The 72,089-nt window shown below is 41.4% G+C and overlaps 1 long non-coding RNA gene across 1 annotated transcript; it reads left to right on the top strand.

Annotated features, from left to right (window-relative positions):
- Positions 1–38,903: 38,903 nt before the first annotated feature.
- On the top strand, positions 38,904–42,722 carry LOC140850084 (uncharacterized). Its single transcript, XR_012132827.1, has 3 exons — positions 38,904–39,098; positions 40,757–40,822; positions 42,420–42,722. It is a non-coding gene; the product is annotated as an uncharacterized lncRNA (long non-coding RNA).
- The last annotated feature ends 29,367 nt before the right edge of the window (positions 42,723–72,089 follow it).

The raw sequence follows: 72,089 nt of genomic DNA, 5'->3' as shown, positions 1-72,089 counted from the left end.
ATCACCAAGAGTGAGGGCAAGATCAGTGGTTGAACCGAAGGTCCACAGATCATAGAAAATTTCAAATATCAACTGGGCAGAGATGAAAGGCTATTTTCTGAAATGCCTATGTCTAGGGAAAGAACTCCATGAATAGAAGAAAGTAGATTTTTGCTTATCTAGGAGCCACCACAAACTTACCCTTGATTTTTACTATAATTCTTGGTATTTTGCATTAATGTACTGTCTTAATTCTTTTTTATCTCACCAAAAAAAAAAAACCCCTATAAATGTCCAGAGTCCTATTGTATAAGCAAAATTCGACTGAAAGCAATATAATGTGGGCAAGAAAAATGTTAAAATTTTAAAACATTATCAGTACCATTTAGCCTCTTATACCAACTCTGGCTCAGGCAGCCTGGGGGAATCTGGGAGGTCACATTGCCATACCATCTATTTTCTCCCAGGCCGCAGCTTGGACAACAGAGGGAGTTTCTGAGGCTGCAGCAAAAGTGAAGAAGAGCTTGGGTGAGGGAACTCCCCAGGGAAGCCTGAAGGAAGTGGGGAGCATCATGTGATAAAGAGGAGGAGATAGAGAACTTTTTGGATTTTAAAAGTTAATCTTTAATTATGTGAGAGGATGTTTATGCAAGAGAGTGACCTTTTTTTTCCATCTCTTCTGGGGCAGGTCAGAAGAAAACTGACTTAAGCTGTGCAGCATGGATTTAGGTAAGACAGAAGAAGGAATTTCCTGAATGTGGAGGTCGTTAAAAACTGGAATGAGTTACTAAGGGAGTCTGTGGACACTCTTCCTCTAGGGAACGTTTAAAAATAAGATAAATTTTCATCTGTCAGGGAGGGTTTAGAAGTAATCCAACCAGAAGGCTTCTCAAAGCACTTTCCAGCCCTAAAACCTGGCTGAATTCCCTCCAATTGTATTTCAACAATTAACTAGATGTGAGATAGATGCCTTTTAAAGCAGAAGTCAGGATTTCAGATCCAGTAACTATTGCCTTTTGTCCTATAATAAGATACCACTTTGCATAAAAGACTAAAGTTGTAACATTTGCTGGCAACCACATCAAGGAAAACATTCACACATCAAAACTTGGCAAATTAACTTTGCTGGACACCTTCATTAGATCCTCACAAATAGAAAATGCCACACCCTCCTCTATTTCTTTTTGTTCCCTTTGGTCTACTGAGCACACCTTTCCAGTTTTTAAGTTTATCTTTCCAAGACAGTCATTCCAAATATTTCATTTTACAGCTAGTCATTTTCTCCAAACAGTCTTCCTAAACCTAACCAAATATTTTCCCAGCGATTATTTGGCTAAGTTTCAATCTTAGATATACCACGCTAAAAGAGGAGCTTGCATTTTGGAAAATTATACACGTTTGTCAGGCACATTCCTTTCACTTTCCCTTGCATTTTAATCAAGCCAAGCTGGGGATTTGCATACACCCTCAGAGGATGGAATATCCGCAGGGGGCTGCTGAGTGGGTGCTGGTGTAACATGTCTCTCTGGTAATTTACCAGCTTTCTATGAGTTCCAGGGTTTTCCTTTCCTTTAAATGTTTTGAGTCTCCTTTGTTTCAGACCAAGCAGGAATTTTAAAGGGAATTGATAACCACACCCTCCTCCTGTTCACTGGCACCTCCTCCTCTTCATTCTTAGCCTAACCTTTTTCCCTTCAGTCTCTCCCCCTCCTTCTCACTCCCTCACACCAGGCATTTATCAAAGTTCCCTCTGAGTTCTCCAATCCCTTTGTCTAACATGAACTCTGAATTTGAGTGTAGAGAAAAGGAATTTGGCTTAGGTAAGAAAAGGGGAGACTAGACAGGGAAAAGTGAAGAACAAGGGGCTTTGGCCCCTATGAACACTGGGCAAGATGCTCTCTAACAGTTATCTCTTAAGCAGAGAGGGACGAGCCCTCGAAGAATGCAGTGGTGTACATGCCATGGCAGGCTTTGGGCAGAAAGAGATGTATGACCTCCTGGGGAGACAACGTGGATTTATTCACTGGTTATGAATGAAAGTAGATCATGTAACTTACACTGACCATAGGACTACCAAGTGTCTACCACTTTGCTTGTGGCTCTAAATTAAAGTAACCAGATTACAATAATAAAATGAAAGAAAGTCATCGTTATTTTTACTTCTGTAGAAGCTTCCAGGAGAATTTCAAGTCTTGGTTGGTGGGGATAGGGTGAGGAGAGAGCTCGACCTTAGCTCTTGCACACTGTGAGGAAAGTAAAAGAGGTGTGCTCTCTTCTTATACAAGCAGGGAAAACCAAGGACAGAGTGCTGATATCATTTACCCAGAGTGGCCAAAATAATCATCAGGGTCTATGCAACTATAGGTAATATTTGATTCACCAGGATGCCATTAGATTGAAATTTATTTGTATAGTTAAATAAGTAGTAAGGTAAAAAAGAACAAAAAACTATATTAATAAAATGATACTAAATTGAGTTTAACATCTTTCAAATATTAAAATGCATGGTTAAATATTTAACACACTGAGAGAAGCATATCAATAGCAGTCAGTCTTCTTGGCTTCTTGGCAATAGCTGGTTTCATCAGCATCTCCAAATCTGAAACCCCAAGGCTCGGGTCTACCTGGAGAGCTAACCACAGCTCCAGCCCTCTTCTGGCCACTCCGAGTTCAGCTCTCCTTTCTCAGAAAGAGGGATGGGGTAAAAATAGAGGTAGAGCTAGAGACAGAGATAGAGATGAGAAAGTCACAGAAGATCCTTTGCACTGGTTCTACCTCTGGGGGCCTATACCCTCTTGGACACAGTATTAACTATTAGATGGTGAACCCAGCTCTGCTAACCAGTAGCCCAATTCTTCATGGAACAACCCCTGCGCTAACTGCATCTTTGTTTCCTGAAGCATTGAGAGATGAACATGAGCATCATTTTTCCCTTTCAGGCCACCACTTGCTCATCTTCATTCAACCAACCACCTCACTCACTAGCAGATGAGAATCTTCATTTTTGTACATGTTCTGAGCTTTTGCCATAAGGTAACCAGCTGGCTGTGTCTTGGTCTCTCTCCATCCCTAGCAGGATGGACCCACGATCCCAGCTCACAGAAGCATGTAGCCCGGTCAGGGAGGTTCTGCCCAAACTCGGAGCTCCTCAGAGACCAGGTCCTCTGCTAGAACTTCTGGAGATGCCCTGGTTCCACTACAGCAAAACAAATCACCTCTTTGAGCAAAAAGCTCTGAAACTTAGAGGTCAGAGAGGATGAAGGCTGCAGATCTCTGTAAACTACATATTATCCACTCCCAGGATGCCTGTGAAAATAGAGCCAACAACAGCAACAAGAAGCCAATGTCTGACACCTAAGGTTCCTAAAACTCTACATAAAAATATACATAGAAACAAACAAACAGTGGGTAAATTATTTTTAAGAGAAAATGCTTCCATTATTTTCTTGAGCTTTTCCAAAGAGTTTCAAAACTGATAGAAAAACCAGTACTGTCTCCTAAGTTAGCTCTTGGATTCAAATTATCTCTGGTGTGGGATTGAAAGGCTTCCTCGTGCCTTTATGAACTGAACTGAAAAATACAGACTCCCCCCAGTCTCAACCCTTTCTTCTCTTCTGAAAATGTCACAAGGAAAAGCAAAAAGAAGATTTAAATCACATGTCATCTAAGAAAGACAGGTCTGTTTGTTTTTTTCATTAGCCTGTCAAATTAATGAAAACTTTATTCCTTATGGTGAATTGGGAAAATGTGTTGGGAAAGGGTGCCACCCCTTTTCTGACACCCAAAATCTGACATACTCTCACACTTTATTCTGAGAAGGTTCCCACAGCACTTTGCTTCTCTTGACAGAGAGCATCTCCATTGTGCTATATTGAACTGAGTTGGTGCTGAACAAAATTTTAGGTGTACAATGCATCTGACTCATTAGCTGCAAACTCAAGATGTCTTGCACATCTCGACAGCCATGGTGTCTCACTCACGGCAAGCACTCAATAAAGCCTGGTTGACTCAATGAACAAATGAATGAATAATCATGTCTAAATCACTATGATTTTCTCCTTCCTTTCCACCCTCCTGACTTTCCATAATAATCTTCCCTGAGAATCACTCCATATCCATTTTCTTCCCCTAGTCATTTTAGTAATCAAAGGAATGCACTATATTCGCAGAGTCTCACACATTCTGTTTCTTATTTCATTGGAGAAAAAATTTACTGAAGAGTCCTCCCGCTGCATGTGGATTGAATTTCCATTCTGTTCTCCCCATTTCCACCTTTCTTTTATTTCTGTCTCCATCATAGCCCTGCACTCAATATGCTGCAGAAATAATTTTCTGCTGAATGAGGTCTGGCCATAAGTCAAGGGCAGATTTATGAAGGCCTCTGCACAGACTGTTCCCCAGCTTACTGTCAACATGACACTTTAAATCTTTGATCACTCTTACACATAACCCCTTCACTGCTGAACTGTCTGGACCTACGAGATGAGCAGCACTTCCTGCCACGTGAGCTGTGTTGAAAATGGTCCTGAGCCATGTGGACAGGGCATCATCTTCACCAGGACCCAGGGGTGCCCAGCGCTCTCAGGGGTGGCCAAGGTATTTCCCCACATCATTGCTCTTTTCTACCTGCCTCTGCCCACAGAAGGCAGCTTGTCATCGCCACTGCCATTCCCTGCCATCCACTTCTTCCTTAGGGAGGCAGGAAAACCCCACTGCAAGTGTATGGCACCCAGACAGCTCTTTTATTTAGTGGGTTAGTCGGGTGTTCTGTTGTCTCTAAGACTGCAGTTGCTTCTAGGAAAACAGAAAATTCCTAGAAACCAGTCAGAGAGTGCCTCGTCAGAGAAGAGCTGGCCAGGAGTACCTAGAGATGTAGTACATCTTCTGTCACTGTTGAGATGAACACAGGTTTCTGCCCACGCCCAGTTGTTAGCAGAGACCCTCAAAGAGAAATGAGGATACATTTTTCTTTCAGCAGAAGGTGAACTGTGCCCCTGCTGACCTGAGTCGGTGTGGTCCTCAGGGCCTCACAAACCTTGCTCCGAAGAAGAAAAAGAAAACAATAGGACACAAAGCGCTGAGGAGAGCAGCATCGCTCAGTGCCAGGTCAGCCTTCATCAAATCCCCAGAAAGCTGGGTGTTTGCAAAAGACCCTAAGTGTTTCCTGCTTGGTTGGGGTGACCCACGGAGGACAGGGTGCTCCTGCTTGGATCTCAGACGAGCCATGCAGAGCCGCCCATGGGAGGCACCCTCCCCTCAGACCAACACTGAGGCATGTCAGAGGGGCTGCCTTTTCCTCCTGGCCAAACCCCAGTTGTCACTGACACCTGCCAATTGTGCAAGGTCATCCACTAGGGTATTTTCATTATCTGCTAGATAAGGTGGGAGAACTGTTACTCAAAGAGAATAAAGACATTCCCTCCCTGATGACATCCATTCGTCTCCTTCTTGGATCATTTTACTTGGGCGTAGCAATGATTTCAGGCGGCATATGTCTTGGGGTTTATAAGATACTGCTAATTCTACAAGTATGTCATTAATCTACCTGCTTTAATGTGGAGTTGTAATAACACAGGTGTACCATTCCTTAAATGTTTTCATTTTAAGTATTTTCAAACAAAATTTTATGATTGAATTTGGTCCCCTAACTTCTTATTTATGAAAAGAAGCTGGCTACAAATGAGATGTTTGAAAAGCCACTTTCTCAACATTTCTCCCAAAACATTTTAAACACCACAGCCAGAGTATGACGGCCACCTTGGAACAATGGGGATAACTGACAAGTTTTGTGCGTGTGTATTTTTAACCCGTGCCCCAGAGTTTCTGAGCCTTTGGGAGCCTACAGAGACAATGACTCTGGTTTAATAACTGTGAAATGCTATTGAACCACCAATAAAATATATTCTTCGCCACAGAACAATTGGATACTTACAACAGCCAGCACTGCTGCCAATCACAGGACATTCATGAAAAAATGACTTGAGTTCCTTTAGCAACGGGAACGGCCCCTTGTAAAACGTGTGTACACAAGCATGAGGGTTTGGCAGCACCAGAAGAGCTCTACAGCCACACACCACAGTTCAGAGTACGTAGGACTGTTGTATCTATGTACACCTTGAAGAAAAAGATCTCTATTGTTTGCAGAAGATAAATTTAAACATTGGGGGTGTGTGCCAGTGACCATGGCCTTTACCATGTGCATTTTTACTCTTAACGTCCATCACATATACATAAGAGCACTTTATTCTACAGGTCCATTAAGGCATTCCCAAGGTTCCTTATATATTGACAGACAGATTTGGTGAAACAGCAAGTTATTCCACATGAAAGTGATTTTTTTTAAGTTAAAGGAGGGAGCAGGACCTAAAATAAACAGGGAAAGAAGGAGATGTTGTTAATTTAAAGCTGAGAGGTGCTCCCTTTCTGGGAAGAAGTCATTAGGCTCCAGTGAGTCGGCAAAGGGAGGCTAACCAAACGGCCACTCAGAGGTTAGGATCAGCAGCCAGCCCGATTCAGGCAAACTGCAAGGCCCTGACTCTGTTTTGAAGCACACATTCCGTATAGAAGAACTGACGGGTAAACATCCTGAAATGGAGATATTTGGTCTATCATCACACCAGACCCCTGAGCCATGTCTGGAAATCTAAATCAAGAGATATGGACAGAAGCAGCATAAAAGGTCAAATCAAATGTCACTTAGTGGGACAACCCAGTTACATGCAGGTTGAGGTCATAGTAAAAGTTTTTACTGTTCTTCGACTGTGTCCCATTATCATTCATCAGCCTCTGCTCCATGTGAATTGGGGGTGTGATGGAGCACAGATAAAAGATTTTAAGTTGGTTCTTCCCTGTCAAAAAGGTGCAGAAGGAGAAAATGTTCATGCAGACAGGGTCAATCAGAAGAGATAGTTGAAAAGATAGCACATTATGTTCCATATTTTCCTTGATCCTTGACTTGTTGGGCTGAAGGGTGACAGTTCCAAAAGGGTCCAAGGGAGAGATTGCAAAAGGAGAGGTTCTAGGAAGTATAATGACAGAACTCTTCTTTGAATTTGATCTAGACCTTAGATTGTGTAAGACACATTTCACTGATAAAGATGAAATCTTTTTTTTAAAAAAAACAAAATAAAACATTGTTTTCATTAGTTCATGGAGTGAGGCCAGCACTATGGCAATGGTTTCTTAGTAAGCGTGAGTCCCTCCCTGGGCTGTGGCCTCTCTGAGAAGAGGGTTCTTCACTGGTTCTTCATTTTTGTGCAGCATCCAGCACAAGGCCTGCACAGAGTAGGTTCTCAGTAAATGTTAACTGACAATGTGGCTGCAGCTAAAATGCTACGAGTTTAATCACTTCTTTTGCTTTGCATCTTTTATTGGTCAAAAATGGTCAAATATTGGCACTTTCATCTGGTTAAACCTAATACTTACCAAATATCCCTATATTATTAGCTACTTCATATATTCTACAAATTTTTTCTAAGAGGCACTGTGTGTCCACCACTGGAGCCAGACTTAATTCCACTTACAAGTGAGGAAAGTGATCCATAGTTTAGTTAGAAGATTGTCAAAGCCAGGTTACTTAGTTGAAGAATAGCTAAGCCTTGTGTATTAGCTCCTAAGCCTTATATGTTAGTCAGGCACCTTTCCATTGTAGGTGAAAGAAACCCAATATAAACAAGCAGAAGCAGAAAAGTGGATTTAGTGGCTCATAAACTAAGACATTAAATGGTGATTTTTTTTCAGACATTGGAACTCAAGTAGTAGCGATATTCTCTTTCAATTTCTCTCTTTCCATCTCCTTGTTCTACTTGTCTTTCCTTTGTATGTCAGCCTCATTCTCTCTTATCACAGGCTTTCTCTACATGTGAGAGGCCCTAATTCTGTCCTAATACCCACATACCGGCTCTTAAGTAAGGATATGATTGACCTTACCTGGCCCACACGCCCGAGCCATGGCCCAATCCCTGGGGAGAGGAAGACTGGCTTTGGCCACCGTAGGTCATGAGCCCACCCCCTAGAGGCAGTCTTATGGACTGATATTCTTTCCTGCCCCCACCCCCCACTCCCATGCCAATTCATATCTTAGATTCCGACCTCCCAAAGTGAGGGTATGCAAGTGGGAGCTTTGGGAAGTATTTAGGATTAGATGAGGTCCTGAGGGGAGCCCTCATGAATGGGATTAGTGCCCTTGTAAGAGTCATGGAATTCAAGGAAGCTTCCTTCCTTTCTCGGTTCTCTGTTGTGTGAGAATACAAAGAGAAGCCAGCCATTCGCCACCTGGAAGAGGGCCCTCACCAGAACCCAACTGTGCTGGAAGCATGATCTTGGACTTCCAGCCCCCAGAACTATGTGAAATAAATTTCTGTTGTTTATAAGACACCCAGTCTATGGTGATTTGCTATAGCAGCCTGAACAGACTCAGACAGCCAAGGATGAGACTCCATCATTAACAATTATCAGAACCATCTAGGACTGAGAAGAAGCAATTTCCCCATGGAAAGAGAAATGAAGCTGACAAAACCAGAGATTTTTGCCTCGTCAATCTATCCCCATGTGCCCTCCATCCTGCCTGAGAGCTCTAAGACGATTTGTTTGCTGACCTCTGAACTATGTCCTCATTATAAAGTTGGTATTCATGAGACTGAAAGACCACATCACTACTTGCTCTAATTTGGACAGCCTCACCCACACCCACCCCCAGCAATGGGAGGTGGCCACAACTTGCTCTGGTCTCCATGTCTGCCAGTTAGTTCTGATCATATCACACCTGTGGACTATGCTGGGCCAGGTCAGATCTCATCAAGTTGCAAGATCAGGCACTGCCTATTTCACCGTAAAGCAAACCAAGATGTTTGCGGGCATCAGTACAAATCTGTCTTGCCCAGGCGAACATGCAAGAGGTGACAGCCAGAGAGTAAACTATGTTGCGTTTCTAGAATGGGACAAAAATTACAGGCATTCCAGAATTAATTAGGGGAGGACCAAGGTTATCAGAAAGTCAAGTTGTAATAGTTTGATTCAGCAGATTTTCTTGTTTCATGATAATATGTGCCCAGGGATTTATTGATAAGAGATAAATGATTTAAGGCATATAGAGGTGTTTAATGAATATTTGTTGAATTAAACTGGATTAAATTCAGGCTTGTCTGACCTTTCAATTAAACAGTCATGCATGCCACGGCTGGTGGACTTAGCTGTGTTCCTGAAAGGAAAGTGGCACATCTGGTAGCAATTAGGAAGCAGTGGGCACAGCACCCTGGCAGAATTTGGTTGTAGGTGAAACCCAAAGGGTGTGACTGCATCCACCATATGAGGTGGCCTGAGGACACCCGCAATGGACCGAGGGAGGGGCTCCTGCCTTTCAGAATACCCTCACTAAGCAACCGTGCTCTGCTGTGTGCTCTGCTAAGAGGTCTTCTTCAGTTTCAAGACTATGTTATTAACACAGGGTGCCACTTTAATATCCTGCTGTGGCACTTAACAGTAAAGATCAAGAGCAGCCTGGGGGAGAAGCAAGGCAGGTTTAATGAGACAAAGTTCAAACATCTTGAAAGAATGCGGCCCTCAAGGGCTGGACCCAGCACTCGGGAGACTGCACAGCAAGAAGGGTGCGTAGGGTGCCACCCGGTGGCTCCTTACTAGTTTTCAGCCACACCTCATGAACTCTTAAACTGCACTGGGTAAATTCAGCATTGCACTGGGGGAAGAGCCCGAAGGGTTGGCTGCTCACAAGCGAGATTTCCCCAGAAGGTTTTTAAAACCACTCAGTCAGCAGAAATTCATAGCTGCCAGCCTTGGGCCATTTTATAAGCCAACAAACCAACTGGTTGGTGGATGAATGGTGGTGGGAAGTAAGGCCGGGGATTATTAGTATTTTGGTAAAGAATGTTGTTCCTAATTGGTTGAAACCACTCCTTAAATTATTAATGTAGGTTACACACTGCAGAACAAAACATTGATCTGTAGTATCCTTCACATAGCAGTTAGGATGTGCCAGCACAGTTCTAAGGGCTTTCCACTTGTGACCTCATTCAGTTACTCAACACCCTGCAAAGTGCATACTGTTATTACTCCATTTTATAGATGAGGATCACGTGTATTAAGCGGCAGTACCAGCATTTGAAAGCAGGCATTTTGTCACCAGAGGCCATATTCTTAACTGCTATAAACACTGCCCCAAACAGGTTTTTTTTGTCTTTTAAATGAGATTTTATATATATAGAATATATGTGGAATGCACCCAGCACATATTATTTTACAGATAATATAATATCTACTTAACGTATTCTATTGTAGTTAACAATTATCATTAGTGGGATTATTATTTCAAATAATTAACGGTAAAGATGATCTTATTTGACTAAAAATCACATAAGTACTAATGACCAAGGAAGTGGACCAGTGGTAGCCAAGGCTGTGTTTCTAGCCCCGAACACTGATGTATGGAATTACAAACTTTCCTCGAGTTTCCCCCAGGGCTGCTTATAGAGGTAACTCCTCAGGCTTTCTGGGAATTTGGTTTCGAGATCTTCAGATGATGCTCCAAGAGTGCATTATTGTGCAACTGACATGAGTTTGCCCAATATTAAAACAGTAAGACTTTGAAAAGGAATTTTGAATATAAATCAGCCAAAAAAAAGTTAGCATTATCAACCATTTTCAAATGTGGTTTTTAGTTGCTTCCATGTATCACTGTAGAAAGGAAATTGTGTCATTTCAGCATCCACCCAAGACAAAAGATTTAACAGCCATCTGAATGAAAACCTAGCTGGACATGTGTTTTATGAGAATCATGTAAGTATGGAAGCTGAGAAATGTATTATGGCCAATATGTGATTGTTTTGTCCACCCACCATCAAACATTGAGCTGAGTGTATTCGAAACTGAGTGGACAGGAGGTCTTCGTCATCTGTGAACACACCAACTCAACTCTGAGTATCAGAACTGTGTGACAGGAGCATCACAAAGGGCTTCTGTCTGTCCCTCTGCACCCACAGCCGCAGGAAATGGCACACAAAGGATGAAAAACCATTTGCTTTGACTGAATTTGGGGACTGTCAGAGCAACAAGTAGGATCTGGGTTTACTTTTGGTTTTTGGTTTGTGTATGTGTTTATTTGCTTTTTAACCAGAGCAACTTTCTGAGTGCAACCATCATAGAATTTGGAAGAAGGAAGGCTTTATCTGAAGGTGTTTTTCCCACCAAACTGACCATTGCCATTTGAAGAAATATTTCTATCAGCTGTAAGCCTTTGCTTGAAAGTTTTTGTGTTGCTACAATGTTAAGAACAGAAGCTGTGGCATTTTCATTTCAGGCATAAAGAAAAACTGTTTCCCTTGTTTAGAAGGCTCCTGTATTCCCTGCAGTGCCCCCAGATGCAGTGTTTGTTTTAGGCTGAAGGAAGGGAAGGAAGGCAGAAAGTGAGCTGAGAAACGGCTCTTTTTCTAAGTGTGGCAGATCATTAATAACCAGTGAAGGATGGACTCAAGAAGCCTCAGAGCACATATTTCTAGGACTAAAGTTGAAGACTTCATTAATATTCTGGAGGAATATTGTTCCCATGAAGTTTTCTATGGGCCTAAAATCCAACCCTCAGGACCACGTAAAAGACAAGAGGGGCAGGAGGCCCTACGATTGCTCCCAGAACAGTATCAGCAGAGGAAGGAGAAGCATAGTTTCCCTGCTGTGTAGCTTTGTTGTTGTTAATCAGTTCACGTTTCATCTATTTTGACTGTCTGTCTAATCTTGTATATTGTGGCAAAATGCTGAAAATCCATTTCTTTGGAAAATGTTCAGCTTTAATAACATAGAGTGTGTGTATTTATTTTAATCATGTTTAGAATTACTTCAGCTTGACAGAGTTATCACCTCATGCCAGAGGCCTTCCAAATTTCAGTTTAGTCTGCCTAAACCTGCTTAGCCCTAGAGGCCCCATGGACAGAAAGAAGAAAACATAGAGTCTCCATTTTGGCTAGAGAGGGTTGGAAGGAGAGAAGGGGGGCTTCCCCACTGCCCAGTTTACATACCCCCATATCAGAAGTGGTCTCAGAAATGGCTAGGAGATGGATACCCCAATACCTACATGGAGTGAAAAGGGTAAAAATAGAGGAGACAGAATTTGTGATAACTCTGCCTATCTTGGGTTTAGTGCATTGGGGGATAGAAGATGCACATCAAAGAAAAGAAAACTGGGGAGAAAGGGAGAAACTCATTTTGTTTTAGGAAAAACCTCCCAAGGGGAGGAAAGAAAGCAGGCAAGTAATAAACAACATGCCCTGGTCTCCTGGAGCCACAACAACGCTCAGACTTGAGACCCGGCAGGTCTCCTCTCCTGGCAGCCCCACTAGCACAAGAAAGCCACTTGTCCAGGTCAGTGGGTGGCTTTCCTGTCTGAATGCTCAGGCCTTCAGCCCCGGTAAACATATCTGTTGATATTTTGTAGTGCTCAGATAAGAACAAGCCCTGTTTGTTTAAGTACCGAATTCTGTATTCCCTCCACTCTGTTTCCCCAAAATGTTTTTTGAAAGCCCTTAAAGGGAATGTCTCTGAAACATAAGGAATAGATCATTAGTATGTCTAACAAGGAACATTTTTTATGTAAGGCTCTGACTCCATAGTGAACAAAAGCAACTGTTCAGAACCCTCAAAAAAAAAAAATTGCCCAGCAATTCTAAGTTAATGGGCAAGATTAATGGATTGTCATATAATGTGAATGGAAGGTATTAGAGAAAAGAAAGTGGCTCTACAAAATTGGTTTGGGATTGGAGTCTACCTGAAGGCCCTTCAGCCAGAGGATTACTGTCTGCAGTGCTCACAGTCAAGCGGTGTATTAATTTGAAAGCCATGCCTTGTACTGATACCCAGCACTTAGTGGTTGGTTTTACGTTAAAAATGTTTAGTATGAAACCTGTGCTGAAAGTTTGCCCAAACATCTCATAGTTGATTGCAAACCCGAGTGCCTGGGGGCTCTGAGCCTGCACCTCAAGAATGTTGGTGATTGGGTGACATTTTGGCTCCACACCTGGATTCGTCAAGGCCTCTTAACAGGCTGCTGGGAATGTGCGCCCTGCCTGGGGCCCACTGCGCTCCCCCATCACCCCTCTGACAGATTAAAACACAACAGGGTCTGTTGCCTGACTGACACATTCCTCTCCTGTCTGCCTCTGAAAGGACTTTATTTAACAGTCCTGGAGTCGGGCTTTTGACTGACAGATTGTGAAGGGTAAAAGTCATGCAGTCCCATTAAGCTCTGTAACTGCTCTGGAACAAAACACCTTTAAAAAAAAGTGTCGGGGGAAGGGAAAATAGAGCTATGGAGAGCGGGGGCATGAGCTTTAGGGAGAAAAAAAGGGGATTCTTTTCAGGTTCAAAAACAATCCTTCTCTTTGCCTTCTGTCTATCAATTAGGGCGGCATTCCCAGAGGGAATACAGGCTGGCCTCATTGGTGTCAGTCAGCTGCCAGGCTCCTGACAGGGACACCAAAGGGCCTCATGTAGCCCTGAGGAAACTGTCTGTCAGGCCATCAGCAGCTGCTCTGATGACATCACTGCTGTTTTTCTGGGACTATTATGGAGAAAGGGGGTGGGGGGCTCACGCAACAGTCTGAGAGTCTCAGCTCCAAATCTCTGCTCATATTTTCCTTTTACAGCCCCCCACATCTCCTCAATCCCCGGATAAATTTCTTCACAAAACAGCCCCACATTTCCTTGCCTGGCTGAGACTCGGGGTAAATGATAACTCACCAAGCCATGTACATGGTCCTAGGTGTTAAACAGGGGTTCTGCTTCTGGGAAAACCCAAGTCCTGACTGAGTACAGTCAATGACTCCGGCTCAAATGAGTCCAAAGAAATGCAATTTGCGGTGAAAAGTGGCTCAACCAGTGGAAAGGCCGGCACCAGCAGAGCTGTGTGGAAAGCAGTGTGGTCCCACAAGCGGCTCCCTGCCAAGCCTTAGCCCTGTGAGGGTTCCTGTGGCTTTCATTCCCCCTGAATTTTGCTTGGAGTCTGAAGGCTCAAATGGAGCTCCAGACCCTAAGCCAGACTCAGCACCAGGCAAGCACTTCCCACTTCTCTGTTTTTCTGCCTTGCTCTGTCTTCCCTAAGGCCAGACTCACCCAGACTAACTTGGGTTTACCCCCAGAGACTCCTCCGTCTCAGCTGATCACTCTGAAGACCCAAAATGACAAAGGAGAGGTAGGTACATTTACCTGAGCTGCCAGACCTGGCTGGGAAATTTCCCCTACTCCCTCATAAGCTCTCTGGATTCTGCCTGAGACTCTGGGAGGTAAAGAATCAGAACCCTGATGGCACCCTGCGAAGGTTCGTCCTTGTCTTTGTGTTCTGCGATCCTGGCTTTTTGATCACTGGCCTTTCCCGGTAGGCTTTTCACATTACAGGGAGCTACTTGCAAATGGTAATGCAGCCACTTTGTACCACACCAAGCACTGGAAAGCGCCTCTGCCAAGTCCGCCACCAGGCCATTCATTGTGTTGCGATACTTCTGCTTCATTTCAGGGAGGGGATTACAGCACTCCACACTTCCCACATAAACCATACAAAATGTTTAGCCAAACTCTGTAAGAACAAGTACATTAAAGCTGTCTCTGTACTGCCAGGGCTGTGATGTCTACCTCTCTTCTGTCACTTCCTTCTTCCTTCATTCTGAAAGCTCTGCTGGGGTCCTACACCTCCTGAGCATAAACTCCAGCTAGTGTGGCTGAAATCTATCCACAGAGCAATACACTGGTCTCAGGTACCCAGATGCTGGGTCCCAGTATGTACCACCTACATGAGGACTATGCCTAGGGAAATTCAGAATTAACCAGATTTTTGGCTCTGGGGGTATATGCAGAGGAGCAAATGGCTAGGATAATTAGAGACAGAGAGGTTAGCCTGATTGTCATCTTCCTGCTCTGTAGCCTCAGGAAGACACACCCAGGAATCAGCCCTGTGCCATCTGCACCCACACAATCTGTAGCTCTCATGGGAGACCCTACATATCACTGATGATGAGCATTTCCAAATTGCTTTGCAGGCCTTTGGCTGTGTTTGCAGCACATTTTCATTACTGAAGCCTAGGGGAAGCAGCCTAAAGGATGGGGCAGGTAGGCAGGGATACGCACAAAGAACTCCAGCTTCCTCTGGCATCACCAAAAAGGGATTTCAGTGACTGGGAGCATTTTGCTCAGGATGGATTACTTTGCAAAGGCCACTTGGTGGAGCCCCAAATGAGCAGATGCTCCTGTATGCTGAGTGGAGTCCTGGGTTCCCATCCTGAGCTCCACATCACCATCTAACGTACTGTGACCCCATTCCTTCTCTTCAAGATTTTCCCTGACGACTTCAGATCTAGTCTTGTGAGATGCTCATGTTTCTGACCTTAAAATAGACAACGGTTTCCAAACACTTCTCAATCAAAGGCCCAATAGTATAAGATCTGAATATCAAATTGCCTGTACTGGACACAAAAGCATCTCTGGTTACCCTCTTCACAAGGAATTCCTGACTGCTTTCACCCACCTTGGGTTCTCCATAGTCCTCTTCAACTTCATGTTCCAACATCTATTATATTAATCACTGTGCCCCCTGTTTTCTTTTCAATGTGCTAGCAAGTGCTAAACGGTCTTTTGGGCCCCCAATAACAGTGAAGCTTCCTTCCTCGTGTAAATATCCATTGTGTAGCATCTTCTTTTAATGGTTTATTCTTGTAGTAGTTCCCATGACTGATGTGGCTAACCTTCAACCAAACCTGTTACAGTTCAATTTTAATGGAATAAATAATTGCTTTGCAGGTCTAAAATTGCTGTTTAGACTTTATATGTAAATTTAGACAAGTCACTCTCACTTATATGTGAGTGGATCCCTCCACTGTGGTTCATTCAACTTAGAGACATAAACAAGCAATAACATCAATCATAAACACCATGCTTCCATCTTTAATTTATACTCTATGCAAACCATGAGACTCAGTAAGAGACACTTGACATAAAAATCTCTAACTTCTTCCCCATTCCCCAACTCAGGAAAATTCTGAACCAGAGATGCATGGCATGTTGCCTTGTGCTAATAGCTACATCTTTTAATTTCTCTCCATAGTAGGATAGGAAATAGGAATTTAAAAGACTACCTATAATTCCCACTAAGACAAATCCTGTGAGGATAACTCTAACATGTTCCTTGGACTTTTGTGAACTTCTAAATATCACAAACACCCTTACTCAAAGGTATATAAAACTGTCCATTGTTGTTAACATTATCAGCTGTTTTCTATCAGACACACACAGCTTTCCTGATAAAACAGAAATAACTTTGAAAGAATGGGGATATAGGAAGAGTCAGAATAACCAAAAATAATTGACTGAGAAAAAAGCCAATATATGAGCCCTAAATTTAAAAATTGCATAACTTCATGTAAGTGTTTTGGAAAAGCTCACCTGAAAAGATGATTGGAATCAATTAAAGGTAGAGACAGCTGTCAGATCCCAAAACTATAATGAAGCTAAATTTTTCCAAATTAAGATCTTGATCCCCAGCAATGATCACAGTCTAGGGATGCAAGACACCCAAGCACATTCGCCTTTGCTTTGCTTTCCTAGACCCCATGGATTATTATATTATGACTTCACTAGAAAAATCAATATGTAGAAGACTGGCTCTTCTAAAAAAAAACTAATATAAGAAAAGCCACTCTAAAGGTAAGATTAACCCTGGTTCGGAGTGTTCAGTATTGAGCACTGAATTCCCTCTTAATAGCAGTGGACTATGAATTTAATACAAATAGTTAAGGTTTATCTTACTTCTTTTATACAATGATTGGCTTTAAAATATATTGTGCCCATTACCTTTCAAACACTTGTTTGTTCTTAAATGTAGCAAGAGAAGGAATGAAAGGAAATAATGGAGAGAACAAAGGGAGAAATGAGAAAGTAAGATAGCTAAGCTTGTTACCAAAGATAGTAATGATACATCCATGAAATGTCCATCCATCTGCTGGGCTGAAAAAGCCACAGAGCCCAAAAGATGAATTGGAGCAGCCCAGAAACAAACCAGCCACAGATGACTTCTCTCAAAATGTTGACATTCAAGTAATTCTTAAACTAAGCAATGAGAAAAGTTTGAACTGGTTGCAAAATGAAATTGGGTATCATGGTGCGTCCTTAGCCTGAAAGAACTAAGCATTAAATAACTTTATTCCACTATCTATTTTTTCTAAATTTTTATTGCCTTTTATCCATTTAGAAACCAAAGCAGTTCATACGAAAATGCTGTTTAGCCTTTTGCTACAAGGTAGAATTGCCTTATGCCACCCAGGAAAGTAGGCCTTTAGTTGAGACCAAAAGCCTAGTATGTTTTAACTAATGGAGATGAAAAAAAGGTTCCAGCAAAAATAATAGACTTTGGACAAGAAGTGAAATGTCATAATTATAAATAAAACATTTCAGATTAGCCTATACTATTCAGTATATTTGTGTGTTTAAAATGAATGCATTTCATTGAATTTCATGACTTTTTTCTTATAATTTTAAAGGGAGTAGATATTTAAGAATCTTTGGCAGGAAATCTTTCTTTAAAAATGTTGTTCCAAAGTTCAAATCTCAGTTTTCTTGCCATTCACCATTTGTTTCTCTATCTAGTAGTGTTGACAAGTTCATTGTCAATGAATTATTGACAATTCTTATTCCTTTCTGAACCCTCTTTATCTTTCCTTATTCCTAAAATTTAGGAATTCCTTATTCCTAAACAGCCAATTCTTATTCTTTCTTGGAACCTCTTTATCTTTCTTAGGAATGGGAAGTTTATTTTTTTTAATCTCCACATTCTTTTTAGGACTGGAGATGAAAGAATCAAGAATGTTTTAAATGCCCAATATTCTATAATAATTGATCAATACCTGACCTATTTCCTAGTCATTTCATAAGTGAATATGTGAATATAACACTCAACCAAATGGTTGACAAGTAAGAATGATGTGAGGTGCAAATACATTCATGATGCTAAAAGATGCCACTCATTTCTAAGGTCTCTAACAGCAGGGATACCATGGCTAAGCCAGTGTCCCTCTTATAACTAACTTCATATCAGTCTGGCCATGACAGAATATACTTGCCGCCTTCCTTTGAGTTCCTGATAAAGATCTTCCATGAAGCTTGTTTCTTCCCCCTGTTTCTTCCATGACCCAGGCAGCAGGGAAAATCAAAGTACAAGCTAGGGGCCAACCAAGAACCTAAAACCAACTTCTCTGATCTGATGTGTTTGTAAAGATTGAAAGAATTAAAACTTTTCTTCAGTTCTTTTTAGATGTACATTTCATTAATTCTGTTTCTGTTTTAAATACTTGAAATGTTTATATAACTGGCAATTTTTCTGGAACAGTCACAACTCATGTACTTATAAATAGGGGTCAGAAAACAGTAACGTGTTTAATATTGGTTTGACTTTTATAATCCAGGCTGCTAATGTGCAAAGGTGGCCTTCGTGCTAGCCTGATGCATTGCCTTTTCTAAATGAAGGTACATCGTGATATCTGACAATGGTAACATGATTAAGCAGCTGTATTCTGAGCATCAGTTCCTCAGTTCCTCAAGAATGAAGCATACTTGAGAGAAGATAGGATCTCCAATATAACACAAATATTAATTAAATAGATATTCTATACAAAACAGGACAATATAAGCTCCCAGCCCCCTGCTTTAAATCTCAACCACCATGCAGAGAAAAAGGCCAGAAACAATAATATTTTCCCTTAGAGTTGGAGTATTCCATCAGCAGAATATTTTTGTAATAGAGCTCTACTTATTGTTGGTTTTCTACAAGTATTTGAATACAATTTTAAATCTTTAAAAAAGAACTCATTTTAAGCAAACACAAAAGAATGGCAGGGAGTCACTTAGAAATCAATATGACACCAGAGCACAAAATATCCACTTACTAATTACTTAGCTTCATATTTATGGTATGCCTCTGGGCATATCTGAAATGTTTTATTTATAATTATGACATTTCCCCTCCTGTCAAAAGTCTATTATCTTTCTTGAAACTTTATTTCCACCTCCATTAGTTAAAGAGCAAAGGAATTTGCCCATAATGCAAAAATATTTCAAGAAATAGAATCAACTGCTTAAAAGTATATACCTGCCATCACCAGTAGCACTTATAACAACATAATGGCAAGACTTGAGTAACACGTCGTTGGCTGTTTACAGAGGCCCAATATGAAGTGGAGACATTGAGTGCAATTATGCGGCTATTTTAGGTTTGGTTGCCTGGCTTGAATGACTAGAATAATAGTCCCAATTATTCTCTGCACTTTGTATGTGTAGATCCAGTCTTAAATTGTGATTGGATGCAAAGCATTCAAGAGGAAGACAGGAAACTCAGATTCTGTGTTTAAGTGGATCAATGATTAAGCCTATAATGTTGAACAAGTTGCATCCACCATGTGTCTCAGTTTATCCATCTTACAAATGGGGAAAGGAATAGAAACCCCATTTTATTAGAGCCAGTTAAGATGATTGTACTTAAAAACCTTTCCAGCAGCTTTGAGAAAAAACATCACATAAAACAAAATAATGTGTCAAACCAGTTTCCTACAAAGCAGAGCCTGAGGCAGGAATTAAGTCCTGATGCTTTCTTTGGTGCAACTGAAGGGCAATGAATGTGAAAGGAAGGAGAAGGGAGGCAGGAAATGATTAAAAAAGCACTGCAAAGTGATGCATTAATACGCGGCCATTGTTTCAAGGTGGGCCTCATGGAGAGAAGGAGGAAGGAGAGGAAATTTATCTACCCAGTTCCTACCCATCTCTTTTTGCCATTGGTCAAAGGGCACACCATGGGGACTGAACACCCCACACTTCTAGATGGCACCATCTGGCCCCTATGACATATTCCGTACTGAGGGATGGCATTCCATCAGAGTTGGGACATGGGAGAACCCCGAGATGTGGGTGTGTGCCCCAATGGCGTCAGGCTGCGGAACAGTAGGTTTTGGCCCTCAGAGAATGAAAGCAGGGACTGGGTAGAGTGAGCAGCTGGGAGTCAAGAGACAAAGCAGAGGGAAGCTGAGGAAGTTTGTGAGATGTGTCCCATATGAACATATTTAGCCAAATTGGATCCCTACTATTTGGTATATCAGTAAATTACCAAGTCTTACCAAAGTGCCAATCAGTTTGCCAAAGTACCTTGGCCAAGTACAATTGTCAAGACTATTGACATTTCTGACTTTGAACAGCAAAATTAGAACTTTCTCTATCTAAATAAACTGTTTAAATGGAAGAGACAAAATGCTAAAAGCATAGATGATTTTAAACCTTTCTAGAAGCCACCATGTCACCCATGGGAGAGAGCACAGGGATGGGAATGCCGCACTAGCAATTAGGACACCTCTCCAATAACTGGGAATTCATTTCAGTCAGCATGGATGAGTCTCTGCTTTGCCAGTCATGGAGTAGGAGGCTGAGCAGAAGGAAAATTCATGGGCATTATCTTTCTAATGAAGAGCTCAAGCTCTACTTGGGGAGAGCAGTGGTTATTTGTTTTTTCTTTTTTGTTTTTTTTTTGCTTGCCCAGCTTCCATCTTCCTCCTTCTAATAATGATGCCTCAAATATCATTTGAGCACCCTCCCTTCCCCGAGTCTCAGACCCTGTGTTTACATAGGGCTGACCACACACCCAGCTCTAGAGGCATGTGACCCAGGCCTGGCCAAAGTCAGATGATTCTTTCAGGAGTGGTTCAGAGCCAACATGAGCCAGTTTAACAGAAATGAGTACCTTCTTCTTCCCTCTGGATTTGAAGCCATGGCAATCTATTTCTGGGGCTGCTGGCAGCCATTTGTCCTCACCAGGCAAAGCATGCCTGTGTAACAAAGCCAGCACAAAGGATGGCAGGACTGAGAAATGGTGCAGGAGGGTGGGGTAGAGTGCATCCCAAGAGCACGGTTAGATCCTCTGGATCCAGATGAACTTTCAGTCACTGAGCTAATAAAGTCCTTTTTTGCTTAAAGTCATTTGAGTTTTCTGTTACTTGCAGCTGAAAAAGCCTGAACTATATAGGAAGACAGATAGACATGTAAGTAATCACAGTGAAATGTGATAAATTATAAAGTGAAGAGAAAAGCAGGATGCTTAGGGAGCTCAGGACAGAAAGTATTGCTTCTCTGGGTCTCTAGGAGTAAAATGACTGTGTTTGTACTGATAACCTTTGAAGTCCTCTACCCTGACCCCATCCCATCATTCTGTGGTTCAGGGAAGTAGTGGTTCATGAAAGCCTCTCTTTCAGTGCCCAGGACTGTACACAGAGCGTAAGCATGCTCATGGCCATCCACTCACTAGCAAAGCAGTGTACCTTTTTCTGCCTCCCTGAAGATTCCATCAGATTATTAACCCGGGGTGGGGGAGGGGTTTGAAAATGCAAACCCATAGCCAATTAGGGGAAGAAGAGGTGAGCCTGCCAATAGATAAATCACCACACCACCTGAGACACTTATAAAACTTAGCTTAAGACATTTTTGGGTCCTTAAGTAAATCCTTAGACTTCAGGCTTAAGAAAAATGAATCACATATGTGTTTTCCTGGTCAATGTGATGTACACTGGTCTGGGTGAAGCATCATAGCTGTTCCATATAAATATGAAAAGCATTTGAATATGTGGGATGATGGGTATCATAGGAAGGGTAATAAAAATCAGAGGAAGTTCCTCAGTAGTCAACATTGGACCATGCCCTGGGTTTTCTGTAGTGCCTACAGTTAGGTTATTATAAACAGGCACAAAGTTAATCCAGAAATTAACATAGTCTCCTTCCCTCAACATGCAGATCCTTCAGCTAGAGAAGAGGGTCCTCCACTCATCAGGTGTCATCTGGACAATTTGCTTCCCCTCTCTGTCCAGGCTAATTGCACATTTCAGATGCAGTGGAAATACAACATGTCACCCATCACTGCTGCTGCCACCATTGCTGCCCTCAACAGAGATGATTGGCTTCCAGCCATCCACACATTCCATCTTTGCAGGGCCTTCATTATTCTGGTCTTTAAATAGTGACAGTGTTATCAGATAACTACAAACGGGACTGGGAGTATTCGTTAATGCATTTCCAATATTGACCCACTTGATGTGGCTGGCTACCCTGAAGAAAAATCACTTTTTTATACCATGGTTTGTTAAGTGTGTGTGTGTGTGTGTGTGTGTGTGTGTGTGTGTGTGTGTGTGTGTGTGTGTAAAGTTGGGTGGGATGGGAGGAATGTTTTTATAAGCCAGGTACTATGTTAGGTGCTCTATATGCATCATCCTGTTTTGTTTTCATGACATGAAAATTCTAAAATTCTATTATCTCTATTCTACAAAGAAACTGAGGCTCAGAGACATTAGTTAACTTGCCCCAAATCACACACCTAACAAGCAGTGGGATCTGACTTCAGACCTGGAGTCTGCATTCTTCCCCATTGTGCTCAGCCTACCCTAGTTTTTGCTCTTTCCCCAGAGATGATACAATTTAATCCTATAGCTCACCTACTATATCTTCAGCCTGACAGGTTTTCTTCCACAACTTCATTCCCAACTCACCCTGCTTCCTAACCCAGAGATAGAAAAGTCATCAGAGAAGGCAGTGTGCTCATAACTAAACTAACAGTGTATTCCCAGAGCATTGCTGCATGTGTATCATTAAGCAGATGTTGTGTACACGGACACAAGCTCTGAGAGTGTGTCAGTGTGTATTTGGGTACATCCAACACATAGAATCCCTTCACAAGAAGCCCTGAGAGAACTTTCATCCATCCAACAAATGTTCATTGCATATCTCCTGTATGACAGTGGAAAGACACTAAATAATGGTTAATCTTGGCACTTCTGGGATAGACATATAAGCAAGTAACTCCAAATACAGGGGAGAACTTAAAAAACTCTATAAAAATGCTATCAGCCACCTCTTTTCACTGCAAGGTGGAAGAACTGGAAATACAGGAAAGTATTTTGAATGAAGAGACATTTTAATTAAGTTTTAAAGACAGAATAATTTTGACAAGGGTAGAGGGGAAGAAAAAAAAATTCAAGGGGATATTGAGTGTAACAAAAGTAAGGTGTTAAGGTGAAGGCAGGTTTTCATCAAAGGAAATAGTCCAGTGTGTGATTGGTAGGTAAAAGCCTATAGAGAAATCTTAGAGAGCTGGACCAATAAAAGGGGCCAAACCATAGAAGACCTTCATGGAAGACATTTGGTGTTTTTGTCTGTGCACAAAAACATTGCATTTGGACAGCTGCTCCTCCTCCATGGCAAGTGGTTCCAGTGGGTCTGTCTTCACTGTGTACAGGCACCCACAGTCATGGGCTGGGCAATTTTGGATGTTCTCAGCCATCTTTCCCATTATCTGGAAAGAACATGTCCATACAATGAAGCCATGATAAGGAGGGACCTGGAGCAAGGAGATGACAAAAGAGGGACAGAGTCCAGAGGCACTGATTGAGCCTCTGGATCTACGTATGGCTGAAGCCTTAGATCTATTCCCAAACTTCTCAGTTACATGAGTCATTAACTCCTCCTTTTGCTTGAGCTAATTTGAGCTGAGAGTTCTGACAACGATGAAGGTCATGTTAAGAACTTTGGGCTTATGATGCAGGGCTGGGAAGCCGCTGAGAGATCTTTACTCCTAAATACTTAGAGAACAGAGACTTATTCCACAGACAGAAAGACTATGGAGAGATTGAATAACCTTTCAGGGGTCAGGGGCAGTAATCTACAGAACCTTCTAGCTCACTGTGAATGAAAGAAGTTAAACCCATACTATAGCTGTGAGAGAATGACATATTTTGTTACCAAAAATGGCCCAAAGAGATCTACTCTAAATGATGACCTAAATTTGAGCTCTACATTATCCGAATGTTAGCAAATCTGGATAGTGGATGTGTCACTACACAGGGTAACAATATCTCAAGAGGAGCAGGTGCCTTGTAAGGTCAGGAACAGAGGCTGAAACAGCATTACTGTAGCAAATGTGAAGTGTCTGATTACTTCTCTCTCTGAAACCCAAGATGTTTGAAGGAAGAGGTGCTGAAATCTCTTCAGTTGGCAGTGACACCTGAGAACTTGGGTGACCATCCCCCTACCCACACTCGACACTTACAAGAGCAAGGATCGTGCCTTTTGCTGCAAATAGCTTTGAACCTTCTTCTCACTTCCTGCCCTGACTGCTGTCCTGGAGGAAGAAGCAAACTACTTTGCTCTTGGGCCCAGGCCTAGCACATTGCATTACTTGTTTACCTTGAGTGCATTTCACAAGGTGAACCCTTACTAAGGAGGAGCTTCTCAAGGCCAGGAAAAGCCTCAAGTGGACACTGGATCTCCTAGGGCCTCTGGATAAGAGAACACATAAGCCCAGTGAGGTGCCTCCTCTGAACTGGCAGGGTCTGCCTTGGGGCAACTTCTTACCATGCTGATTTAACATAGTAACAAAGGGGTTGGGGGGTGGCACTGCCAAGTCAAAACAGGACACTTCCCAGGCCCTGGGCTCACCTCTACTTAGCCTTGGCCAGAACAGCTCCTCCCACTGCCCTTGCAGGATGAAACCTGGTGAGAAGCCGGGGGCCAGCGGGCTGTCACTCAGCACAGGGGTGCTTAGCACATGTCTGCAAAGGAGGCTGGGCAGGCGGAGGGAGCAGGCCACAAGACCTGCCACAGCTGTGGCTCAGAAGATTTGAAGCAGAGTCTTGCTGTCTTTGACAAATTCTCAGACATTCATTTTTCACATTTTAACAGCTTTGAAATAGGGATGCATCTTGTAATCAATGGTGTATCATACTTAAAAATTGATCACACTTTTGTCCTTTCTTGGCAATTTGTGAAATAATCATGTGTCTACAAAACAGTACAAAACAGTTGACAGTGTTTCAGGTTAAACAAAATACTATATATCAGGACCACTTACTCAGGATGTTAAAACAAAACTCCTGTGCATTCCCAAGAAAAGTTCAGTAATCCAAAAGGCCCATTGCCACAGTGGAAGCAGGAGTCACAAAAACCAGGAGTCCTAGTGCAGCAAGAGAGATAAATGGTCTGCCCCACTCAGCTTCCTCAGAAGTTGCAATGTACCATGGAAAGTATGACCTATGAACCATTCACATTTGGAAAATGGCATGTTGCTGCCTCCTCTAAGTCACTAGCTCCAGTGGGCATCTCTCATCTTAAGGCCTGAGTTGATGAGGGCAGATAGTGGCAAAGGTGATAAAGTGATGGAGATGGTAATACGGTGGTGACAATGATAAGGCTTAATGTTTGGATAGAACCTGATAGCTTTCAGAACATTTGCCTGAGCACATGATCTCAACCCCACTAGTATCATTGTCTTCTTTTTATTGATGAGAACACTGAAGCACAAGCAGTGGGATACCTCACCCAAGGCTGAACAAGTTAGTCAGTGGTAAAGAAGTGACTAGACTCTTGAGAAATATGATCTTTCTTATGACCCTTCAACTATTCCACAAGGGATAGGGGAAAACTGAGCCCTAGGTAGCCCTTTCTTCAATACTTTTAAGCTCAAAAATATAATGATCTTGATAAGTCTAATTTTTTGCCAATATCCCAGAGAAGAAAATGTTGTTAAAGAGAGTAAAAACAGCACATATCATGTTTAAAAGGATGTCTACATTAATATTGAACTTTTAGTATGATAAAGTTTGTGCCTCAGAGGTACATTTTTCTGATTGTTAAAGTGGCACAAATTTAGCAAATAATGAAGTTCAAAATGTTAAAAGTATTTGCACAACTAACCCACATTTAATGAGTGCCTTTGGCAAGCACTCAACACACACACACACACACACAGAGGGTGTGACAGAATTACTCCCTCATGGGAGCACACAGTGCAATTACAATGCAATTAAGGGGACAAGATAAATACCAAAAATATGTCAGTAAATAACAGTAAGTGATTAGCTCAAATAGGGGGAAAAGAGCAAAGGATTGGGATTATCAAGTCAGGCTACTTGGAGAAAGAAGGATTTCAGATGGGCCCTAGTGGATGGTTAAGACTTAGCCCAGCTGAGAGGGGGAAGGGGTGGCATTCCTGTGTTCTGTGAACAGGTGACAACATCAATGAAACCACGAAAGGGCTTGGTGCATAGCAGGGTGCTCGGTGAGGGCCATTGAGGGGAAAGGGAAATGAGCAGCAGTTTCTCTAGAGTAAGTGAGCACAAGCCTGGCTGGAAAAGTGAGCTTATAAATAGAGTAGCACAGGAGAGTTCCAAGGGCAGGTCATAACTTTCCTTGAGAATAAGATTGAGGCATTTGACTTAACCTACAAATAACAAAGAGCCGCTTAAAGTTTCTGAGTAGAAGAGCTGGTAGTAAAAATAGGTTGTAGATAGATAATCTGCAACACACCAGTGAAGGACCTCATAGAAAACTTCCATACAACACAGTGAAAATGCATCACTGAGACAGAGGAGACCTACCTAAAACAGGTCCTGAGATGGCAACAGCTGACTTCAACAAGGGGCCGACCCCGCAGCCCGCAAGGGCAAATGGTAGCGCTTCAGCTCACTTAGGTACAGTGAACATGCAAGTGGAAATGTCAACAGGAGTTGAACTAAGGGTCTTGCACTCGGGAAAAAGGTGCATAATGACAGATGATAGATGGTAGATAGAAAGAAATAGATGTAGGTTTTCAAGTTTCCTGCACTGATGAGTAAATATCAACAGCTAGTTTTATATAGGTGTGTATATCTAAATAATCAGATAAATGGATGGACAGATGGACAGATAGACATGTTTAGCATTTGCCCTTCTTACTCTTTCTCTCCTCTCTCTAGTTATTCATCTCTCTTGTCTTTTCTACAGTCTAACACCTTACCTCACAGAGGTGAGTTCTGACACAAAATTTTCCAAATAATGACAATGTGACATTCTAGCAACTGATAAGACTCCAATACTGCCTTGCTTCTGGTATGCAAGAGTACTCAAGATAGAAACACTTGTGGAAATTATGATTTTCACAACTCATTCATTTGACAAATATTTATTGACCACCTCCCACATGCTTAGTGCTGGAGATAAAGCAGTGAATAGGATATTCTTCATTCATTCACTCAAGAAATGTTTGTCGAACACATTCTATGTATAGAGCTCTGTGCAAAGGGCTGTTTAAATCATGGTTCCTGACTTCAAGGGATCATAGTCTAGCAAGAAAGAAAATAAACCCCACTGGCAATATCAATATACATGAAGTCATCACCTTGCAGGGAGTACATTCATGACTCCAGGCTCAAAGGAAGAGCTCTCCTCCGCACACCTGGGGGGAAACTAAAATCTGGGGAGGGAGTGAAACCTTTATAACTGTCCTGAGCATGGGGATTAACAAGCACTCTTGTGAAAGTAAATCCCAGCTGCGGGGCTGCCCATTGGCCGGCTGCCCCTCAAAGGCATTTATGTTTATTTATTTATTTGTTTGTTTATTTGACAAATTTATCACATTTGTAGGCTGTGCCATTTGGCCTCAGGGTCAAATAAATCTCTTTTAACAATTTAACATTATTCTTGAATATTGTGTGCCCCTGCATGCCCTTGACAGACCTTCCTTAAGGCTTTACAAGCACATAATTAAATCCATTTTACAAATAAATACACGGGGGAAAAGAGAGCTTAAGTGTACCACAGAAGGAAAAAATACATTCCAGGAAAAACTTGGAAATAGAATTAAAGTGTCCTACCATTCCTTTTAGAATCCTCAAAATTCCTGAAAAAAAAATAGCAGGTAGTATTCTGGCTTTCCTGGGCACATGTCGCTGTGTAGAAGGGATTTGCTCCATGAGGACTTGTCAGAAGGTGCAGGAAGACAGCCAAGGATCATAACAAAGTGCAGAGTGGAACGGAATAGAAATCCATGTTTAAGTAAGCGGGCCATGTCATTGGAAATTCAGCTGAAGCGGATTCTCTCATCATCCAGGGCCTAAGGTTGCCTCTGGGAGAGAGCTACACATGTAGAAAGGAGAGCTGACCCTTTGGCCTCAGCTTTAGGATATTATTCTACTAACCTAACTAATATTGTGTTAAATTATCCTTCCAGTTACTCATCATACATTTGTCCAGCATTATGTACTCAGTACAGGATTAGCTGCCATGAAATACAAAACATAAGGCAAGGTCCCTGGTTTTAAGGAGTACTCATGCAAATTAAAAATTATAGGATAATAAAACCTACAAAGGCTACAGTCACAGCCCAAAGAAGTTGCTCAGTTTGGGCAGATGACTGTTTCATATGACCTCACTCAAGCATTCTCTCATTTTTTTTTCTGTGTCTCTGAAAATGGCAAGATATATTTATTCTACTATAAAACAACTTGCTTTTTGTTCTATCTCTTTCAAAGTCATTAACTTCTTTTGGCTAAACTGACTAGGTTGCACAGAATGACATTGTAATATTTAATATTTAAGACATGTGTTTTCTGTTCTGGTTATTACCTTAAACCGTGATTTCGGGTTTATCAGAGACTCCCAGCCCTGACTACGTTGGACAAGGGACCTGGTTCTCTACAATTCCTACCACTACATCAACTGATAAAGACCAGAAGCCGTGCCTTAAAACATGATTCTCTACCTCTCAAGAAACAAGAATGTTTAGTAGAAGTTCAATAAATATTTAATAGTTTAGATAAATAGTTGCAAGATCTTATTTCATAATCACCTCCCCTCCAAAAACTCTAATCAAAATATGGCAATATTTCTATGCACTTGACATTGTAAAGGTAACTACTTCATCATCATTTATATTATTCCTTTCTTTAAAAAAAAAAAGGCCCTTAGCTTGGATACCCAGAAAATGAACTAAGATACGATATGAGGAGGAGCTTCCGGCATCAGCACTCTCTGGAGGACTTGTGCCAGGGGATGACCATCAAAAAGCCTCCACAGGGATCCGGATGATGCTGCGGTTGTGGCTGCATCCAGCCCACCGTCTCCTGGACTTGCCATAGGAATGAGGAGGGAGATGTCTAGGCTGGCATGTGCATACAGTGAGACAACGAATTTGACCGGATCTGTACTGTTGGAACTCAACCAGGAGTTGGGAGGGGTGCAAGTTGTAGCACTCCAAAATCTCATGACTGTAGACTATCTATGGTTAAAAGAACATATGGGATGTGAACAGATCCCAGAAATGGGCTGCTTTAATTTGTCTGATGGTTCAAGTACAGTTGGACAATATCCATCATATCATAGATAAATTTTCACAAATGCCTAGGGTGCCTAAATGGTTTTCTTGGCTTCACTGGAGATGGATCGTAATTATAGATTTGCTTTGTTTATGTCACCGTATTCCTATTATGTTAATATGTGTGTGCAAATTAGTTAGTAGTTTAAAACCTATACATACTTAAGGTACTATACAAGAAGATATGTCAAAGAAATAATCAATCCTCCCATGTTTCCTTCATATGCTACATCTATAGCTTTTCTTCTTCCTTCCTAATTACAACCCTTAAATAGAATTCGTGCCTCATACCAAATTTACCGAGTATCATAATTCCTCCAGGTGGCAAAGATACCTCGAGACAAGTGCTGGGCATAGAAGCCACAGGGCATAAATCTGAAAAGAAGTAAAAAGCTAACCTTTGCAAACAATATGGCTTCTCTCTCACTTACCAACTTTACATTTCCCTGTATGGCCCCGGAAGATGACTGGTTAGCCAGAGACGGGTAAGATTCCTCAAGGGAGGAACAACCTAAGACAGGCACAGTCGCAGGGGGGCCATCAGGTGAGAATTTGGGGATCAACAGAGGTGAGGCTCAGAACCTCACCCCCCCTGCTTTGAGAGAAATCTTCTGCATCCGTGGATGTCTTGCTGCCCTTGTCTAGCCTGGATTAATACTTAGTCCATAGGCACACACCTGATTATCTGATCATCTACATTTGCCTTCTTACAGCACTAAACTATGTTTTCTACCTTTATCTTGCATCTACCTACCACTTCAGCATTTTATTAAAAATAAAAATAATAATAATAGGAGAAATGTGGGATCAACATATAAATCAAGTACAAAAATCAAACGAATATTCATATTTGACCTGATTGTTTATAGGTCATATTGCATGATCAAAACCGAAAGTTTCTGTGATGAATGCCCTTGTACTGTTCACCATGTAAGAATTTATTCACTATGTAAGAATTCGTTCACCATGTAAGAACTTGTTCGTTATGCTTCAGAAGATTGGAGACTGATGAGAATTAGGCTTGAGATGGATTAATGATTGTACATTGAGCGTTGACCCCCCTATACTGAATTTTATTGTTGTTAACAACCATTTGATCAATAAATATGAGAGATGCCCTCTCAAAAAAAAAAAAAATTGCTTATATTATTGTCTTAAAGACAAACAATGCCCTTTCTCCCCAGTCCCAAGAGAGCACTGAATGGGGCATGTTAAGAGACTCTGCTGCTCTCATTAACTTGCTGTACAGCTTTCAGCAGGCTACTGTACTTCCCTCAACTATACAACTAAGGGAGATGGACTAAATAAGTGTTTCCTGTTTGTCTGTGGCAATAAATGGTACTGAATCATAAAAAAAAAAAAAAAAAAAAAAAAAAAAGGCCTTGACAAGAGTTGTATGTTCTTGGACCAGCCAATCCACCTCTATGGAATATAATTTCCTCACCTGCACTCACAGGATGCTTTTGAAGCTCCAGTTAGATAATGTATCTAAAGGTGCCTTATAAACTGTCAAGGATATGATAGACTAGCAATCTAGCAAGGCTGATACATGTTTTAAATAGAATAGAAATTTAAACTTTCTTTTCAGTGTTACTATTTTCCTATTTTTTCAAAACAAAAAATTATTGGTTGTAATTGTTTTGTTTTTTTAATAAATACTAGCTACAGTTCAATTGTATTTTGTGTTAACTAAGTCATGAAGGACTTGCCTAGAGACCTAACCACCAATTATGTGGTCAATTTTATAGAACTCCACAATCTGTGGACCACTGACCTAAAATGAATTTTTAGAACAGGACCCATTTACACATGGGGTTGTACAGCAAATAGATTCTGAAGCTGACAAATAAAAAGTGTACAAGAATAATCCCAATACCAAAATGGCACATTCTGCCTTAGTAAAAGCCACACATTCCATGGACAGGCCACATTTATACCAGTGGTTGTAACAGTTTAGTGGGTTTAGGAATAACAACCTGCAGACATTTTCTTTTTGATCCTCACACGGAATCCTGTTAACCAGAATGGCAGATGCCCCATTAGTGGGGAGCAGAGGACGGGATTAGAGCAGCTGCCAATAAAAGAGCCCATGTCAACCCCAAGATGCGACTGTTTCACTGTAGAATGAGCCCTCTCCAAAAGTACTTGAAGTTTTCCGTCCAAGAAAAAACCTAGACAAGACTTTTTGAATTCTGTAAAGCTCACAGAAGTCCTAATTTAATGGAACCATCTTGTCTCCCACAAAGGAACAGCCCAGTTCACTGCCTGCCTCCAGTGATCTGCCCGCCTTATACCTTACCAATCCATCCCATAGCCCCTTGGCTTCACCCCCTGGTAAGTGCCCGCCAACCCCTAGATACACTATAGCCTTGTAAGACCTGTTGTGGGACGTGCTGCTCCTGAGTCCTGGCGCGCCCCTCCATTCCCTGTACTCATGGCCTCATATTTATCTCTCAGGATCCAAGTTCACCTCCTCTGTGAAGCCCTCCCCACATCCTCCAGAGCTGTTTCTTCCTCAGGCCTTTGGCCATGTCATAGTACTGACTGCCTGTGTGATAACTTTCTTCTTGTTTGCATGTCTACAGACTCTAAGACTTGAGCAGAAGTCTTGCTCTAATCATCCTTATATCCCTAGCTTCCTTCATGGTGCCTGGGACACAACAGACCCTCAATAAGAATAGCAAACATGTAAATAGGGTGTCCCAGGCAGTCTTCTCAATGTTTTGATATTTATTAACTAAGTTCATACTTGTAATAGCCCTGTGATGACAATAGTAGTTTTATTATCCCCACTTTACAGGTGAGGAAACTGAGGCTCAGAAAGGTGAAGTTCACTTGCTCCAGGTTACACACCAATGAAGGGAAGAGCTGAGAATTGAATGCAAGATAGCAGACTCCAAGGTCTATGCTCTTACTCATTTTTCTAGTCTCATTTCCAATAATTTTACAGAGGAGAAAAGTAAAGGTTCAGAGCTGGACAGAAATATGGCCAGGACTATCCTCAGAAGACTACATTCAAAGACAGCCCAGGCATTTCCTCAGGTATAGTCTGTCTTCAGAACTGCTTCATATAGAAGGGATAGGAAAATTCTCATTTTGTGGCTAATTGAATTAGTGCCTCCCTCTCAAATATAATGAAATTCAAAGCCATTTTATTAGTCCTCCTGGGACTCTTTAAAAATTCTTCCTCTCCTGTATTAGATTAGCCCTCCAAGAAGGCCCTGTATAAAATAAGGTCAGGCTCTTTGGGGCATTTCTTTGTTCCTCCTACCCACACCAGGGCACACAAAGGTCATTTTGTTCTGTTTTCCTGTTTCTCTTCCAAACACCCCAGGAGGAAATCAGAATATCTCCTGAACCAGAGTCAAACTGATCCTCCATCTGCCACATGCTCTCAGTGGCCAGTACCATGTAGTTCTGGATGTGTCATTGAAACTATTACCTAACACACCTCAGGGTGACAGAGGTGGCCTATTTTAAAGGAAATGGCCTTTGTCACTAAGCAGTGTCACCCCATACATACACACAGCCTTTGAAAAACTTGGCTGTGTCACAACAGGTCTTTTGAGGACAATATGGTATCCCCTTTATTGAGCACACAACTTGGAATAGGAAGTCAAAGCTTCCTTCCCTCCCATGAACTTATCTGCAGTCTTCAGGCTGGAAAGAAATCAAGGAAGGGCATTTGATAATTGCAAATCCATCTTTCCAAATAATATTTCTAGAGAGAGATGCTGTCTATGAACCTCTTATTCTACATCAGGCACTGCGCTAAGCTCTGTACATCCAGGGACACTGAATGTTGACTCCCAGTGTGTTGTAGTAAAAATGTGCACTCTATAACCACACTGCGTGGCTTTGAGGCTAGCTCCCCACTACTAGCTGTATGATGTTGTCTAAGTTACTTAACTTGTCTACCACAGTTTTCTCATTTGGAAAATGGGGTTCATAAAGATACCTAACTCACATGGTTGCTATGAAGTTGCAAGTGTTAATACATGTAAAACTCTTAAATCAACTTGGTAAGCCCATTAGAAGGGTTTGCAATTTGTATTTCTCCCCAACATCTATTTCTCCTCTCTCCCAAAGCCCTGGTGAAAGGAACAGCCCCAGCCTTGGCCAGCTGCCCTGATTAACCCAAGGTCTTGCTCCTCAACTTTTTTTTCATGAACCAAGTTCATGAAATAAATTTTCTATCACAACAAAGTACATGCACAAATACGTAAAACTTAAGCAAAAGGTTTGTGAAACATTGTTTACCTTTATCATTTGCAATATGCTCTGGGATTCCCTATCCACTATGGTTCTATTTTGTTTCTGTTCTTTGTTGTTTTCAAAATAGCCACAAACCACTAAATTTATTTCATGACTTACCAGTATGTGTGGATGTTCTGAAAGAAATCACCCACCTAAGGTAACCACCATTCGTTAAATTCTAACACCAGCCTCATGAGGCAGGTACTTTACAGCTTTGGGCCCTTTCATACTGAAAGCACAAAAGAAATATCCAAGGAACTGATTGTCTATGACTCACCCTTTGTCCCATTTGGAAGTAAGGGGAAGGGGGAAAAGATACTGTAACACTGAGTGGCAAGTTTTACACAAATCGCAGCTAATGTGGCTCTGTCTCAAGTGAGTGCTCCGTGCTGGTGCCCCTTGCTCATCCTTGTAAGGGTCTGCCAAGCAAAGAGGCAAGATAGGTGGAGCACTTTAAAAACAGAGACTACTGGCACTGCCACTGAGGCAGGGACCAGACTGGCTAAATCTGGCCCCAGTGAGTTTTCAGGTTTGATCTAATCCTCATCCTTAAAGCCAAACTCACATCCATTTTGGACTGTGGCCTGGCTCTGAGTTCATTTTAAATCTCAGGACCAGTATTTCATGCGTTCCCTAGGTAACTGTCGGAGAGCCACTGTGTTCAAGAAGCAAACAGCTTTGATCGCGACGTTCACCGCTTATAATCCTTCAGTGGCTTCCTTGCATTCCAGGTGCTTTATGATACAACCCATGCTTTCAGTCTTAACTTACATGTTTTCTCCACTCTTGGCCAGCTGGCCTAGTTACAGTGGCCCCAAACTTGCTGCACACTCCCTGCCTTCTGGCTGCTGTCTGGGTCACGTCCGCGCTGGTGCCTCCACTTGCATGCCTTCGCAGCCACACTGCCTTTTACAATCATGTCCTCTCCAGAAGGCCCAGCTCCAAGACCACCTGTCTCATGAAGTCTTTACCCCTCCCAGAAGTACTCTCTCCCCATTCTAAGCCCTCACAGTGTTTTGCTTATACCTCTCTTAGGGCAACTATTACAATTATTTGGGGACTGGCTTCTATCAACCAATTAAAATTAAAATATTCATTATTATTATTATTATTGCTAACATTGACTTGGGTCTCCAAAGTTCAAACATTGTGCTAAGTGCTTTATATACGTGAACTCATTTAATCCTCACTAAATCCTATGAAGGAAGTAAGAATGGAGATAATAGTAACCTACTTTACTGGGTTGTGGTGAAGATTGAAGAAGGAATACATGAAAAGCTCTTACACCTGAGCTCATTGTGAGCCTGGCATGTGGTCAATACCCAGTATATGTTTGTTATCACCATCATCATCATCAAACCCATTTTACAACTAAGGAAACTGAGTCTTAATGTAGGTTTTGCACATAACTGCACCTCTAGTGAAATGTGGAACTTGTGTGCTATGTTAATCCCTGCCTATACAGCACTTTAACATAAGTCCCTTCAAGGCTGACATTAGACGAACACATCTTTATACCTGTTCAGTGGTTAGCACGCTGCCTTACTCCACCCACGGCAGCCTATTAGCAGATGATGAAATGAATGGATTACATCTGAAACCACCAAGAATCTCATGATCTTACTAGATGGTTTCTAGGGGCAGTCATTGAGTAGTTTAATTTCCTGGATGAGGCAAAAATTTGCACACGTTGTTTAAGTTTTTCTGAATATAGGCTTGTTTCTTATCCTTCAATCCTTTCTAATGAAGCACTTTCCTTAAGCTATTAAAAGTACCCTCTTATAATGTAGGATGTAAACAAATCCTACTATATCCACAATTTTAATGTGAGAGGAGCATGCTGCTAATGATCCAAATGCCAAGGCCATCCTGCAAAGACTCATGTGCCAGGAGGTGAAAGGATCTTAAGAGAATTATCCACACCCACGCCTCTCTCCCATCCTCTTTGTAGTTTCACTCCAGGCTGCTCAGGTTTGTTTATGTTACTATAAGTTAAAGGACATGCTTTTTATATGTTCTGAATCCATTTCACTCAGGATGACAGAGTAAGGGAAAAGTGGTTTCCCATAACCCTCTCAAATGTCCCACTATGGAATTGCAGCAAAGAGTGTGCACCCAGCCAGGCACTCTGAAACCTGAATGGAAGCAGGGCCACCAACAAGTAATGCGGTTTTATCACCAAGCTGTCCATCGGGCCAGAGCTGAGGGGGGATCGTTTTCACCCATGCATGTGCTAAAGTCTATTACCCCAGGCAATGGTACGCATCTCAGCTAACCATGAAAATCGCTCACACATGTGTCCTGGTCTTTTACATAGCTCGATTTGACCACGGCATTTCAATTTGTTTCACCAACATTTGCGAAGTGACCTATGACTCCATCCAGAGTCCTAGGTAGTCCCCCTGATAAAGCCCCCACACTGAGGTCCCAAAACAACTACAATCGCCGAATCGTTACTATCCAGGGTCCCACCCATTCTGACCTGGCTTCCACATGCTGAGAGCCGGTCGGATCCAGGGCTCCCAGCCACCCTTGGCAAATTGCAGGGACTGAGCTGCCTGCCCAAGAGCAGAGGCCACAGGTTAGCGGTGCCTGAGAATGTAAAAGCTCCGCCTACTCACAGAGCCATGAATTATTACAACATGGTGATTACAAAAGTACTGGCATACAACACACGTACATTCAGCTCCACCTGATACAAATGAAAATACTGTGCCTTTTCACACTTCATTTCATCCGGCACTTTGTCACCATCACAATGATCTGGTGTCTCTGATGTTATTATCTCTACATTATAGGTAAGAACACGGAGGCTCAGAATGTTTACAAATTGTGTGTCTAAGGTTATTCAGCCAACTAATGGCAAAGTCAGGACTCAAAGGACAGTAATGTGGTTAGACCAGGACCTATTTTATGTGTGAGGGAAAGTAAGTGGCTCCAGCAGTAGTCCTCAATCCATGAGAATCTCTCAGAGAACCTTTGAAGATAATATTCCCCTGGCCAACTGCACCAGAATGAGAGGGGAAAGGGATCAGATAGGAGTGTTGTATTAGTCAGGGTTGAGTAGGGACACCAAACCAATAGGGTCTGTATACATAAAGAGAGATTTATTCTAAGGAACTGCTTCACGTGATTCTGAAGGCTGATTTGTAGCCTGATATGGCAAAACTTTTTCTATAGCAGGATCTGCAGGGCGGACTGTCAGGCTGGAGACCCAGAGAGACCCAATGTGGCAGCTGAAGTCCAATGGCTGTCTGCTGGCAGAATTTCCTCTTGCTCAGGAGACGTCAGTCTTTTGTTCTTTTCAGACCTTTAGCTGATTTGATGAGGCCCACCCATATTATGGTGGACAATCTGATTTATTCAAAGTCCACCTATTTAAATGTTAAACTCCTCAGAAACACCTTCACAGATACATCCAAAATAATGTTCATTCAAATGTCTGGGCACAGTGGCCCAGCCAAGTTGGCACATAAAACTAACCATCACAGGTCATTTTAAGGCTCCACAGGTTTGGCCAGGGCAGAGAACCACGAATATGCCATTCCACATACTCACAACTGCCTACAACCTCTTCAGAACTGAAAATTTCCTAGCCTTAGCAAACTGCCCAGGATAGAGAGAGATGAGGTATTTGTCTAAACCAGATACTGCTTCTTTCAGGGAAAGTAGCAGAGTGGTTTCTCTAAGTATAGATGTAGGTGTAGCCAAGAGGTACACTCACAGGTCTTCTGGAAGGTACATAGAGCAGCCCCATCATGCACAGACCATTGGCTGCATGCTCCAAATGGTTTCTAGTGATTGGCCAACATTTATTCTATTTATTCTCTTCTCAAGCTCTCACAAAGCAGAATCCCCTGTCTTAGAAAGGTTTAATTTTTAAAACTTGGGAAAGGCCAGAATGAAATGGCTCATTTACACCTGACCTATGGCTTGACAAGAGATACAGGAGGCTTGTGTTGAGAGCCAGTAAATCTCACCAAGATAGCAGGAAAATTTGTAGCCTGATATGGGCAAAACTTTTTCTATAGCAGTTAATTCAGCAGTGAATTCTGATAGTACTGGCTGATAAAAAGCAGACTACCCCATTTGCTTTTTTGGCTGAGAAATTTTGAAAAGACAAAGCATTCGGCAGCTGAGGCAGCAAGAGAAAATCTGCCTGAAGGTTTGGTTTAGTTTTAAGTATCAGAACATTGGCATGTTTGTGTTGTGTAGTTTTGAGAAGATTTAGATACATTTTATATGTGTTTAATTAATAAGCTCAGAATATTATTTGCATAGTTCAGACCAGCAAAATCATTTGCTGGAAGATGGGACGACAGAGCTAGAACCCCTGGGAACCTGCCTCCTGGGAGCCTGAGCCTACTTTCTGGGTGTCGCACTCTCCCAGCAGGCCCCCAGGAATGCAAGTATTGCCATTAAGTCCAGGCTCAGAGATAACTGCTAAGTGAGCAAAGGTGGTGTTTGACTTTTCTCCTCCCTACAGATTTCCTTCTCTTTCCATCCCATCTCTGGCCTAGTCCCCTTTTTGCTCACTTTAGCTTTTAACAAAGCTGATCTTGGTTCGTCTCTCTCAAAAAAATGCTGCTAGCTGCAGGTTGACCAGTTGCCTCTGCTAACAGAAATGGTTTTCTTGCTCATGTGTTTGAGTATTGGCTATCTGCTGGCTAATCTAGTTAGCCTTGACTAGGATAACTTGGTTCTCTTCACTTACCTCATTTCCCAGCAGGCAGCTTAAAAGTGTTATTATCAAGAAAATAGCTGAGTACAACAGCACAAGTGGGAACAAGAAGGTACTTTTTCAGGTCCCTGTTTGCATCATGTCTGCTATCATCCACTTATCCAAATAAGTCACAAGGGCCCCTTCTAAGGTTACAGGACAAGAGCAGTTGATGCACTCAATCTACCATCGCTCTGGTTCCAGTTTGGAACTCTCAGAAACTGGGTCAGCAAAGGACAGCTGGGAAAACCCCTATTATTTATTTTGGTTCACCCAGAAGTCTACTTAGTTCACACATAGCATATCCATCTATCTGTTGAAATTTTCATGGGGATTGTCTCTAAGCTAAAAGCTTCAGAGGATACAGAAACCAGAAAGAATTGAGTCCTGCCCTAACAGGCTTTTGGACAAGCTAGGTGTGAAACCAAAAAATGCCAGCATAATGGAGTCCTTGTGAAAGGCCAAAGAAGTACCAATAAACTGTTCACGATTGAGATTGCCAAATATTATAGTCTGCAAAACTAAGCCCATAGTGAATTTTTCAGACATCTAAGGTGAAATGAGGCAAAACAACAATGTAGACAGAATTATTTGTAAGGCTAAGTTTATCCTATTTCAAAAACCAATGTTTATTCTGAAAACATGTCCTTCCTAGCTTCAAAATTAACATATTAACTTTTATAAAATTAAGTGAATAGTATTGTTTGTTCGTTTTCAAATATCCTTACTCAGTAAAATAAACATTGTCAGTACAAAAATCTATCCTTACCAAATCTCCAAGTTGTTCACTTTCAAGTTTTTATTTTACTTCTACTCCAATAGTCTGGGCATCACTGATGGAAAGTGTGTCACTCTGTGGGGAAGGCATCATCTCAGATGGGCATCAGAGGACAGCCTGGGTTCCAACAGATGGAAATGACTGACATGGATGGAACCAGGAGTGGGTACAAGGTAAGAAGGCAGACTGGGGCTTTCTATCCACAGCCTAAAGTAAGACTTACCCAGGCACCCTTGAGCAGCTTGGAGTTGCTGGAGGACAGGACTCCTGAGCAGCAACAAGCATTAGCTGGAAGTCCACTTTCCCAGCATTCAGCAGGCCTGGTTTCAGCTCAGCTGAAATTGGCTCTGAGAGACTTTGTCCCCAGCCACACATTTTGAAGCTTTCTTTTCCTGAAAGATATGAGACAATTTACCTCTATTCCTCTTCCATCTGCCAGTAGGCCTTGCTGGGAACCAGCCTTCCACCCCTCTACTTCCCAACTGGCTCTTCTCCTACAGGAGAGTCAGGCCAATATGATGAGGCCAAAGCTGCTACTTCCTGTCCCGCCTCATCCTCCCTCAGACATCCTTCTGGGTTGTTTCATCACAAGCTACCCATGTAGGTATCCTTGATGTGAACACAGATTCTCATCTCAACTAAATCAGAATAATAATATTAAATGCTACTACTACTACTATTATTATTAGTTCAATGTTTATTAATTCAAAGTCACAGATAAAGAGCAGAGCTCTTTAAACCCAGGTTAGTCTAACTCAAAAGCTAGGGTGCTCCTCTATCTCCTGGACATATACACAAATGTACACACACACACACACACACACACACACGCACACACACACTCATGGATGCATGCCATGATAATCTCCATGATATTCTCCATACCATAAATACTATTGAAAAAGTAAAACAGGCCCTACCCTCCCTCCTAGTTGACATCCAGCCCTAGTAGCCCAGTTCAAAACATCACATAGGAATCATAGTTGGATGGTTTTCTTTTGAGCTTGAATTTTGAGGTTGGGTTTCAGTGATATCACCTCTGCCCATCTGGAATGAGGCTTTTAATACTTTGTGGTAGTTCTCTCGAGTACTGTGGCTCAGAGTTACCATCAAGGTGCCAACTGTGTGAAGTCCATGACATTTAATAGAGTTATAGGGTAGAGAATTCCACATTGTCTTCATTCCACACATGCTGTTTGAGGACCCAAACTTTAGGACTGTGCAATGAATGGAATGGTGATAGTAGCCAAAAATAACAACTATATCACACGTATGAAACTGAACCCTAATGCATGTAAGCTTTTGAACACAAATCCAGGATAAGGTTAGCATAATATTCTGTTTTTTTAAGTCACCAAAAGAAAGCACTTTCAATACAAAGACTTCCATTTGCATAACATTTTACACTTCTCAGCATGCTTTCATCCCACTTGATACAACCTAAGCAATATTATCCCACTTTGCAGATGAGAAAACCAAGGGTTGGGGAGCACTAACTGATCTACGCAATCATATGTACCATTGACGATGTGGAGAATTGAGACTAGAAGTCAAGACATGTGTTTTTGTGGCCACATCTACCCAGACAAACAGAATTAATCTAGTTTTGTTGGCCCATTTTGTTTTGTTGTGGAATCCTGCCAACTAAGTTACCTGGAACTCAGGGTATTTCCTAAATGGTGTGGTCTCTTACAACAATCCCAGGCTGTGTAGGTGGGGCCGCCCAGTCAGCTTTATCAGTAAAGAGGCCTAACTGAGGAAATGGAGAAGAAAACATACTTATTCAAATAGTTGGCTATTCCTTCATGACTATAAAATCTTGTGAATACAGGTGTTCTACCCCGACAGAGAGACCCAAGGTCAGGGAAGAGACCACCTGCTGAAAGGTATTTGTGAGGTAGGCACAGCTTTTTTTTCTTGGATTATATGTTACAGATCAAAAAATTTCATTTTCTCTAAAGTGGCTTTCAGTGACCATTGCATAAAATTGAAGCAAATTGTAATAGCAGAGACCATTAGAAACTGCAGTAATGATGGTGGTGGTAGAAGCAGTGGAAATAGTGGTAGAAGGGTGACCAAGTCATCCTGGATGCCCAGGACTCTCTCAGTTTTAAAACTGAAACCCTAGAAGTCCCAGGGTCTCCTCTAATCCATTCCAGGCAAATGGGGACAGTTGGCCACTTAAAATAATAGAATTATTATTATTGTTATTAATTATTATTAGTAGTAGTATAAGTGGCTAGAGAGAAATCTGATGGGATAGAGGTGTATTTAAACTTCAAACCACCCACTTGGTGTCACCCACCATTGATTGCCTGAAGTAGGTTATGCAGTGCCAAGGTGTTGGCATGCAATAAAACTAGTCCTTAGTGTTGTCCCCTGTCCCATAGCCATGCTCCTTGTCCCCATGTGGACTTCTGGAATCAGGCTACTCAGGCTACCACCAAGCACCATCCCTAACCCACTACCAGGCCTCCTTGGGTCTGGTCCTCTCCTGGCAACATCTGGCCCCTCTGCATCACAGGAACACATGGGGCTCTCCCAGGCAGACATGCGCTCTCTGGGTTCTGGATTCCTCTCCCGGGCTCTCCCAAGGAGCTCAAGACTCCCTGTTCTCAGATCATCCCAACCACATCAAGAGCTTCTGTTGACCCAAAGAGAGCGAGGGGAGTTATAAGCACTGCCTGTGTTAGGAAGAGGAAAGCAGTGTGGGCCGGAAGCTGAAGGACGTGGGACTGGAGATGTAATGGAGATAGGGAAGGGTGCAGAGGGGAACAGACAAGAAAGGCATTTCAGGGGAAGGTGTGTGAACAAAGAGCAATAATGAGCAAAGTATACATCATGGGGCCTGGGAGACGATGTGCCACAAGGAGAGTGAGGGAGGTGGGGACCAAGTCTTTGGTTGTGGAGAAGGAAAGACCTATAGCCTTTATTTGAGAGACCAGTGGTTCTCAGCTGCAGGCAGCTTTACTCCTCCGGGAAAAAACATTTGGCGATGTCTGCAGACATTTTTGGTTGTCACGACTGAAAATGGGGGTGCTACTGGCAACTAGTGGCTAGAGGCCAAGGACACTGTTAACATCCTACAGAGCCCAGGATAGCACCCCCCAAGGAGCAGTTACCAGCCCCAATATCAAGAATGCCACAACTGCAATAGCTCACAGTAGACACTGCAGGTTTTTGAGCAGGGAAGTGAAAAGATAATGTTGGAGCTGACACCTCATAAGGCTGAGAGGAAGTCAGCCAGCACAAGAATATCTATCTCCCTTTATGCAATTGAGAGATTCCTAAAAACCTGCGTGGCAATCAATGTTTGAGAAATCGAATCCTATTTTACATGTACTGAGCAACCTCCTAGATAAATCCAAAAGGGTCTTATTAAGTGAAGAACCCTTTCCCAGTGTAAGCATCATTCCTACCCAGCATCTGTTCCAATATAAGCAAATAATTGTGCTTTTGAGTTAATGTGGGGTCCACCTGATTTTCTCTTACAGACACAGGCAGGCAATGTGGGCTTCCGCCCATCAGTGGAAGATGAGAAGCCAGATTCCTTGACTCCTGCCCACTGTGTGACCCCAGAGCAGCTTCATATTAGATCACTGATTGGTTCCAGGACCACAGTTTCTTTTTTCTCCATGATTCATCAACTCTTAAATGCAACTATTTCTTCACCCTATCATCTTGGGACACTTAATCCAAAATTTTATTGAAATCAAGAGATATTTTCCTTGCTGTTACATTGAGGACAGAATCTTTGAAAACTTCAAAAGTTCATTTTTGTTTCTTGGTGACTATTTTCCAGTCTTTAAACAATAAAATAAAATATTTCACTTTCCTCTGGTGAAAGCTTGTTTTTACCCAGTCTTGATTTTCTTTCTTTCCTTTAAACTCCTCAACATGTTTATATCTACTAAATATTTATGAATGTACTTTATGAGCCTTGGCTGTTTACTTCTTGCCAAAAGTGAAAAATATTTCTGTGTGTGGTCTGAAAAATCCCAACTATGACAAAACCAAAACAGAGAAATGAGTAGCTACTTCCTACTTAAAAAGAGGGGGTGGGGGTGGGGGGAGTCAAGCTTCACAGAAAATCCAGAAGCTGTTCATTGACTGCACAAAAGGACATAAATACATATACTCTCTTTCCCAAGGACCCTATCCTGTTTTGCAACCCCTGATGGTCATGGGTAAACATTTCTTGACAGGATCAGTAGGGGAAAAGCCAGCCATCTAAGGGTTGGAGTGTTGCTTGCTTAGCAGATGGGGCAAAAGGTGTTGCCCATTGCCCTATCCTCTGAAGCCTTTCTCAGCTGCCAGCCTTGAACTCTTAACTGTGTGAGAGGGGAACCAGCAAATCTCTAATGAGTTCCTGATCCGAACGCAATCCCTCCTTTCCTTGCACACATCGCTTTGGAGAATCAAAACCCAACATCTGGAATTTGGCTTTTCACTGTCACAGGATGTCTCAAATGCTGGCTGTTGTTTCTAGAGTTACACAATTTTTCCTAAGGAGCTTTTTTCTCACTTCAAAAGGAGAGGAGAGAGAGACTGCAGAGGAAATGCCTATGATATTAAAAAGTCATAAGTACTCATCCGTGACCATGAAAAACCACTGGCACTGGCAGCCCATAGGTTCTGATAGTTAGCTCTGAACTTGAGGGACCCAGCCTGGTGGAGCAAAAACAGAGTATGAGGAAAAGAGGTAAATGCCTCATGATGTGCTCACATTGTGGAGATGATTTAAACATCTCAGGGAAGAACTGAAGCATTGGTGGCTTGAGGTGCATCTGGTCAGCTCAGACCACCTCACCCAGATAGTCTTACCAACCCTCAGTCAGTGGTTGGCTTTAAGCCTCGCTGCTGACACTTCCTACTGCAGAAAGGCCACCCCTGTCCACAGCAGCCAGACCGCAGGCTGGCCCACAGTGATGCCCTGGGCAACGCCAGCTCTTTACCCAAGATACCACTGGCCCTGCAGAGCGGAAATGAGCTTTGGAAACCAGTGCTCGGCCTCTTGAAAGTGGCAATTGACCTTATAGCTGATTACTTCCTTGAAATGGCTCATAAAGCTGAATTTCCACTCTCCCTGTTAAAGGAGAATGGGATAAATACAATCCAAGAATCATCATAAGCAAGTCTCTCAACCCCTGCCCCGCTAACACTTTTACCACAGCTCTCACTGGCCCCAGTGCTGAAGATTTCAGAAAAACTAGATCCACTCTTAAATTCTCAAATATTTTAAACAGCAGATGTAGATCCTTTGCCCCACCCAGGAAATCCGAGCTGCGGAACTGCCACGTGTATGTGCGTGCCTGTGCGTGTGGAGTGGGTGTGGTGGCACCATTCACTAGGGTGCACAACACTGACTATGTCATCCTCTTCAAGGAGACCAGTAATGGTAGGCAGATGGGGTCGGGTTTCTGAGACCTCTCTCCATTCAGGGTCCTTAAAAAATAAGAAAGCTGTCTAAAATTGTCATAAAATTATCTAATTTAAAACCAAATACTATGTGCCTGGTGCTTGGAATTCAAGAATTAAAAGACATAGTCCCTGGCTTTAAGAAGTATACAGTCTAATGGGAAAGCTAGATAATGAGGCCATTACAGGTTAGGGCAACTCATGCCTCATTGGGAAATGCTGGACTCTCGGAAAGTACCTGGAGTGTCCCCCCACCTCAGTTTCAGGAGGTCAAACAAGGCATCACAGAAGAAATGATATCTAAGCTGAGATCAGAACAACATGGTAAGAGGTAACAAAGAGAAGGGACAGAACATCAAGGGAGAGGTAACATCATTTGCAAAGCCCCAGAAATTTAAGTCTGTGGCATTTGGCAGAAATGTGAGTGCTGAGAAACAGAAATTGATTCCACAAACCAGGGGTCAGCAAACTTTTCTGTAAAGGAAAGATAGTAAATATTTTAGGCTTTGTGGTCCATACCACAAAGACCAATAGTCTTTGTCAAAACTATGCAATTCTGCCACTGTGTGGCAAAAACACCCACAGGCAATATGCAATGAATGTGTTCCAATAAAACTTTTACAAGAACAGGTGGCAGGCTGGTTATGGCTCATGGCCCTACTTTGCTGGCACCTGAACCCTGCCAGTCCCACTGTGGTGATCCCAGACCAGTAGCCTCAGCATCACTTGGGAGTTTGTTAGAAATGCAGAATCTCAGGACTCCCCCGTGACCTACTAACCTAGACTCTGCATTTTATGTTCGGGGGGCTCCCCAGATGGTTTGCAGGCACATTTAAGCGGGAACTACTGCTGTAAGCCTTGGCAAGGCCTTTAGGCTCTGTCCTGGGCACTTGTATTTGCATGTTCGGTGGATTCCTCCAGCTGCAGTACTGCAAATACCTGAGAGTGAGGACCGCCTTAAATTCTGGGTCTTAAGTGCCTGGCTTGCCTCTCAGTAGTCCTGACCCTGGCCAGCAAAATAAACAATAGTGGGTGATACTAGGGAATGGTTCCTTTCCTCTGTCCTGAACAAACCCAACTCTACCCCACCTCCCACCACAAGAAAGGCTGATCTTCAGAAGCTATTGGGGATATATCTTCATTAAGTCTCCTAAAGGTTAACCACTTGGGTGTATTTCCAAGTCTCAGTTGAAGCCATTTTTCTAGGGACCTTTTCTCCAGACCAGAGCTGGACATTCTGTTTCTCTGTTGTCCATTATGTCATCATTTGTTTCTGTATAGATTTCATAACACTCTGGGAGTCCAGTCTTGTGTACCCGCCCCACCTCTAGAGGGATTTCTGGCCACAGAGGTTTGATGTCAGCTTCCAGACCATCACACAGGCAGCCCAGAGCATGAGCAGAATTAGGCCCCTTAATTAGGCAAGAGAGAGACTCTGGACCAGCTGTGCACGATCTGAGGGAAGACATTGATCAAAGAATGCATTTCCCTTCCCTACCTTTTATTTATGCTTTAGAAAATCCAATTAATGCAGAGCCTGGCACTCTCCTAATTTTTCAGCCATTTAACACATCCAACAGAGTTGCTGGCCATGAATTTAAACACACACACACTCATGCATGCACACAAAATAGACACTCATACCTCCTGTTTCTTCCTTGTCACCTTCAAGGTCTTAGGACTTGGGGTGTGCCTACGGACAGTGCAGCCAAAAGGAGAACAGAAAGTTGGTCAGAATATGTCACTCAGCTAGCTTCATTGATTTCCTGTTTCTTTTCCTCTGCCTCTGGTAATTATATTTTTATCCACATGCCTTTCCTGCTCATTTTGGCTTGTCCTCAGGGATGATTCACTCAGATTACGCTGATGTGAGCAAACTCTGTGAATAATTTTGCCTTGCTGTTTCACTGGTTTAAGGTTAAACTGATACTTTATAGTCCAACCTTCACTTTCTTAGCAGAGCCTTGCTAATGTATGGTCCCAAGAAAGACACCCATGGAAATAGGTGCAATGACCCAGCTTAGACAAAATGAAATATTGGCACTTCCTGGTGTCATGCTACTCAGCTGCTTCTGTCAGTAAACACCCCTGGCCAGGTTGACTGAAGGTGGTGGAACTCAACACACCCATTTGTGTACCAGCCACACAAGGGCATATTCCCAGACCTAGAATGGAATGGGAGTTTTATTGCTCCTACCAGTGTATATGAAATATGACAGAGTCGACATTTGTTTTACTGAGACTTTTTTTTAATGGAATGTATCTAAGGGCATAATGGTTGGAAATTGGGGTTTGGGAGTTAGCCAACTTCAGCATGCATACCAATTCCACTTAGTAGCTGTGTGACCTTCAGTAATTCCTAACCTTCTCTGTGACTCACTTTCCTCCTATTTTAAAATGAGGATAATGCTAATATCTGCTTCATGGGGCTATCATGCATAAGGATTATGAGAGCTCACATTTGCCTAGCAGATTGCCTAGTACACAGCAGTACAAATAAGCAACTTTGCTAAGTTAACTTTGTAAATGTAATAGTTTGTCATTCATTGAGATTCTTTCTGTACACTTAATCATGTCCTCCATGAATACTGATGTTTTACTTTTTCCTTTCTAATTTTTTTACTTTTTATTTCTTTCTCTTACATTATTGTACTGGGTAGGATCTCTAGGATAATGTTGAATAGAAGGTATATGAGATTGTTAGATGTAGAGTTTTGTCCTTTATCAGATTAAGGAATTTTTCTGTTATTCCTAGTTTGCTGAGAGTTGTTTATTTTAAATCATGAACAGTTATTGAATACAAAAAATAACTGCACATTTGCGCAATACTGAAAACAATTAGAAAATTAAATTTTAAAAATGCCAAATACAGTAGCACCAAAAGTCATAAAATACCTAGCAACAAATTTAGCAAAAAATGTGCAAGATATAACCAACACCAAAAAGTGCAAAGCACTACTGAGGAAAATAAGTAAAATTTTAAGTACATTCAGGGATAGACCGTTTTCACAACTTAGAAGACTCAGTATTGTTAGAATGTTGATTCTCCCTAAATAACTGATAAATTCAATGTGATCCCAATCAAAATCCCCTTTTGTGGAAACTTACGAGCTGATTTTAAAATGTATATGAAAATGTAAAGGACCTAGCTATGAAAATTTTAAAGATCAAATCTGTATGACTTATTAGATAACAAAACCTAAAGAGCTACAGATAAATAAGCATAGAGAAATGGACCAATGGAACAAAATAGAGAGCCCAAAAGTAGATCCATACATGCATAGTCATCTGATTTACAATAAAAGTACACAGTCATTTAGCGAGGAGTCTTTTTAATAAATGGTGCTGGGCAAATGGATCTGCATACAGGAAAATGGACTTTGATCCCCTACTTCACACTACATACAAAAATTAATTCAATGCATATCATAGACTCAAGTGTAGAAGTTAAAACAATTAAGCATCCAGAAGAAAACATAATAGAACACATTTTGGGATGGGCAAAGTTTTCTTATATTTAACACAAAAAGCACTACCTTTAAAAGTTTGAAAAATGGTCTTACTTAATATTAAGAACTTGTGTCCATCATAACACAACATTAAGAGAATTAACAAGCAGGTTATAGAATGGAACAAGATATTTAAAAGTAATACATGTGACAAAGGACCTAGTATCCAGAATATGTAAAAAGCTCCCACAAATCAATAAGGAGAAAGACAATACAATTTTCTTTCAAATAGGCAAAAATTTTTGAGCAGTCACTTTACAAAAGGATAGCCATATGGCCCATAAACATATAAAAGTTATTCAATATCACTAGTCTTCAGAGAAATGCAAATTAAAATCCCAATGAGATATCAGTAGAAGACTACCAACAGAGCTCAAATTGAAAGGACTTAAAATACCAAGTGCTGATAAGGATATGTAGCAGTTTTGGCAGGACTGAAAGGACTTAAAATACCAAGTGTTGATAAGGATATGTAGCAGTTTTGGCAGGACTGTAAATCAGGACAATCACTTTCAGAAAACAATATCTACCAGAGCTAAACATATGCTTACCCTAAGATAAAACAATTCTACCCCTGGGTATACTAGCAAGGAGAAAAGAATGCATGTGTTCACTCAAATATAGGTGCAAGAGGATTAAAAATGGGGACATGAGAGAAGAGACAGAGGCTTCCTCCTAAAACCATATACAATTAGAAAATATAGTTGGTGCAGCTAAATCCTGAGAGAGCAACAGGAAAGAGGACTGCGCAAGACTGCATACACCTGGAGAAAAGAGCAGACCTCACTGAACAGGGTAACGTACCAAAGCTGTGGCCCGGCAGGAGGCAAGCCCTTCCCCCACCCCAGCTGACCTGCAGGAGGAAGAGAAATGGAGCAGGGAGGGAGTGGAAGGCCTGAGACTGCTGAATACCTAGTCAGGAGATCTGCTCTGGGAGCACAAACCTACATTTCATGGTGCTTTCATGATACTCGTGTGATTACAGGGTTGGAAAACTAATACAGGCAGAATTCCTGGAGAGACTGAGATTCCAGCTGCTTGTGGAAAGCAGGGATCCATATCCGGCTGCTCTGGGACAAAAGCTTATACCTGTGTGCTTGGCCCACTGGTAAAGGCAGTGGAGACAGGCACAGCAGCCAGCAGGCAGGAAACAGCTCTTTCCTCCCCCCAGGCACCAATATCACTCCCCTGTGACCCCAGACATTGCTTCAGGGGCTGAGCAGCTCCAGAGAGTAGAGCTTCTGGACACTAGAAGACGCCATATACAAATATGAAAAGCCAAAGGAACCTGGTTCAGAGTAAAATTAATATGACTCTGGAAAAAGATTTAAATGGCATGGACCTTATGACTCTTCCTGAAAGGGAGTTCAAAATAAAAATCATCAACATGCTAATGGAGGTATGGAAAGATATCCAAGAACTCCGGAATGAATTCCAGTCGGAGATCCAGTGTTGAAGAGCACGATGGAGGGTATTAAAAGCAGGTTGAATACAATGGAGGAGACAATAAATGAAATCGAAACTAGAGAGGAGGAATACAAAGAAGCTGAGGCACAGAGAGAAAAAAGGATCTCTAAGAATGAAAGAATAGGGGCTGGGAACTAAGATGGTGGCATGAGAAGAGCAGCAAAAATCTCCTCCCAAAACCACATATATCTATGAAAATATAACAAAGACAACTCTTCCTAAAATAGACCAGAGGACACAGGACAACATCCAGACCACATCCACACCTGCAAGAACCCAGCACCTCGCAAAGGGGGTAAGATACAAGCCCTGGGCCTGCGGGACCCAAGCGCCCCTCCCCCCAACTCCTGGCGGGAGGACAGGAGTCGGAGCAGGGAGGGAGAGGGAGCCCAGGACTGCTGAACACCCAGCCCCAGCCATCTGGACCAGAACGCAGACACAGTGCATGTGTGGGGTCCTGGATACTAGGGAAACAGGGCAGCAAGACCGGAGTGGGTGCCTGAGGCCGGTGCCTGAGGACAAAGAAAATCATGCATTTTCCTTTTTTTTTGTTGATGTTGTTGTTTTGATATGGCGAGTGCTTTTTGGAAGTGTTAAAGGGGCAGGGCAGGACACTTAGTCCAGAGGCAGGGAATCTGGGGATCTCTGGGAACTCTAACCCCATGGGCAGCAGGGAGCACGGAGGCCCCTTATGGAGATAAATAGCCTCCCAGCCACTCCCCCTCCAACAGGGCTCCACCATTTTGGAGCAGTGGCCAGAGCCAGGCCACACCCACAGCAACAGCAGAGATAAACTCCATAGCAGCTGGGCAAGAAGCAGAAGCCCTATCTGTGTGCCCCTGTCTGCACACAGCTGCCCAGCACAAGCCACTAGAGGTCACTGTTCTCCCAGGAGAGGAACGCCACCAACTAGAAGGAAAGCTCTTCCAGCCGTCACTTGTACCAGCTCTGCAAACTATCTCTATCACCATGAAAAGGCAAAACTACAGGCAGACAAAGATCACATAGTCAACACCTGAGAAGGAGACAGACCTAACCAGTCTTCCTGAAAAAGAATTCAAAATAAAAATCATGAACATGCTGACAGAGATGCATAGAAAAATGCAAGAGTAATGGGATGAAGTCCACAGGGAGACCACAGATGCCAGGAAGGAGATTACAGAAGTGAAACAAACCCTGGAAGGATTTATAAGCAGAATGGATAAGATGCAAGAGGCCATTGAAGGAATAGAAACCAGAGAACAGGAACGTATAGAAGCTGACATAGAGAGAGATAAAAGGATCTCCAGGAATGAAACAATACTAAGAGAACTGTGTGACCAATCCAAGAGGAACAATATCCGTATTATAGGGGTACCAGAAGAAGAAGAAAGAGGAAAAGGGATAGAAAGTGTCTTTGAAGAAATAATTGCTGAAAACTTCCACAAACTGAGGGAGGAAATAATCAAACAGACCACGGAAATACACAGAATGCCCAACAGAAAGGAACCAAGGAGGACAACACCAAGACACATAATAATTAAAATGGCAAGGATCAAGGACAAGGAAAGAGTTTTAAAGGCAGCTAGAGAGAAAAAGGTCACCTATAAAGGAAAACCCATCAGGCTAACATCAGACTTCTCGACAGAAACCCTACAGGCCAGAAGAGAATGGCATGATATATTTAATACAATGCAACAGAAGGGCCTTGAACCAAGGATACTGTATCCAGCACGACTATCATTTAAAAATGATGGCGGGATTAAACAATTCCCAGACAAGCAAAAGCTGAGGGAATTTGCTTCCCACAAACCACCTATACAGGGCATCTTACAGGGAATACTCTAGATGGGAGCACTCCTAAAAAGAGCACAGAACAAAACACCCAACATATGAAGAAAGGAGGAGGAGGAATAAGAAGGGAGAGAAGAAAAGAATCTCCAGACAGTGTATATAAAAGCTCAATAAGCGAGCTAAGTTAGGCAGTAAGATACTAAAGAGGCTAACCTTGAACCTTTGGTAACCACGAATTTAAAGCCTGCAATGGCAATAAGTACATATCTCTCAATAGTCACCCTAAATGTAAATGGACTGAATGCACCAATTAAAAGACACAGAGTAATAGAATGGATAAAAAAACAAGACCCATCTATATGCTGCTTACAAGAAACTCACCTTAAACCCAAAGAAATGCACAGACTAAAAGTCAAGGGATGGCAAAACATATTTCAGGCAATCAACAGTGAGAAGAAAGCAGGGGTTGCAGTACTAATATCAGACAAAATAGACTTCAAAACAAAGAAAGTAACAAGAGATAAAGAAGGACACTACATAATGATAAAGGGCTCAGTCCAACAAGAGGATATAACCATTCTAAATATATATGCACCCAACAAAGGAGCACTAGCATATGTGAAACAAATACTAACAGAACTAAGGGGGGAAATAGACTGCAATGCATTCATTTTAGGAGACTTCAACACACCACTCACCCCAAAGGATAGATCCACCGGGCAGAAAATAAGTAAGGACACAGAGGCACTGAACAACACACTAGAACAGATGGACCTAATAGACATTTATAGAACTCTACATCCAAAAGCAACAGGATATACATTCTTCTCAAGTGCACATGGAACATTCTCCAGAATAGACCACATACTAGCTCACAAAAAGAGCATCAGTAAATTCCAAAAGATTGAAATTCTACCAACCAATTTTTCAGACCACAAAGGTATAAAACTAGAAATAAATTCTAGAAAACAAAAAGGCTCACAAACATATGGAGGCTTAACAAAATGCTTCTAAATAATCAATGGATCAACAAACAAATCAAAATAGAGATCAAGAAATATATAGAAGCAAATGACAACAACAACACAATGCCCCAACTTCTGTGGGACGCAGCGAAAGCAGTCTTAAGAGGAAAGTATATAGCGATCCAGGCACACTTGAAGAAGGAAGAACAATCCCAAATGAATAGTCTAACATCGCAATTATCGACACTGGAAAAAGAAGAACAAATGAGGCCTAAAGTCAGCAGAAGGAGGGACATAATAAAGATCAGAGAAGAAATAAACAAAATTGAGAAGAATAAAACAATAGCAAAAATCAATGAAACCGAGAGCTGGTTCTTTGAGAAAATAAACAAAATAGATAAGGCTCTAGCCAAACTTATTAAGAGAAAAAAAGAATCAACACAAATAAACAGAATCAGAAATGAAAATGGAAAAATCACAACAGACTCCACAGAAATACAAAGAATTATTAAAGACTACTATGAAAACCTATATGCCAACAAGCTGGAAAACCTAGAAGAAATGGACAACTTCCTAGAAAAATACAACCTCCCAAGACTGACCAAGGAAGAAACACAAAACTTAAACAAACCAATTACAAGCAAAGAAATTGAAACGGTAGTCAAAAAACTACCCAAGAACAAAACCCCCGGGACGGACGGATTTACCTCGGAATATTATCAGACACACAGAGAAGACATAATGCCCATTCTCCTTAAAGTTTTCCAAAAAATAGAAGAGGAGGGAATACTCCCACACTCATTCTATGAAGCCAACATTACCCTAATACCAAACCAGGCAAAGACCCCACCAAAAAAGAAAATTACAGACCAATATCCCTGATTAATGTAGATGCAAAAATACTCAATAAAATATTAGCAAACATAATTCAACAGCATATCAAAAGGATCATACACCATGACCAAGTGGGATTCATCCCAGGGATGCAAGGATGGTACAACATTCAAAAATCCATCAACATCATCCACCACATCAACAAAAAGAAAGACAAAAACCACATGATCATCTCCATAGATGCTGAAAAAGCATTTGACAAAATTCAACATCCATTCATGATAAAAACTCTCAGCAAAATGGGAATAGAGGGCAAGTACCTCAACATAATAAAGCCCATGCATGATAAACCCACAGCCAACATTATACTGAACAGCGAGAAGCTGAAAGCTTTTCCTCTGAGATCGGGAACTAGACAGGGATACCCACTCTCCCCACTGTTATTTAACATAGTACTGGAGGTCCTAGCCACAGCAATCAGACAACACAAAGAAATAAAAGGCATCCAGATTGGCAATGAAGAAGTCACACTGTCCCTGTTTGCAGATGACATGATACTGTACATAAAAACCCTAAAGAATCCATTCCAAATCTCCTAGATCTAATATCTGAATTCAGCAAAGTTGTAGGATACAAAGTTAATACACAGAAATCTGTGGCATTCCTATACACTAACAATGAATTAGCAGAAAGAGAAATTAAAAAAACAATTCCATTCACAATTGTATCAAAAACAATAAAATACCTAGAAATAAACCTAACCAAGGAAGTGAAAGACCTATTCTCTGAAAACTACAAGACACTCATGAGAGAAATTAAGGAAGACACCAATAAATGGAAACACATCCCGTGCTCATGGATAGGAAGAATTAATATTATCAAAATGGTCATCCTGCCTAAAGCAATCTATAGATTCAATGCAATTCCTACCAAAACACCAACAGCATTCTTCAACGAACTAGAGAAAATCGTCCTAAAATTCACATGGAACCACAAAAGACCTCGAATAGCCAAAGCAGTCCTGAGAAGGAAGAATAAAGCAGGGGGAATTACACTCCCCAACTTCAAGCTGTACTACAAAGACACAGTAATCAAGACAATTTGGTAATGGCACAAGAACAGACCCATAGACCAATGGAACAGACTAGAGAGACCTGATATAAACCCAACCATAAATGGTCAATTAATACATGATAAAGGAGCTATGGATATACAATGGGGAAATGACAGCCTCTTCAACAGCTGGTGTTGGCAAAACTGGACAGCTACATGCAAGAGAATGAAACTGGATTGTTGTTTAACCCCATACACAAAAGTAAATTTCAAATGGATTTAAGACTTGAATGTAAGTCATGAAACCATAAAACTCTTAGAAGACAACAAAGGCAAACATCTCCTGAATATAAGCATAAGCAACTTCTTCCTGAATCCATCTCCTTGAGAAAGGGAAACAAAAGCAAAAATGAACTTACAGGACTACATCAAACTAAAAGGGTTTTATATGGCAAAGGACATCATCAACAAAACAAAAAGGCATCCTACAATATGGGAGAATATATTTGTAAATGACATATCCGACAAGGGGTTAACATCCTAAATATATAAAGAACTTATATGCCTCAACACCCAAAAAGCAAATAACCCGATTAACAAATGGGCAGAGGATACGAAGAGACAGTTCTCCAAAGAAGAAATTCAGATGGCCAACAGACACATGAAAAAATGCTCGACATCCCTAATGATCAGGAAAATGCAAATTAAAACCACAGTGAGATATCACCTCACACCAGTAAGGATGGCCAGCATCGAAAAGACTAAGAACAACAAATACTGGCGAGGATGAGGAATAAGGAGAAGCCTCCTACACTGCTGGTGGGAATGTAAGCTAGTCGAACCATTGTGGAAAACAGTATGGAGGTTCCTCAAAAAACTAAGGATAGAAATACCATTTGACCCTGGAATCCCATTCCTTGGAATATACCCAAAGAATACAACTTCTCAGATTCAAAAGGACATATGCACCCCTATATTTATCGTAGCACTTATTACAATAGCCAAGATATGGAAGCAACCTAAGTGTCCATCAGGAGATAAATGGATAAAGAAGATGTGGTACATATATGCAATGGAATACTATTCAGCCATAAGAAAGAAACAAATCCTACCATTTGCACAACATGGATGGAGCTGGAGGACATTATGCTCAGTGAAATAAGCCAGGCAGAGAAAGACAAATGCCAAATGATTTCCCTCATTTGTGGAGTATAACAATGAAGCAAAACTGAAGGAACAAAATGGCAGCAGACTCAGAAACACCAAGAATGAACTAGTGGTTACCAAAGAGAGGGGTGTGGGAGGGCGGGTGGGGAGGGAGGGAGAAGGGTACTGAGGGTTATTATGTTTAGTACACATGGTGTGGGGGATCACGGGGAGAACAGTGTATCACAGAGAAGAGACATAGTGGAACCCTGTCATCTTGCAGCACTGATGGACAGTGACTGCATTGGGGTATGGGTGGGGACTTGAAAATATGGGTAAATGTAGTAACCATATTGTTTTTTCATGTGAAACCTTCATAAGAGTGTATATCAATCATACCTTAATAAAAAATTTAAAAAATATATGTATGTATATATATATATATATAGGCACAAGAATATTCTTAGTATCTTAACATGTAATAGCCCCAAACTAAAAACAACCAAAATCTCCAGCAGTGAAAAAAACAGTTAAATAATCATGGTATATTAATATAGTGAAATATTATACAGCAACAAAAAAAACAATGAAGTTTGTTGCTACATTCAACAATGTGGATGATTCTCACAGAAATATGTTTGAGCAAAAAAAGCCAAACCTAAAAAGAATATGTATCATATAATTTCATTTACGTGATGTTTAAGAACTGGCAAAACTAATCTACAGTGAAGGTGTCAAAATGGTGGTTACCTTTGGTGGGAATATTCATTTAAAAGGGGCACAAGGGAACAGTGCAGAGTGCTAAAATATTGTGAATCTTGATTTGAGTGGTGATTCCATATCAGAATTTGTTGAGTGAGCTGTATACTTAAGATGTGTGAACTTTACTGTATGTAGATTCTAAAAAGTTAAAATGATGTCTTCACTGTCAGAACTCAAAGTCAGTGAAGTTTTCTGTCACAACTATGTCTCTGTTTTTGGCTTAGTTGTACAGCCCTTGCTCAGTCAAGTGAATATGTTAAAATACGGCACTTACCAAGATTGTTATGGACTGTCTCACATGAAAATTAATATATAAAAATGAATCTTTTTCCTTGAAATTTACATTTTGTATGTGAATGCTGATTATATTAATTTTCAGTTCTCCACTTGACTTTCTGTTGCAAAGCTTCTGTTTCACTATTTTCCAAGGCAGGCCAGTCACGTGATTTTATAAATCCAAGGCTCAAGGGATTCCCTTAAACAATAACACTTAAAACAACTGCTGGATTTCTCTATAGTGGCTTAAACCTCTGCAGACATTTTATTGTTTTTAATTTTTATTATTTCTTCTTTTGGGAAAGGTAGCTGTGTCTCAAAATAGGAACCTTTACTGCAGACTATGGGAGAGAGGTATGTGTATACTTAAATTCATGAAGTTCTAGATATAATTATGCCATTTCTTCCCAAAAAGACAGTGAAAGATATCTTTTGCTTCTCTTAGGAACCTAATGAATGTAAGAGTTTTGTTAAAAAGAAACAGATTTTCTATAAAAATAGAGATTCTGTATACAACTTGACCTTGATGACAGATACTTTTACCAATGAAATGGTCAAAAACAGGACTGTTTGATTTTGGGTCTCAAATACTCAACTAAAAATAGCTCAAGCAAAATAAAAAGGGGTAGCCAATAAGTGCCGTGGGGGTTCACAGAGCCCAAAAGCGGCTTTAAGGCTGATCTGACCTTCTCAAAGGGAAGCTGGGCACCAGAGTTCATTCTGCTCATCCATATCTCTGGGTCTGAAGGCTGTTGGCACCATTCCCTCTACTGCCAGGGGCCCTCTCTGCCACGGTCATAGACGGCTCTGGTGTGCCCTTCCTGGTTTGACCCGAGAGGAAAGACAACCTCACGGACAGAACGCCTGCTAACGCTCTGGGGAAGGCTCTATAGCCCACCTCACTGGGGCCGTGTGACTATCCTGCCTCAGTCAGTAGGGCTCAGGGCAGGCATGCGGCGGGCGAAAGCAGTAAGTGTCGGCAATGTCTGAGTTCTGAAACTCAAAGAGTCTTCACAGGCTAATTCAGCTTTAACACCCCATTTATTTCCTTTTCCAGACATCCCAGACCAGGTCAATCTCTTCGGTTTCTGTAAAGTGTCGGTTTTCCATTTTTCATTCTCTGCTTTTGAGACCTTTCCCACAGTCTGTCAGCACTTTCCCAGAGTCCCCTGCGCTGATGTCTACCAGCACAGACGCAGGAAGGCTCAGAGCAGTGGGAAAGGTGGACAAGAGAAAAGACCAAGCAAAACGTTTCAAATTTTGTAAATGAGTAGCTTACAGTCTCTTCAGACTTCTTGTATTTTGATTTACTTTAATATCCATAAACAGCATTGGTCAGAGCTATATGCATGCGCACACGTACTTGCAACTCCCACGAGGCCGAGGAGTCACCGACTCGCTGGGTCTACACAACTTTGAGTGTGAACCCCCACCCGGAGTAACTAAGAGACGCTGCCTGGCAGAGGAATCCTGGCATCTGGGAACCAGAAGTAAAGGACTCTAGCCTCACATAACTGGCTGGATTACTTTATGTGATTTACTTCATCTCACTGGGTCTGTTTGCTCATCAGTAAAATGAGGAAGTAGGACTAGATCAAGGGTTGGAAAACTATGGCCTCCAGGACAAATCTAGTCCACCGCCTATTTTTATGAATCAAGTTTTATGGAACACAGCCATCCCTACCCCTTTAAGTATTTTCTATGGCTGCTTCAGTGCTCCAACGGCAGAATGGGGTAGTTGCAACAGACTCTATATGGTCTGCAATGTTTAAAATATTTACTATCTGGTCTTTTGCAGAAAGTTTGCCAGACCCTGATCTAAATAACTCCCCATAAAATCATTTTCCTTTGAAAGTGTTTCAAGGGCAAGTAGGCTTTTATCTGAATTAACCAGATGATGGCCACATCTCTGATTTTCTTTGTCTACTTTTCTTGTTCACTCAAGCCTCACAGACCCATGTCCACACAGGCAGAGACGATGAAGAAACTTATGAGTCAACGGCATTCGCAGTAGTCAACCACATTACTCATATATTCCCTCAAGGAACTGCAACCATAATATGAAATATCCAAACACTTGTCTCACATCTCTCCATCCATTTCTCTGGTCAGAGAAATAGACAAGAAAGGTTAAAGAACATACGAGGTCTATTTAAAGAACATACAAGGTCTATTTAGGTTAAAATGAAATAAAATCGTGAACATCACTGAATTTCATATAAATGGTGAAAGCTGATGACACAAACATGTGGGGGCTTTTGAGTTTTCTATTTTGCCTATCAAAATAACTGACATGCCATTTGATTTTGTATTGGCTGGTATAGCAAAAGAGACAAACATTGCACTAATAAAACACTCTACCAACATTTTTCCATTTTCTTCCTTGTTAGTGCATAAAAACTTGGAAAACACAATGCCTCCTATGAAGCCTATACCTCTCAAAAATTTCCTTTGCAACATCATACCGATGTTATTAGGAAAAAACAGAAGGGAGCGAGCAGGAGACGCCCCTACACACACAAATGCACACACACACACACACACACACACCTCTGACAAAAAAAGGAATCCAAAAGCAATAACCAACTCCAAAATGCCAGGAAACAGGGTTATAAATTTAACACAAACATCTCCCTCTTCAAATTCCCAGTCCGTTTATCAAATTTTAAAAATGAAATGACAACTTAGGATTATTAGTCAAAATATATAAATAAATCACCTTATGTAGGTTATTTCCAAGGTCTGTGAATGATTTCACAGTGGTTAGTTGTAGTAAGTGAATACACAGGCAACCCAGGCTCAGGAGAGGGGCTGGGCCAGGTGAAGCTGGAAGCCGGCCAGTCCTCAGACGGCGCAATTAGCTCAGAGGGCAGGCGCAAAGACCGGCTGCACACACAGGCCTAGAAGTCATTCGGTGGGATTTCGCTCACAAGGCAGCACTGACACCTTACCCAGTGCTTGGTCTACAGTCCCCCACACGCAATTCTGCTGTTTATAGAAAGGTCTTTTTTAAGACGACTCCAAAAAGCAAGGATTAAGTCAACTCATCAAAAATTCCTCCTGCTAGAAAACCAACTCATGGAAAACTTTTTTAAAGTATAGTTTGTCAGATGCTTTGGGTTCTAATAAAATGCCATGATCTGGGAGTCATAAATTATCTGGTGGAACAGGAGGCCTCACAAAGAGTTAGGAATGCTGGAGCTCTGTGTTCAAGATGAATCACTGGAAAATTCACTACCTTAAAAATCAGTCCTGTTCTTTACCTGTTTAGATTTACACAATAGCCAATGCTAACTGCCCTTAGGCAGCTGCCGAATGCCAAATGTAAACAGAAATACAAGGAAAAAAAGGTCCTTGAGGATATTACCGTCAGGTGGCCCAGAGCCAGGTCTGCCATGCAGGGCCCCTCTGCCCTCGTGGCATCACTCTGTCACTGCTTTAATGGTATTATTGGTGTTGGAACAAAGCCAGCTGTCTTCATTCTCAAGCCAATTTGCCCGATAGCATGGATTATTGTGTCAGATAATCTGTCACTTCTCAAAGAGACCAATCTTTAATGTCTTTCCCTCACATCTTGCTCTCTGAGCATTGGAAAGCATTTTGGTGATACCATCCCAAGCCCAGCCTACTCACTTCAGAATAAACCATCCTCCTTTGGCACCTTCTCAGCTAAATAACAAAATAATTTTTAAATATAGAGCCACACAAATCTAGCTTCCTTGGATTATTTATGCAATTCATGTAAACATTAAAAGCAGATCTACAGCAGCCAAGGAAAGTGATAGCATAATATGCCTAAATCATCTGTGACTTGATGATATGAATAGTTCCTGTGAAGGGTTCAGGAAGTCAGTTCTCTCTGGGCAATTCCTTCAATTCTCTGCTTCACTTTGTGGACGTAAACTGGGAATAGAATCTTGTTTGTTTTTTTTTTCATTTTTGAAACAGCCCTCTGAAGAAAACTTAGGCTGTTTTCAAAAAGCATGTCCACTACTTGGAGGGCTGAATCTTGGTCTCACATTTGTCTAAGTTTCTCAAGAAATGCTACCTGAAGTTGTGGTAAGAAACAGCAGTATTTCCTATAAACTGTGTATGTATCCATTTGAAATTGCATTACTCTTCATGTAGCAGAAACCTGACTCTAGCAACTTAATCAAATGGGATTTATTTCTTAAATGTAACAAGAAGTCCTGAATAGCTAGCTGGTCCAGGTAAGTGCAGCCATTCCCCAACACCAGCTGGGTCCCAGCCCGCTCCGCTCCAACTCATGCCTCTTACCTCACAGTCACAAGATGGCAGGACCTCCAGTCCCCCATCTAGACTCAAATAAAGGGCAAAGGAAGAAGGTGACACCAGCTCACACCAGAAAATCAGAATCTTTACTCTAAATCCCTAGCAAATTTCTATTAATATCTCACTGGGAAGGCTGGGACACTTAGGGGTTGGATACACGGCCACCCAACAAGATAAGAATTCTCTTAGTAAGGTGAGAGGAGAGAATGGATACTGGGAAGGTTTCTACAAGAGTCTACCACAGTGCATTCTTAAACACTTGGCACAAGATTGACAAAATGTCAGTAATTAAGCTGGCTAATGGATACACAGGGGTTCATATGGTCTGTTCTTTCCTTTAGTTTTCAATTTGAAATTTTACATAATTTTTTTTAATGTTTGCCACTAGAAAACTGAAAGTCTTGATTTCCTCTTTTGAAAAATGCTTAATACCCCCTCTTCTAACTTAAAAGAGGAGTGTTCTGGGTAAAGAACATACCCAGGTCATTAGGAAGTGCAGAATGGGCACTCATTAATTCTTAAAACCTGTTTTCAAATGCAGCAAATAATGGTTTCTGCTGTGAAAAAATAGCACTCTTTCAAGAATATTTATAAGCATAGGGACGTGTTACTGTGGTTAGCAATGTTCTTTGACGTGGAAGAAAAATCTCTTTGGCAATTATGTCCCCAGAGAGCCTCTCTACACCTTTCAGCTGGGCCATTGCACTTAATGCTCAAAGCATGTGACAAATGCTGCACTCTCCTCACCAACAACCCCTCTCAATAAGCGGCAAGAATTCCTCCTTTTGCTTTTCTACAACTCTTTAGAGGAGTCTGTGGCTAGAGCACAGCTGACTTTTGCAAACAAACCATACTTAGTATCTATTACTATGCAAAAGAGCATTTCTTATTCTTGGTTTAGAAAACCACCATAGATTTTAAGCCATTTATCTACCCCCAGATTATTTCTTTTTATCCAACATCCACACCACAATTTCTCAATTATGTGACTATCATTGTATGAATTTCTGAAATGAAATCATCTCCATACTGCTTGCCATGAGATTTCTCTTGATTTGAAAAGCTTTTCTATTCAACCTTATCCTTCCAAACCCTCAGTGAATTTCCTCAAATTCAGTTACTACTTCAGAGGCACATTAAACATTTTTGTATCCATTCACTTATTCATTTGCAATGCAAACCAACTAATTATCATTTTCCAGATCATTAATAATAGAAAAATCTCTTTCCCAAAGATGTCATACCCCGTGCACAAATCATTTCTATTTTCTATTTTCAAATAATAAATATATGGCTAAAAACCAAACCAAATGTATCTGCAATGAAAAACAAGTTGGTAACATTAATTAATTAATTAAATTACTGTCTTGGAACTGAAGGCCCAAGATTATTTTTAATGCATTTTTTCTTTGATAGTTCTATTTGGAGCATATAAAAATGCTTCATTTTTAAAAGTACCATTACAAGTACAAAATTGCAGTGACAAATGAAAATAGCGTTAGCTTAAAAATAGAATTTTGTCCATCAAGATTGCTTGCAAAGCAGAACAGAGCTATGGGCAGCAGCTACAATCCTTGCATATATCACCAAATTTGTGGGGGGAAATGTAATATGACTTAGTTCCAGGTAACTATTCTTGTCCATGTGTATATGAGACGTATATAAAATACACAGGGTCAGGGCCGATTCTGCCCTTTGGAAGATAAAAGCATCAAAAAAGAAAATAATGACAGCTCTCTATATACCACCAGGGCAGTTTAATTTGTACCATACTTTGCCAAGTCAGGAGAAACGGGGGACCCCTGGAGCTCTCTGTGACCCATGATGAAGATAATATTGGAAAAAGGGAAGGAGCAAAATCTCACCAAACTGCATAAAGCCCTAGTTGCCAGGGTGTTTGTGGTATTTTAAATTCATAATAACCTGTTTCAAAAGCAAATTTTCATAACTATAAACCAGAATGGCTCTTCTAGCCACAAAACCTTCCTCTCTTCCAGTCCTGCCATTTGAAATACAAATCCTCCAAGGCCCCTGGCGAGTGGTAGCGCTGTTTAAAGAATGTCTCCAGAACTAACAGTCTGTTTTTATGCTTAAAACAAAAAGATCATTAGATGGCCACCAAAGAGGGTTTTGGAGAAAATACCCTTTGTTTTAAGAATGTCATACTTCATTTAAAGTTTTCTGGGGATAAAAAGGAAATCCACAACAGGGCATGTGTAACAGATATGACATGTAGGAACACCCAAGAGAAAGGCCCACACGTCACAGCACTCATAGGAGGTGGGCTTGTAGTCAGGGGATGCTGGTTGGGTGATGGCAGTGCTCAGTATCGTTACCATCAGGGCATCCTGGCAGAGAGGCAGTGCTGGGACGTGCCTGTACCCTAAAGAGAGCTCCATGTCCTTGTGTTTACAGACATGCACTGCAGTCTGTGCAGAGCAGGGCCAAGGCTGCACCAACAGGGCATCAGCACCTGTGTGATGTGTAGCAATGCTGGGTACATCTTGGGCACAATGGAACGATGTGCTGGAAGACTGGCAAGACACGTTCAGAAGAATTTCTTCCAGAAACTCTGCAGAGGGCAGGTATAAAATGCGGAGGTGGGAAGAGCCTATGGAAAGATTTTAGGGAGATGGTCCCCTGGCAGCACACTCACAGACAACATGGCCAAGCCACTGATCCAACAACCAATAAGCATTCCACAAAATCCAGCAGCTGTAAAGCTCCCAAGACTGGAGGGGTTGGGGTGGAGGTCCTGCAGCCCATCTCTTGTCTCCTCGAGCAGGACCTCAGGAGAGTTGGTTCCATGTTGTCTAACACCATTTATCACTCACTGTGAGACTGTGGATATAGTTGTTTCGGTCGGGTTTGGTTTTGATCTCCTTCACATTTGCCTCCAGACTCTTTGCATGCGGTGTATGAGACAACACACCGCAAGTATAGTTCCACAAAGCTATCCCAGGGAGGAGCCCGAATGGGATTTCAGAGCTTGGTCTGAAAATACATAACAAATCTTGACAGTCACACGACAATGTTCTTGAGGGGCAACAGAGCATCTTAGAAAAGACAGGGAATTTGGAGTGAGAAATAGATTTGAATCCTGCATCTGCTCAAGTCATAACAAGTTGCAGCCACTAAATTCTCTTTTCCAGAATCCACCTTTCTTCTTTGTTATATCACATTGGCAGGTCTCTTTGATTATCACTTAAAGTATCATTGTGCTTAGTAACATGTTCCTCTCATCCTCTGCAGACCATAGGTACAAGAGACAGCATTTGCTGGGCCTTACCTTAAGGATTCTCAGGTGTGAGGAGAGGCTATAAGTCAGTAACAGAAAATCAGTTCATCAAAAATAAATTTGCTGAAGATCAACTGCCAAATAATCCATTTATGTTAGAGCCTAACTTGCTGCATTTTCCAAGTTTATTGATTTATTTTTAAAAACAACTTTCTTTCAACTACTAGTAGAATTTACAGAAATTTGTATTGGGCAGAATGGCTTTAACAGCTATTGAAATAAGATTTCCTTAAAGTTACAGTTAACTCTGTTCTTTTTGCTCTTCATAACACATATTAAGGAATATTCCATTGGTCAAAAGGAAGGAATCACAAGGTGGTTTCATCTTTTTATGAATATATTTAATATTAAGAAAATGTATTTCAATATTTCAGTATATTTTTAAATCTCATTATTTTGTAAGGTAATCTTTTGGCTTATGCTGATTTTTTTCTCATATCCTTTTATATAATTTTCTGTCTTGTTCCAAGTTCAAATCAAAACTCTGCCACTCAGTCTCTGGGCAGCCCTGGCCAAGCTGGTTCATCTCCCTGTGCTTTATTTCCTTCAATTGGAAATGAGAATGATAACAGCCTCTACTTCATAGACCTGTTGGGATGATTAACCTAGTTTATTAAAATATGTAAAGTGCTTAGAACAGCAATTGGTAAATAGTATGGTTCAAATAAGTGTAAATTATTATCATAACTTTTTTAAAATACTGTATTAAAGCAGGTCTTTCAAAATTTAGGTCACCTTCAATGGATTTTGAACTCTCCTTACTTTGATTCGCTTTACACATTGCTCCCCCAGGAAATGTCCCTCTTGTCTCTCCTACATATACTGTGATAGCACCTTGAACAGGCCTCTATGAAAACATGTGTTTATACCCATATCACTGCTGGACTGTGAGCAGAGACCACCCCCTGTCCATCACTGTATGCTGTTGCACCATCACACTTGCTGGCATGGGGCTCAGTGCTTGGTACTTGGTGAACTTCCCCTAAGCTTTTGCCAAATGACCAGGTAAATGATACGAATGGACCTAGCCATCACGGGATGTGTCACATGACTCGTGTCTGGGCTCACCCCATTGTGTTGGCTCTAACTGGCTTCTGTTCCAAAGGGTGGCCTTTTTGTGAACTCCTATCCTCATTCTGGAACACTCTCGTGAGCAAACAGTTCCCATCTCCACTTAACACCTGCCCCCTTCCCTCCGAGCCAAGGGACAGTATTATATTACCAGGCATTCTACTTCTCAGGGTGCCTTCCTGGGATGGGGTGTAAATTAATGCCAGCCTGACCACTCTGGATCATTAAAGACCAGATGTAATTTTTGCAAGAGGAGCAACTGAACCTTACTGGCCTGGCCAAAGTCCAACCTGGGTAATTGCCTCCTGATTCTACAATATCCCTCTCTTGTTTCAGACACAGAAATGACTTTCACCTCATCCTCTGAAAGTGAGTCCGGCAGGGCTGGGCCAACTCCTCACCCGCCGGCTGTTGCAGGGGCGCAGTGCAGCGGAGCTGTCCCCTAGGAGAACCTGCAAAGTGCTCCGGTCAAGGGCATGAGCAACAAAAACCCATGTGCTTTAACAGTATACTTGGAAAAATAAGTCAGTCATCTTAAGTAAAAATACTTCATCTCCCACTGATTTTTTTTTAAACTATCAGAGTGATCAGAAGTCCATTGTACTTAAAAAAATTTTAATTTGGACATGAATTACCTTTTATTAGAATCACTGAAGCATGGCTTATTCCCAGTCTAGGCAGCCTCTGGAGTGAATCCACTTTTGACATTAAAGCTACATAAAGCAGTCATGGATGGATTTTCTCCAGAGTAAATCCCGTTTCTCATTACTGTGGAGGGGAATTCAAGGGGTACAGCAAGAACCTTGGATGCTTGCCTACATAGGAGAAGATCTGATTGGCAGGATGGATGAAACAGATCACTGTGACTATGAAATGTCTAAGGCAGAGTGCCAAGGTCAAGAGCACCCAGGGTGACTGATTGGCACAAAGATAAACACACTGAGTACAGGTAAGCAAGGACTGGTTAGGAACACCACCCTCAGTAGGCCTGCAGATACCCACCCTCTGCACAGGATTATCCAGGACACACTGGATTCATCTGAAGGAGAAACACAGTTCCTGAAGTGGTTTACAGTTATGTATTGGCTTGCCACTCTTGGAAAAACCTGAGGCTTTTCTACATCTCCCTTTGTGTCCTTGGCCAGAGGGATGGTTTGTATGGAATGGGCTGAAGCATATTTTCTCCACCCAGAAAAATGTCTTTAGGCCTCAGACCACTACACAGCTTATTGCGAGACCATAAGGGAGCCCAGAGTTACCCACAAACACATTCCCTTCACCCGTAGCCTTGGCTCAAAGCTGGGCTGGAGAAGCTATGTCTCCAGTCAAGCTAATACTTAGTAATAAAGCTTCCTGGGAAAGCAAGACAGCCAAAGTTTAAGTGGTGGGATTTTATGGCCAGGATTATGGTCCATTAAGAGACGAGGATGAAAAGACCAGCTCATTTCATTTTGATCTCTTGTCTAGGCTGAACTACCATTCTATTTCCAATTAAAGTTCCACAATAAAAATGCTGATATTTCTCTTCCAGAAATAATCTTCCTGGCACTTTCCCAAAAATCCCACCATGGTCTAAAGCCACATGCTCACAGCATTGAGATTCTGCAGTTTTGTTTTCTCCAAGAGGATAAAAGGCCTATAAATAAAATGAGTTTTTAACTGAGATTTTTTGCATTTGCAAAAAGAATGTATGAAATATATTCATTTCAAATGGGCAATGGAGACAGTATGACATTTGATGATAGAGAATGGGGTTCTTCCCATTGATAATCTTCCTGGCTTTGTGCTGCATAAAGGGGGAAAATGACAATTGATTATCATAGTGAAGCTACTATGACTGTGAAATATAATTCAGTATCTACCTTTAAATTATCCCATGGCTCAGGTAATGTAAATGAACAACCTGGCTTCTCCGTTCTTCTCACCATAGTAAATTCCAATGGTGATTGCCTGTATGGCAAGAAAAGTTCCCTCCATTCCAAGTATAGTATGGTCATTTTGGAGAGAAAGGTGCACAGGCACATTAAGGACATTCTAGACAAATCCTAATGGATATGCACATTGGCAAGGAGAAAATGAAGAATTTCTATTAAGTAACTAAGGGAGGCTTGGGTCTCCCCCTCCCTTCAGGGGACGTCAATGTAGTATGCTATTCTTAGGATTTTTCTAGTAAGAGTAGGTTTGTGTCATATCCTCAAATCAGTGTCAATCTAACCAAAGACATCTCATAGCTACATAAGGAATTTCTCAAAGGCTATTTGAAATGAATAAATTGAAGAATTAATAAGCTATTTTTAGAAGAAATAGGGAGGAACTATATCCAGAAAGAACTCTATTAAATTATAAAATAAAATCATCCTCAGGCAAACATGAAGAGGCCCAACATTTCCCAAGAAAGATGAGCAATTACTCTCTGAGAATATTTTTGTCAAGCCACAAGTTTTCAAATGAATTGAAAATGAAACAAACCAGAAGCTCCAGCATCACCTTGCTTAGGTGTGTGTGTCCTGTTACGTCAATGTGTAACCAGAAAACACATTCAACCAGGGGACAATCCAAGGCCCCATCATTTAGTCCATAGCAGAGGGACAATATTCAAAATATTTCACTATTGGACATAGGCACCAACCAATCAGAACAGATGTTGCCAAATCTGGTCAGAGGCCAACTGGACTGGTGTAAACCACTGGAATATCAGCTTTATCCTTTAGACTTGGGAGAAACAAAAGAAACAAGTCTTACTCTTGGCCTCCCCCTGGAAAAATCTCCACTGTGCAGTAAGAAATGACTTCTGTTACATGGTGCATTGCACAAAAATGTAAAAATATGTCTTATCCATTCATGTATGGAAATAAGCATGTTGCTTTATCAATAGAAATGTTTTAATTCATCAACCTACTAATAGCATTTAGCTGGCAGGAAGGGAATTGCAGGACACTTTCACTTCATAGATTGAATCCTTTTACCACATGCACATACTACTTTGTAATCTGAAGATAAATGAATATTCTCAACCTATTTTACATTTTTAAAAATGCACACTCTTTAGTCCTTAAAATTCCAAAGAATTGAGCTATGCCAGGTGCAGAGTTTTGCTTGGGGTTATCCTATTGGGAGTAATCTACTGCTTGGGGAGTTGGGTCTTTTCTAAACATTATAAAGAAACTTACATTCATATGGATAGTTTATTCCTTGTATCTGGGTTGTCTCTTTTTTTTAATGACAAGAATGACAGCTTCCTGATGGAGATATTAAAGTGTCTAAGAAGACAATTCTAATGCTATTGAGGACTGGCTGTCAGAGGGCTCCCATCACTCTTTACAGTCTCTGTCTCCTAAAACACGAAGTCACCCCTTCTCTTCCTCAGTTTTTGAATCTAGGTAGCCTTCTTGCCCCAAAAGGAGATGTTATATTGGCAAGGAAGACAACACCGATCTTGTTTCCATATGGACAAATTGATATTTGGATTCAGTATACACAGCCCTCATACTGAATGACAGTATCCCATCTACTGAACACCTGAATTGCCTCATGGCCATTGAGACATTTCCAAATTCTCCCTGAGGGGTCCTGCTGAGAACCACTGCATTTAACTAAGACTCCTCACAACCTCCAAAACATTCTGTATTTGACTATACCTCTTGATCACTGTTCTATGATCATTCTGTTCCTTATATCTGAAATGTTCATCTTACCTTTCTTCCTTACCTGTTGAATTTCTATTCACCCTTCCTAAGTCTGAAAGGCTCCCTTTATCCTCTCCCTGACATACTTTCCATGCTCCACTTTGATTATTGCAAATAGGAGTCAGTGGGTTCATATACAAATAACTGAAAACCTGTTTACAGTGGCTTTGAACCAAAAAACAAATATGAAGTCTGGAAGTGGATGAATTCAACACCAATTCAGAAGCTCAATTTATTATTGAAAGTTCATGCCTTATCCTCCCTTATTGGATTTTCATCTTCTTGCTAATTGCCTCATGGTTGCAAGATGGCTGCTAGAGCTCTTGCATCATGCCCTCACATAACTTTCAATTAACAAGGGCTTCAATTGAAAGAAGGCTTTCTCCCAAATATGTCGTCTTTTTATTTGGGAAGTAAATTTGTCCCTACAGACACCCTCCATGTCTCATTAGCCATAACTGTTCCACATTAACATCTAGTCTGGAGGTAAACAGTATTATCCCTATTTTATAAGGGAGAGCAGAGACACAAAGAGAATAAACCACTTGCCTATGTCCACATAGCTCAAGTAGCTCAAGTGAGACTGCAGCCCAGGCTTACCTCACTACACCTGCTTACACAGTGCCTGCTCTCAGTCACCCCAAGGCCACTCTGAGCTAGGAATAACCACAATCTTTAGTGAGACTCCATGAAATCTTCTACCCCTACTATTCCAAAAGAGATAAGTAAGCGCCCTCACCTCCCTCCAAGCAGTTACAGAACCAGTCCAGCAAAATGAGCCAGGAAATAGTCTTTCTAGCCCCACCATAAAGTTGACTGACTGACACATTGCAAGAGAACATTTCAGGATTTCACATGGGCTAAGAGGACCCAAGTTCTTTTAAAAGTAGGAAGATTGTAAGTGTTTGGTTAGTATAATGAAATCCAATGAGTATTAAGAAAAGTGTTCATTAAGGTTCCAAAATGGGTTGGCTCCTAAAAAAACACAAAATCAGACCTAGATGTCTACAGAAAATTTAGCCACCTCACTGACTAGTTTATGAAATAAATATAAAAATAGGCTCACATGTTATTTCAAGTAAAGATAACAGCTGCAGGCCCTTTTTAGACTTAAACTCACATGCCCTATTATTAAAAGCATTAAAAGAAGTGTTCCCTGAATGTTTATAAGGTGTTTATTCAGTTCCTATACTGAAAATCAGGACATCATGGTACTGAAAATATTTCATGCCCAACAGTTATACAAAACCACTATTTCTTCAGTTTATAGCCTCTCTTAATCTCTTTGTGGAAATCTCCAGACCTCAACTACATTCCTTGAAATTTTACAGGGCACAAGAGAAACAGAAATCAGCTCAAAATGAATACGTGTATTCAGAAATGCATTGAGATTTTTTCAACTTTTCAGGTACCTCATACAAATTAATCTTCTTAAAGGCTCTGGTGGTCTCTGAATCACTGCTTCACTTCCCCACCCCATGGTACCCCCATTGTATTCTCTTGATGGGAATAACTGCCAGATCATTAGGGAAGAAAAAGTTTATTGAGTCAAATCTAGGAGGGCTTGCACAAGGTCAGGAGCAGGTACCACCACCTTTACATAATTTTTGCATCTACACAAATTTGATTTAAGGCTAAGTGGAATTTATTGGTGAGCATTGCATTATAAAAAGTGGTTTATACCACACTGTCTCATATTTATTATGATTCAGTCAAAAGTGAATTGTACACATGCCATCTGCAATGAGCTGATACAATGCAAAGGAAAAAATGGCTCTTGAAAAGCACATTTGTTCTCTCTTTAATGGTTGACTTGGGTGGAAGAAAAATTGCTTTAATGTTAAAACTGTATCTTTTCCTCTAGCACTGATTACCAAATGGAAATTATTAGAACAAAAAAATAGCAAAAGGAAACAAACCTACATATCAGTGGTATAATGGTAATACAGAAGAACAGAATTATTTGAGCAAAACATGCAAAAAAAGAAATTACTTAAGATCTCCAGGAAGAAAACAAATGTGTAGAAATGCATATTAAAACATTCTGTAATTTCAAGTTCCTAACAGAAACCAAAAAAAGTTATTCCCTGAGCATTCCTTATTTAGACTGCATCTCAAATGGGAGTTGGACACCTTTCAAAACTGATGCAAGTGGCTTTTCCCTCGTAGTACCTGTCATGCTTAGGGATAGAAGGGAATGAATTCCAACTACACTCTTAAGCAGGGTGACAGTTGAAAGAAACTTCAGGGCCACTAAAAACTTCTCCAGGTTCCTTTTTAGAAGGCAAATTGGGTGTTGATTTTTTTTTCTATATCAATCTTTCCATTTTCCCCAAGAAATTAAAAAATCTGTGGTTGATACATATGAATACCTGATTCTACAATCCAAGAGTCAATACAATAACACACTCCCCAAGCTGATAGGAACATCTGAATCCTCTCTCAGACCAGGTTCCCAGGTTCTAGTTTATTTCTCCTCCATTAATACGTTCTCTGCCATGGTTGTAATCTCACTAAGGTGCAGCAGAACACTGAAAACAGAACATTTACTCCTTAACTGACTGATGCTGCCATAGACTTACAGGCCCATAACCAGCGGCATCCTTAGCAGCTGCCTCAGAGTTGGGAGAGTGAACATAGTTTGGCCATTTCTTCACCCAACGTTTTTATAAAAGCCCCTCAGAGGCTCAGAGGTACACTGGATGCCTTTACTTAGGTTTAGTTTTGTTTTCTCTGCCTGTACCATTTTCCATGAGGTTCAAAATTCTAAATGGCATTTTTTAATATGTATATATGAAATAATAATGATGCCTGAGGTTTCCCTTAAAACATTCCAGGGAATAGGGGAAATCAGGGAGCTATAAATGCAACAAGATTGACCACTGAGTTGGTAATTTTTTAACCTAAGTTATGGGTACAAAGGGGGCTTGTTATACTTTCTCTCTACTTTTGTATATCTTTAAAATTTCCCATAATAAGCAATACTTAAATATTGTTGTGAGGAGGTGGTGTTGTTTGAGGGTTTTGTTTTGGCCTGGTTTGGTTTTGGAGAATTTCTATGTAGCTCTCTTCTGGACAGCCAGGCTAATGGCCTGGCCCACTGGCACAGTTGCAGCAGGGTGGCCCTTTGCAGACAGAGTCAGGGCACAGACACTTCATTTTAGTGTGAACTCATGCTGCTACTGATCTGAGCCATTGCCAATGCTAAGTCCTATAAAACCCATGTTGTAGGATGCCCATTGAGGCAGAATTCCATCCATTGCTCATTGATGGCTGCCTGCAAAGCAGCCACTTTTTATAATGACGTGGCATGAGAGACACCTAGCTCCAAAGAGAATTCTTCTTCTCAGCTTAAAAGCAGAAAGCTAATACACCCTGGGTGTCTATCTCTTAACTAGTAATTTAGTACATAATAGAACCAGAGGGCCTGGGGACAGCAGAACACCAAACGATGAGATCTTTAAAAATAAAAGTATAATTTCCACCCTCTTCCAGCCTCCCACAATGTGTCATTTTGCACACTCCCAGGGGCACCTACCATTAAAATAAAATAAAATGGGGACCAGGCTTGAAAATCCCCCAAGCAGACAAGACCGTTTAAGCTACATAAGCA

The sequence above is a fragment of the Manis javanica genome, chromosome 6 (assembly GCF_040802235.1).
Source record: "Manis javanica isolate MJ-LG chromosome 6, MJ_LKY, whole genome shotgun sequence".
Classification (NCBI taxonomy): Eukaryota; Metazoa; Chordata; class Mammalia; order Pholidota; family Manidae; genus Manis; species Manis javanica.
The sequence above is the reverse complement of the archived record's forward strand: the minus strand, read 5'-3'. Positions and strand labels throughout refer to the sequence as shown.